The 72,089-nt window shown below is 42.1% G+C and overlaps 3 protein-coding genes across 5 annotated transcripts; all 3 read left to right on the top strand.

Moving 5' to 3' along the window:
• The first annotated feature begins 27,351 nt into the window (after positions 1–27,351).
• On the top strand, positions 27,352–36,819 carry LOC103653487 (replication protein A 70 kDa DNA-binding subunit A). 3 transcript variants are annotated; one of them, XM_008680379.2, is made up of 10 exons: positions 33,516–33,685; positions 34,067–34,340; positions 34,428–34,527; positions 34,606–34,824; positions 35,226–35,346; positions 35,433–35,587; positions 35,666–36,062; positions 36,142–36,203; positions 36,297–36,360; positions 36,456–36,819. In XM_008680379.2, exons 1-10 carry the CDS (start codon positions 33,542–33,544, stop codon positions 36,519–36,521), a joined length of 1,602 nt encoding a protein of 533 aa, XP_008678601.1. In that variant the 5' UTR covers positions 33,516–33,541; the 3' UTR covers positions 36,522–36,819. The 3 variants fall into 3 exon arrangements, with proteins under 3 accessions (XP_035823191.1, XP_008678601.1, XP_035823190.1); XM_035967298.1 differs by adding an exon at positions 27,352–27,558 and having other exon boundaries at positions 33,542–33,685; positions 36,142–36,819; XM_035967297.1 differs by having other exon boundaries at positions 36,142–36,819.
• LOC103653486 (uncharacterized) lies at positions 27,568–36,819 on the top strand. Its single transcript, XM_008680376.3, has 2 exons — positions 27,568–28,245; positions 28,481–36,819. Exons 1-2 carry the CDS (start codon positions 28,133–28,135, stop codon positions 28,590–28,592), a joined length of 225 nt encoding a protein of 74 aa, XP_008678598.1. The 5' UTR covers positions 27,568–28,132; the 3' UTR covers positions 28,593–36,819.
• A 4,864-nt stretch (positions 36,820–41,683) lies between these two features.
• On the top strand, positions 41,684–44,209 carry LOC100216973 (DUF868 family protein). The gene is made up of 2 exons (NM_001143353.1): positions 41,684–43,014; positions 44,014–44,209. The coding sequence occupies exon 1, from the start codon at positions 41,740–41,742 to the stop codon at positions 42,964–42,966; it is 1,227 nt and encodes a 408-aa protein (NP_001136825.1). The 5' UTR covers positions 41,684–41,739; the 3' UTR covers positions 42,967–43,014; positions 44,014–44,209.
• Positions 44,210–72,089: the final 27,880 nt, after the last annotated feature.

Below are 72,089 nucleotides of genomic sequence, written 5' to 3'. Positions count from 1 at the left end.
GTGTGGAGCGCGGCACCGCCGCCTGTCACCGTCGTAGGGTGGGCATTGAAGGATGACCATTGATAGGATCGTAGATGGCTATGATTAGATTGAAAGTAATGGTTCGGTCGGGGTGATATGGATCATCTAATCCAAATCATACGCATAAGAACCGATCTTTGTATTTAAAATAGCGATCGTTGGATCGTGATTGGATGGCTTTGGTTGCGTACCGATTCAGTGTTATAGGAATCTAATCTATGCCATCGAATTTAGATCAAACAGTCAGGATCGCTCAACCGTGGGGTCATTTTTTAAAGACACCCTCAGCTTCTTTGAAACTAACCCGGGGTCCTTGTTTAGTATAGAGTTATTTAAATTCAGTCCTTTTACTTGCGATTAGACCCCTAGGCTTTAAAGAAATGGAACCCATCGTCCTTTTATAGATTAAGTAAATAAAATAAAACCAGGAAAACCATAGAAAATCCCTGAAATCATTATTAAAGTATAAATTTAATACAAAATATGCTAATTTATAAAATAGTTATTGTCCCACATAATAACATAAGGCTAGAGATAATTTGAATAACATTATAAATATAGAGTTTTACGAATAACTGGCGTACTCACCAATCAAGGTAATAATGATAATTTAAGGGACTAAATAACACTTTATTCAACACCTAGAAACATAAGACATTTACCCAATTAACTTCTAAATACACCAAATTCAATCATACATGTATCTAATGTCGGTTGCACTTGTGTGTACCTCACGTTTTGGTCGTGGAAGCGGCTTCGTCAACGGATTAGCAACATTCAAATGTGTGTGTACTTTGCAAATCTTCACATCATCTCTATTAACAATCTCACAAATATGGTGATAATGCCGAAGTATGTGTTTAGATTTTTGGTGTGATCTATGTTACTTAGCCTATGCAATGACACTCTTATTATAACAATAAAGGTCTAAAGGATTTAGCACACTCAAAACCACATCCAACTCAGAAACAAACTTTCTAATCCAAACAACCTCCTTAGTAGCTAATGACTACTATATACTCGGACTCTATTGTAGAATTAACCATCATTTTTTGCTTGGAACTTTTTCAACTTATTGCTCGTCCATTAAGGTAGAACACAAATCTAGATTGTGATTGGCAATCATATCTATCGATTTGGAAGCTATTATCAGCGTAACACTATAAACATTTACAACTAGCTCTTCCCCGCCTGAATAAGCCAATAACATGTCTTTAGTTCTTTGCAAGTGCTACAGGGTATTGTTTACAACCACCTAATGAGCCTCACCAAGGTTAGATTAGTACCTACTCGTAATAATTAGAGCATAAGCAACTTTTGGACGTGTACATAATATGCCATGCATAATGGATTAGACTATGGAGGCGTACAAAATTGCACTAATCCATTTTCGCTCATTAGGTGTCAAAGGATCACTTAGGGTAATGGAATGTGACATTGGTAAAAAATCTTTCTTGGAATCTTGCGTGTTGAACTATTTCAATACATTGTCAATGTACGTACTTTAGCTAAATCCAATTAGCCTTTTTGATATATCTCTATAAATCTTAATGTCTAAAATGTACGGTTTCTCTCCAAAATCTTTCACAGAGAAACTATTTATTAATGAAGGATTGAATATCATTTTTATCAACAATATGTCATCTACATATAAGACCAGAAATATAAGTGCAATCCCACTATTCTTCTTGTAAATGCTAGGATCATCTTCATTCTTGATGAAGCCAAGCCTTTTTGACTTCTTCATCAAAATAAAGATTCCAACTCTAAGAGCTTGCTTTAAACCATAAATAGACTTTTGAAGTTTGCATATTTTCCAACATTTTTAGGATTGACAAAACCTTTAGGCTATTGTCATGTACACATCATCACCTCGATTTCTATTGAGGAAAGATGTTTTGACATCCATCTCCAAATTTCAAAATCAAAATGGTTAGCAACTGCTAGGAGGATCCAAATATACTTAAGCATAATGATGGGCAGAAATGGTTCATCATACTCAAAACCACCCACTTCAAACCTTTCACTGTCAATCATGCCTTTTGGATGAGAACATTTCCATTCATGTCTATCTTTTTTCCCAAAAAATCCATTTGCAATCAATGGTTTGAACACCACCAGGTGGATCAACCAAGTTCCAAACTTGGTTATCATGCATGGATTCTATTTCGATCTCATAAAAACGGTGTATGACATAGCTCCAATACCACTATAAGAAAACATGTAGTGTATATCATAAAAAACGGTGTATGACATAGCTCTAATACTACTATAAGAAAACATGTACTGTATATCATAAAAAACTAGGTTATCGTGCATGGATTCTATTTCGATCTCATAAAAAACGGTGTACGACATAGCTTGAGGCTCTTCTTGCCATAAATCATAGATCTGTCATTGGACTAAGATGATTCTCCCAACCATGCTAGGCTTCTTATATACTCCATCCGTTTCGTTTTAGTTGTCGCTGGATAGTGCAAAATTGAACTATCCAGCGATAACTAAAAATAAAAGGAGGAAGTATATTAGATACTTTTAAATTTCTAACAACATTGTTATGAACGTGAATTTTGTGGATGCTGCCGACGGAAGAGACCTCATCACTGATCCGGCCTAGCGCTGTAGCGACAGTGCGGTACGACCCAGCGTGCGTGCGGTACGACAGTGCGGAGGCACGCGTCGACGTCGGCATCGGCGTCGCCGTCGCCGGCCGGTCGATCAACCTCGATCCCGGTCGCGACACCAACCAACCTGGATCGCAGGTCGTCGTTTAGTCGTGCCCGCGGCGTCATGGCTCGAACCGAATGCTGGATCGAGTCTCGCGGCCCGGTCCTCCTCGCTCACCGTTTCAAAGCTAGATCTCCGAGAAATGGCGTTTCCTGCCCACCTCACGCGCATACAGGCCTTCAGAAAAGAGAGAATCAATGCAAATGCCTGGAATTTGGACGGTACGGTCCCATCTCCACAACACGTGTCACGCGGGGCAGGTACATGGTGACACGACGATTTCCAGGCATTCTCACCGTGCTACTAGAAGTGGAGAAATTTGCTATTTTGCTACCTTTAATTTTTGCTGATTATTATTATTATGTCATCCCGTGCCTATGATTGGTAGGACTATCTGTTTATATAATTTGTGGGTCCGATGGCATATAAACAAAGCCCATAAATGATAATAAGGATAAAATTGACAATGACTGTGTTTTTGTGTTGAAAGTTCCAAAGAGATGTGTCTGCTTTCGTATGATCCTGGAAACTTGCAAGCGGCAAACTCCAGCAAGGAGAGCGCGCAGAGAATGAGGGAAACAAAGTTGAGACTTCCCCAGAGATAAAACTGGTACTCGTTAGGGTAAACCTAAAATTTTAAGACAAATATGTATAAAATTCGATCTTTTATTTACATTATTACAGATAAGAGTAAAATTTTGCATAAATTATTTTGTATAGTATTTACTCTCTACAACAACAAAAAAGTTGAAAGTTTATCTCTATCCGCATTCGAATTGTATTCGAATTTCATATCTATAATTAAGAAGATATATGATAAATATGAGGTTTACTTTTTTTATGAAACTTTATAAGTTCAATGCTAAAACAAGAATATAAGTTTACATGGCATATTTTATATCCTATTTATTCATAATCAAAAAAATTACCAAAAACCGATATTTGAATAAGTATCAGTTTTCATCTCTATTCTGACGTCCACAATGAGGTACTGATTATGGGCGCTTCAAACGCACCAAAACGCGAGTAGGTACCGACATCTTCCAATCCGAACGATTTGGAATCCACTCCACATTAGGAATATAAATGGTACATATATTTCCATCCATATTCAAAATCAATCCATTTATGGGAGTTGAGATCGGATCTATATCTAAGTCTGGGTACCCAGTATTTGATCTGTGATGGGTACCCAAAGTAAGCCCATGACTCTTGGTGAACCATCTAAGTCGACCAAGTCCCACCGAGTAACTCTACAAGGCGGACAGGCGACTAGGTCCCACATAGCAACTCAACGAGGCAGAGAAGCACAAGGACCGCGACGGGAGCCGGTACATTTGTGGGCCCGACACCATGCCCTCCTAACACGCATGCGCGAGGAGCACGCCTGTACTTGTCACACCCGGGTTTCGGGGCACCAAGACCCGGGCGCGAACATAATCACCAGGTGTGCTGGGACCAAGTCTCACACATATGATGAATCATGGCATAGGATCGAATGTCACAACTTTACTATATAATAGGAGTTCTATACAAAATAAATAAATAAATACATTATAAGGAGACAATGGTCCAGCAACCCAAAGTTGACTAGGAGACGACGGCCTAGACCACTCACGAACTCATCACAGCATCCTCCATGCGCCTCATCCTGTGGTACCTGTTCTTGACCTGTGGGGGTGTGAGACAGCAAGAGTGAGCTCACATACGTTCATAGCTCAAGAAGTTGTGGAGAATAATGTGTATGAACTCGCCAAAGGTGGGAGTTCACGTGAAGTGTAAGGCTTACCAAAGAGGATGGTTGAAGCTGAGCATTGCTTTTAATGTTGATCAAAATTTTATTAGCAATTACTAAGTAAAAGTAAATACCAACCCAATTAAGTAGTAGAACAAAAGTAATAGCAACACCTGCGATGCAATGCATATGACAAATTGAATTTAAGTTTCATAAATTAATCATGTGAGGGTCCGAGCTGCTCATGATCGTGAGCACGGCTAGTATACCAGTTTTACACTCTGCAGAGGTTGTGCATCTTTACCCACAAGTCATGTTACCCATTTGCCATGGGGTTGTACGGGCCCCATACACCTCTACCAAGGAAGCGAGGCAAGGTAACACTACGAGGCCTTTACAAAGTTCCACTAGCTTCAGAAAACCTGCTACAATTTATAGGGAACTCCAATGCAGGAATCCCTCGCCTGACCGCCATCGCAGCAAAATCAACCAAGGACCTCCCTACACTGACCACTCCCCTACTGCCCTTGCCCCTTTCGGGTAAGGTAGTCCTCCACTAGCTTTCATAATTAATCAGCCAAGGGCATCCCATTAAACCCTTGTGGTAGCACTGTTTTCCTGGGTGCTCGCTCCATGTTCCAATTAACATAATGATCTTATCATGAACAGTAAATAACAACTGATAACAAAAGTATGAATAATGTGTATCTCAATGTCCCAAATCCACATATAGCACTAGCAAGTACTACCCAAAAAGTTCAGTGGTAAACAAGGCATAAAGATAGTCAAACTAGGGTAACCTATTAGGTTATATCAAAATTAACCTATGCAGATCATTATGATTAATCAGAACATGACTGGGTAAAAAGAAGTGATCAAGGGCACAACTTGCCTGGCACTTGAGATTCCAGGCATCAACTTGCTTTTCAGATGACTCGTGACCTCGCTGCTAGTCATAGCAATACAAACAAACATGGTATATACAAAATTAACATCACACCAAACATAAGAATAAACTACGTGGTAATAATCTACGTGTTGTTACGAGGTCGTGGGATCGAGAACTAGTAAGGTCGGAGTCACAGTTAGAAAGATATGGTTTTCTGAAGATCTACTATATTATAAATTGATTAATATACAGTATATGAGGAAATATATTCTAAAGAACTAATCCAACTTTAATCTAGATTATAGCTTGATTAGGGATTACCCTTTTATTCAGATTACATTTATAGAGAGATTATCCTAGATTAGCAGAGTTAATCTACTGAATATAGATTGAACACTTACCTAATTATAAATATATGAAATATGGTACACATGATGTTGCTACTGCGTATAGAATATTTTTATGAAGCTAACGCAATTCGAACGGAGCAAAACAGAGTTAAAAATGAGTAAGTTATGCACTAAACAAGTTTCTAAGTTTATTTTTATATTAAAAATTCATCTCCGGATTAAGTTAATAATCCCTCTGGACTGACGTTACTATTTCCAAAAAGTACGGGGTCTAATCTGTAGATACCAGGACTCTATAGTAATAACTTTTGTAATACCCTAGAGTGCGGGTTAGTTTACTCAAAGTCTGAGGACGTTTTTAGAAACTTGCCCATGCTAAAGAGGTATCGGCTGATATGAACCGTAGGATCAAAATCCTGCGCCTCCGATCAAACCACGGTCTTTATGAAGCGGTACGCAATCTCGACCATCAGATCCCCCATCAACGGATCAGATTTAATATGACCGAGATCAACCCGCATCCGTTCAATTGCAAACAAATGGCTTGGATTCAATTACGCGAAGGGGTATCCTGCTTCTATTTTTAGCCGTCCATCGCCGATTCGATAGCCAACCCAGCTTCTTCTCCCCATCGGCTGACCCACCGGCGGCGCAGAGCACACCACGGCGGGGCATCGCCGGGTCGTTCCCAATCCAGTGCCCACAACATTCAATTCTTGATTCCCTAGCGCTATGCGTAGAAGAGATGGCAGCGAACTCGGCAGAGGCCTTCTTACCGCACTTGAGGCAGGCTTGAACGCTAGTTACGGCGAGCGATGCTCCGCGGCGGTGTGCTCCCGCGATGCGGAATTTCCCATGGTTCTGGTTGCTCCCACGCCCTCGGATATCCACCGAAGCTTCGTTGTGATCTCGCAGACCCATCTCGACTGAATCCCTGAATGCAGAGCGATGGAGGCGGAGATGAATCGCCGCTGCGACTCCCGCTTTATCCGCGCACACAGGTCCGCGGTGGCCCACGCGATTCCGGCGAGCGCGACAAAACGCCCTGATGATCAACAGTGACGGTACTTGGATGGGATGTGGAGAAGAGGTCACGACCGACTTATATAGACCATCAAGGAGCCAGACGCCCTGGATCACGGCAGCAAATCCCAGCGACCCGCGGAATCCATGGGTCTGTTGAGCTCGTATCGAAAGGGGAAGCGAGCGCGCACTCCACCCCAGGGACACGGTCGCGCAGGGAGCAAGGGGTGAGGAGAGGCGCCAGCACGAAGGATCCCAACGAATTTCATCACTGGGTCAAGCTCCACGGAGATCTCGCCAGGAAGAGTAACCGCGCCCAACTGAAAAGCGGATAAGGAAGGGAGAAGAAGACCCTGGCTTTTCCAGGCCCAACTGTTAGCAAACCCGAGTGGGGGACGCATCAGTGGGGTGACGGGCTTACGGATGGGGCCCACCAGACCGTGACTGTTGGCGCGAGGAGGGGGAAAGTGGGCTGCGCGGGTGAATTACCTGGGCCGCGCGGCGGGGAAAAGATATGGTTAGTTGGGCCACGGCTAGGGTTTTGGCGCCAAGTCTGTTTTCCTTTTTTCTCTTTTTTTCTGTTTTCTATTTTAAATTTCAAATTCAAACAGAATTCAATTTTCGAATTTCAAACAAATGCACAGTCCAAACTTCAACCTGAATGCATGAATATACTTTTATTAATCTATTGATTATTTTATTTATGAAAATGTTTTTTTGAATATATCACTTGTATACTCCCAATTGTATTTTTTATGAAAGTAATTCCTAATATATAACATATGTTAATTTAGATATTTTTGGGAAGTATTTATAATTAAATTACTCATATAAGGATCTTCTATATACTCCCCTTATATAAAAAAATATTTAAAAGAAATATGCCACTGTATTAAAATGACCCCCTTATTATTTCTTGACTGACTAGGTTTTAGAAGCTAGATTCCAGGGCTTACAGTACCCGACTGACGTGGAGACAAAGCATGCACTGTTGCCCCCACACCGGCCATGGTAGGACATGTCATCACGCACGTGTCGTCTTAGATGACGCCATGACATGCGGCTGGGCTGACGGAGAGTCCCTGACAACGGGACGGGGCGTCACCTCATACGGCCCTCGGCGCCCTTCGATTCAGACTCGTGGATCTCGCCAGGCGTCACTACAGGGAAACTCAGCACCGGAGTTGCTATAGTGATCTGCATACTAGGCAGATGAAGTAATCCGCCATACCGGGCATACGACTGCGCACTAACTAGAGGATGACATTAGAAGAATTGCATCAACAAGACCAGTGTGGACAATAGGTCGCACCCTCCTTCGCGCGAAAGTCCTTATGTAAGAACACCTTGAACTATAAAAGGAAGAGTCAAACACCCAAAGGGAAGGGGCGTTATCTAGCTAGAATTCTTCACTCCCTCATTCCCACACTTGCACTTGCTAGTGTTGTAACACGTTCCTCAGTGAATACTAGTATCAACACTACACTTGACTAGGCGCAAGCCTGAACCAGTATAAACCCTCTGTTAAAATCTCTCGATTCACCATTCAGATTGAGTCCACTCTAGCATCCCCCACCGAACACAAATTTTACTGTGTCCCTCGTTTTCAAAACCATGACAATATGTATCCGATCTTTATCTGTATTCGAAATTTTAAAATTCGATATTCAAGATATTGATATTCGTTTAAATCTTTCCGACACAACTTGATAATATCTATATACAATCCGAATCTGATAAGAAAAATACTTCCTTTGTACCAAAATAAAAAACTGTTTTAGGTTAATGGTGGATTCATCAAAGATTTGATGGATATATTTTATATATGTGTCTAGATTTATTCCCACTCATTTGAATATATACATAAAAGTTAAGAACTAAAACAACTACTATTTTAAAACTAAGAAAGTATAAAATAAATATGAATGAGTTATATTCATTCGTATTGATTCGGTGACAATCTTACTCCAGTTGCAATGAAGCGTCAACACGTGCCAAAGCTGCATTGACCAGGAACGGAAATGGCTTTGAGGACGCGTTATCCTTGTGCCCATATATATATATATATATATATATATATATATATATATATATATATATATATATATATATATATATATATATATATATATATATATATATATATATATAGCCCTGGACTCTGTTTAACTACAGGAAGCCCCGACCACCCACCCGATTGACCAGGCGCACCATCCGGTCCACCCATTACAATGTTTACGCTTAGTTATACACAAGTTTACGCTCGTGTACCATCGTATAAAACCAACTACTCTACATGCCCTTCCGCAATGGCTGAGACTACGGTTTCAGTGGCGGCGGTTGCGCGACACGAGCGAGCGCGGCGAAGCCAGCACGACCGCAGAGGACAAGCGTCCCCATAGACGAGATCCATGGCGGATCGCCTCCCCGTCATCGTTCCAGAGGTGCCTTCCCTTCGTTTCCCTCATTTTCTTCCCTCCCCTAACCTTACCTCCAGTCGGTGCGCACCAGCAAGGGGACTCCATGTTCGAGCGCCGGCTCGAGAGCCAGGTAAGTCATCGTCGATCTACGACTTTAGCCCTGGTAGGAACCTCCTTGCTCCCCCCATCCTGATCCCCAAACCATCCTTTTGGATTTCTAATTTGGGGATATATTTTAGGGTTTCGGTTATAGGGTTCAGTTTGCCAATCCCTTCTCTTTTTCTGATCTGAGTTACGAATTTAGTTATGGTGTTCCTAATCCATCAATTGAAGTTAGGGCAGCCGAATCCAAAAGGATGGACCCGAATGTTAACACCCCAAAGGATGCACCTCGAGCCCCTCTCTTTACCTCTTCCTAATTTCTTGGTTCAATTTCCCACTACCGGGTAATAATGGTTACTAATTGATAAAAAGACCAGGTACAAATTACAAACTCCTTCAGATCCCAATAATTTTCAACCTTCAAAGAGGTTTTCAATTTGAAGATGGCAACCCCAATACCACAGAATGAGTTCAAGGGCTATCTCATTTCATGTAAAATTACATGCATGTATGAAAAAAAGTGTATCAATTATGGTGTCAATCTCTGCTCAGTTTCTGGTTTTTTAGGAACATCAGCTGTTGGAGAGGCCTTGTTGGGCTCCTCATCTGTACCAACTGGGATACTCGCAGTGGAGATGGGGATATCTTCAGGAGTTTCAGAGTCATGTTCCTTTGAGAATTCGATAACTTTTTAGATGACTTCATAAATAGGCATAATTGCGAAGAGTTGTTATGAAAGTGCATTCATCCCTTTTGTGAGTTTTGGTGATTTGGATAACAACACATTTAAAGGTCTAACAAGTTTGCTAAGTGTTGAACAGTAAATTCAGTATGATGAACATACTTGAATAGTGTATAATGATCAGTGAACAAGGTTCAACACAAGGTCAATAACCAGTGAGACAATGCAAATGGATATAATATGGTCTCTATATTGGTTTGAATATATGGACAAGTCCTGAGAAATCACTATGCATAAATATGATCATAATAGAGGTTGAAGTGATTAAGAGGATTGGTCAAGCCAAAGTGAATAAGATATGAGGAATCGTGAATTGGCTTGACCATATTACTATTAGTCCATATATGAATATATGAGAATCAAACTAGAGCTTAGAGCTTGATTGATCTTAGCATTTATATCTATATGACATTCAAGCAAGGTTCACAATATTGAAGAAATGATTCTCTCAATGGATGCTCAATAGGATGTGACTCAAGAATGGCTTGATAGGGTGAAGATAGCAAGGAAAGGGCTTCGAGGAACTAAGCGAAGGTGAAGGCCAAGCGACGGCTTGTAGACCGAGGTACCATGGCTAAGGTGAAGAAGAGAGTACTTGCACTAAGTCGATGAACTAATCAGCTATAAAGAGTTACAACATGTTGATGCATCAGTAAGGTGACTTGAAGCCATGATTTGAACTCATATATGGTGAAATGGTACAAGTCACATGCTCGATTTGTGTTTGCTTCAAAAGGTGAGACAAAGATGTTTGTGATCCTTATGAAGCAACACCATGGAGAAATCACACTTGAGACACCAATGACTCAAGGAGTTTACTTAATTATATTTTATTTAACTTGAGTATAGGAATCATCGTACTATCAAGGGGGATCCATAAAAATGTTGGTGTTGGTACTAAAGCTCAAAATCCTTGATCTAAAACTTCCATTTTACCCTTGTTTCACTTTAGCTTTCTCAAAATCTGTGCAAAAGTTTCAAAAATCGGTTCAACTGGTTTCTGCACTGTTCCCCTCTGTCACTGTCTGACCTGCCAGTCTGCCAGTCAGTCCTGTCAGAAAAAGTCGTGTGCAGATTTTTGAAAAAATGGTTCAACCGAATTTTGGCCTGGCTCAACCGGATTTGCAACCGGTTCAACCGAATTTTGGCCCGGCTCAACCGGATTGCAACCGGTTCAACCGAATTTTGGTCCGGCTCAACCGAATTTGGGACCGGTCCAGTCTCCGGCTAAGTCCGCCAGTGAACCGAAAACCCCCTGGTGGAATCCGGTTCAACCGGTTTTAAAACCGGTTCAACCGTTTTTCAGTCAGATTTCCCCAACGACCACCAGCTTTTGGGGGCACCTTTATATACACCTCCCACACTCTTCCCCATGGGAGAGTACGCACAAAACTCCATTTCTAACCTGAGAAACACCTCCCACTCTCTCTCACACACCTCTTGCCTCTCCCATTTCAAATCTTTGGAGACAAATCTTTGAGTCAGTTTGAGAGCTGCGGTTTTTGTGCTTCATCACCAAATCTCTCTTGCTCCTCTTCATTCGAGCTTTGGTACTACATCGAGTTCTTTGTGGATTTATTACTCTTGGAGCTTCTAGCTCCTAGACGACTAGGTGTCTCTTGTGAGTCTCCAAATCTTGTGGAAGACCACAAGAAAGTTTGTATTACCCGCTCGTTTGAGCAAAGATTAGTGTGTGGGCTTGACCTTTGTGGTCGACAAAGGGAGGATTAGGGTTGAAAGAGACCCGACTCTTTGTGGGCGCCTCAACGAGGAAGTAGGGCACCTTGGTGGTGTGACCGAACCTCGGGATAAATCTTGTGTCTCTTGTGTTCTTGCTCATTGTGCTTGTTTGTGTTCGTCGTTCTCTCACCATTCCGTGAAAGATTTGTTTATATCTTTTTGGTGTGTGGATTTTGAGAAGTGACCTTCTCAGATCTACTACCTTGAACCCTGTGGATCATTTAGAACATCTCATTTCCAAAGTTAACTAGGTGGATTTTGAGATCAATTTAGTTTTATATCTCATTCTTTAGTTGAGCTCGTGCAAACCGGTTGAACCAGTTTTGACACCGGTTGAACCGGTTTTACCCAGTTCGTTTTTAGTTTTGTTGAAAAAGTTTTAACTTGCCTATACACCCCCCTCTAGGCAACTTTCAATTGGTATCAAAGCCTAATCCTCGTTCTAACGCTTAACCGCGTGAGGAAAAGATCATGTCGGGGGGACTAAGAAACGAAAGTGCTTCTAAGCTTGAAAAAGTTGAGGTTGCCTCGACTTCATCTTTTGGTGCAGATGTTGATCCTAGGGCAATAGATCTTGCCATGATAATCGCCGAAAGAATGTTCCTCAAAATGAAGGAAGATGAGGCGAAGAACAAAATTGAAGAAGAAAATGATCGATGGAGACCAAACGACGAATCCACCTCTTCACAAGGTTCGTCTTTCAAATCCACTTCTCATATGTGCTTCATTGCTAATGGAAGTGACAGTGAAAGCGAAAGTGAGGATGAGGATGAGCAAGAAAGTGATAGTGAAGATGAGGATGATCTTCAACAATTCTTCGCTCAGCTAAGCAAGAAACATCGGATGAGCTTGCTCAAACTCATGAAAAGAGCGGAAGAACAAAAAGAAATGCTTCATAAGCAAGAAGACTTCCTCATCAGAAAAATCGAAGACTTAAAGAAGTTGACCAAAGAGCATGAGAAGTTAAAGTGCTCTCATGATGATTTGGTCCAAAGGTATGAAGACATCTCAATTGAGCAAATTAAAGTTGTTAATCATTCATCATATATTGCTCAATTAGAAAATAAAAATGCTATGTTCAAGAACACGATAGAAAGGCTAAATATTGAAAATCTAGCTTTGCAAGAAAAACATGGTATGCTTGTGTGCTCTCATAATAAATTTATGGATTCACATATCATGTTAGAAATGGCTCATGAGGTTGTGTTAACTAATTTGAAATCATACCAACCTCACATATGCACATGTACTCAAGTAGAAACTATATTATCATGTGCTAACAAATGTTGCTCTCAAGAAAGCCAATCTTCCATTGAGCTAGAAATTTCAGGAATTAGTGATATTTCTATCACACAAGAAAATAAAGAGCTCAAGGAAGAAGTTGGAAGGCTAAGAAGGAGCTTAACTCTTTTGAAGGGAAAGTGTCATGCTCAACCTTCTCAAGATAACCGTGATAATACGGTGAAAAAGCTTGAGAAGGGGACAACAGTATCATGCACAAAACCCCTTCAAAAGAATACCAAGCTTTCCAAGAAGGGCATGAGCAAAATTCATGGTAAGAAAATTAATGCTCATACTATTTGCTCTAACAATGTACCTATGTGCTTCAACAAAGAAAGATCAAAGAGAAGCGATAGAAGGTGCTATGGATGCAAGGAGAAGGATCATGAAATTGGTTCATGCCCCCACATCAAGAACCAAGACCTTGCACAATCAAGAAAGATGATCATCAAGAAAGATGAAAGCAAAAGGCAAATGCATTGAAAGGACAAGCACCACATTTGCTACAATTGCCGTGAAAAAGGTCATCTATTCAAGGTTTGTCCAAAGGGTAAAACTCCTAAGCCTAACTTGTCAATACATTCAAATATGCTTAGGAGAACCAAATTTGACTCTTGTGATTGAAAGGTGATGAGTTCAACACATTCTAGGACTAAGGCTATTTGGGTGCCTAAGTCCCTATTGGCTAACCTTGATGGACCCATCATGAGATGGGTACCAAAATGTACTTAATAAGTTTTGCAGGTACCCAGAGATGATGTGAAGCTTTGGGGTGCTTGAGTAGTTTAACTCAATCCTTATCTCAAGCTATCAATCTTACATTGTCTATCCTTTAAGATTGACCCAAAGATGAATTTAGTTGTTATACCACTAACTCCATATTCATCTCTAGCAAGAACTTGTGTTGTAGGGAATAAGGATTAACCTTTGTGGGAATCAAGCAAAAGGCCTACAACTAAGGGATATCCAAAGGATGGTAAAAATTAAATCTTAGGTGCACATTGCTTTTAATTATTATATTCCTTTGTGTCTTTTGTAGCCACATATAAAAATGAAGCACATGAGAATGAACTTAAAATATTTTACCTTGCTTTGGAAAGGTTCTAATTATATGGTAGATTGCATATTTGTTATTCTTATATGTGGCAATCTACATACTTTAATTGATGATAATTAATTTGTGGCATATTTCAAGTTAATCATCATATTATTGACATGACCTAGACATAAAGAGTATTATCCCATGTTCTTAAATGAATAGAGTGCTAAGTAAGAAATTCAAATTCTTAAAGCACTTATCAAAAGGGGAATTCTCTATATGACTAGAGTTGTGAGACTAATGTTTTTATCTGAGTGATTTATGTAGTTTCACAACATGAGAATGTGTTTCCCAAATGGAGTGTGCCATTCAACATTCAAAGAAGATCGAACCAATATTATGTGATGTATTCATTCTTGTTTAAATTAGTTTTGAGTCTTCTACATTAATCACTCACCATGCTATGAAATAAACTTGCCATGTAAACTTAATTAAATAATCATGCTACTTTCATCTTTTTTTACAATTGATGTTATGCATGATGCTTGTAAGGGTAATTTAGTTCATATCATGAGGTTTCCTTATTTTAGTAACCTTCTTATCATTCATATACTAGAGGTTGCTAAATAGGAAACTATTGCTCGTGTTACTAATACAATCTCTTTTAAGATATTTCATGGAAATTCATAAGTAGAGATTGTGCTCTTTCAATTAGTAAAATCACAAGCTTTAAAGGTTAATCTTCACCTAAAAGAAAGATTAGGAATGCTCAAGGCAAAGGTATGGAACAAATTGCTTCAATTGGTAGTTGATCAATAGTAGTTCCTTCCAAGTGGCATTCTTTCAATTGGTAATAATATATTCTTTGGAAAGGAATGTCAATATGAAGGTTAAATTCCTTTTGGCTTAAATTTGTAAATTAGTGCATATTGTGAATTCACTGCTCCATGTGCATTAACTTAAAAGGAATTTAATTTATGCCTTTACGCCTCATAAATGATGATTTGTTTGCCATTCATATATATAGATATCATCATTCATTAAATACTTCCTTGTACTACTAATACCTCTTTTCGAAGTGTTTTATCAACTAGTTTTAAAAGGAAAAGAGATAACAAAGAAGGAAGTCTCCACAAATGATGAAAAGAAGAATACTAAGGTGACACCATCACAGATAGTAAGATCTGTCAAATTGGTATAACAAATGGTATATTCTATATGGTGGTAAGTATTCTTAGGCATAAGTTAATTCATTGCAAATTTGTCATGCCTTGACCATGATATGTAATATACTCCTCATGAGACTCTTAATTGAATTGAAAGTGCATGTGGCAAGTCATTCAAATACTTGATGCACATATCTAGTGGGAGAACATTATATATCTTGTGTCATAGAGAATAAGTTTCACTTGAGTAAGCTATACTAAGACAATCCAAAATGGTAAATTTGTATCTCATTCATATGGATTGTAATCTTTGTTTTCCAAATAGCTACTCTTGATGCAGTTTAAAATTCCCTTATCGTTAATTCTAAAAGTGTATAAGAATCTTTTTGTTGATATTCATCACATACATATGCACTAACATGGATATGATTTTTAAACTGTAACAGGTACAATTAGTGATCCATACTCTCTAAATTTTAGAAACCCATATTTTGATATCTTAGAAATCTACTTAAATCGGTATCCATATGCTTCATATTGAATTGGATCACTAAGTTGTAAATTCCATGCATAACTTGTCTTTATGATATGAATGCCTGTGCGACTAACCTTGATAAGCTAGGTGCACCCAAGGTCAAGCTAGGTTCATCATCAAGAAGGCAACACAATGATGTATCAAGAAAAGGAGAAAAGACTCCTATTCTTAACTCTAGTTTTTTTGTGTGATTAAATATTGACTTGAAACCATGTAAGATGGTTGTCAAGTATATGTGAATGCCTACACAAAGAGAAAGGCCACAATAAGGATTGTGTGGGTACTCAAGGCACTTACTACTAATCTCAAAGGACCCAATTCAAATTGGGTACCAAGATATGAAGCTTAAACTTGTTTTGCAGGATCACTTCTTAAATGGATCAAGCTGGGTGCTCGATAATGAATGTATAAATCATCTTTGGAGATAGTAGCAAGGGTGGTAACAACTGAATCTCAAGTGCATATTATTTTCAAATCTTATCTCTTTTGTGACTTGTGTAGCCACTAAGGAAAAAGAAGCACTTGAGGATATACATCAGTTGTTGATTATGAAATAAAGGTCCAATTGGAAGATGAATGAATATTATCATATGGTCAACAATCCAAAATTATGTGATGTATTCTCTATCTAGTTAATTTGGATTTGATTCTTCTATATTAGACACTCACCATAATATGGATTAAGTCAGCCCTTTATACTTCAATGAACAACCATGCATATTATCCATGTCATTCAAAATATATTGTGCATGAGGGCTCAAGGGAAATTTAGTCCATATTATGAGGTTTCTCTATTTTAGCAACTCGCTTGCCTTCCACATATAAAGGGTTGCTAAATAAGAAACTAGTGCTTGTGCTACTAATGTCATCTCTTGTGTTGAGTTTATCCATAGAAAATCTATGTTAAGAGATGGTGCTTGTTTTAAATTGGATAAATCACAAGCTTAAAGGATACTATTCAACTAAAGTAAGAAGAAGTTGATAAGAGGCCAAGGTATGAAAACTTCCTCTCCTTTGGTTGTTTTAGTATTCTATCCTTAGTGGGATGTACCATAGTATATGTTAAATTCCTTGCAATATAAAATGTTCAACAGTGCATATAACTTTGACATCATCTATATGTGTGCACTAATTTAAAGGAATTTAGTCTATCCTTTTGGGTCTCAATAATGATGATTCATTTGCCATCCACATATAAGGATCATCATTTGTGAAACCCTCCCTTGTGTTTTTAATGCTCTCTTTTCTAAGTGTTTCAACAAGGTCCTTCCAAGTACTTCCAAGATGGATTGAAAATCACGGATATAAAAGTTTTGGTTCTTTCAATCATTGAGTTTCAATGGGTCTCATATCAAGTATGATCGAACCAAGCAAAGATGAATAAAGTTCAAGATCACTTGGTTGGATGAAATCATAAAAGAAAAGAAAGAATAGTCATTCAAGAAGGGAGTTACACTTTTTGTCAACCAAATAATGAAGATGTAGTGACATATTTATATGATATCCTTCATTATGAGGTTTGAGGTTCGTATTAGCATGCTTTACCCTTTAGGATTTCAATTGATATACTTTCAGTTCTTAAACTTTCAATTGGTTTGATTTTCATCATCTATGTAAAGCATGTTATGTTAAACCAAGATATAGCGCAAACTTCACCTTTAACCTTGTATTGTTGATGTGCATAAATGTACTTTGTGTACTCTTGCATGCACAAATTGAGGAAGAGTTTAGCCTATATCTTGTGAGGCTAATGATTTCTTCAAGTTCATGTTTTGTAGTCTCACACCTTGGAGAACATCAAATGAGGATGAGTGGTTCCAAGGAAATGATCAAATACCTACCACATGTCACCCCATGGATTAGTTCTATTGGGGAACGATATGTGTTCTCTAGCATAAATTCAACTGTTTCAGATATATTATGCCTTGACCAAGATATATGATGAACTCCTCTAAGAATCTTAATTGAATCAAGTGCATGTTACAAGTAATTCGAGTACTTGATGCATACATTTAGGAGGAGCTCATTCTATATCTTGTGTCCTTAAAGACTAACATTTTCTTTTAGTGAATTTGTGTAGTTCTTTGAAGAGAATGAGTTTCTCTTGATCGTTTAAAGAGGATAAGTTTCTCTTTGAAATGTCAAGCCTATCAAAAGCTAAGATAGAAATTCATGATTATAATGAAGACCATATGGCATGGAACAAAGGTGTGTCACTCCATGAACTATTGTATTACATTTGTGTATCTAGGCTCTTACAAGTTAGTGTATGCATGTATATGCAATATCTTAAGTCACATCATAAGGTTACACTTGAATCTTGGCTTAAAATATTGCATTTCATGTCTATTAGTATACCTTTTGATTATGAGTAATTCCTTAAATTGGTGCAATTTCATATTTTCATACTTTATTTGTACCAAGGTTCAAATTGTAGAACGTAATCCTCTGGCCTCACAAGTCCAAGTGCATAAGCTAAACAAGTATTCATCACTTGTATGCATACATTTAGGGGGAGAATGGTCTATAATTTGAATCTTTGAGACTAACTTCATTTTCAAGTCTATTATTTGTGTAGTCTCAAATTAGAAAGGAATCTTCAAGCAAAGACAATCGCTTCCACTGCAAAATTTGATGGGTATCAAAGATTCTTTGCTCCAATAAATGTATCTTCTATACATCTCATAAGAGAATGAGTTTCTCTTGTATATGCTACTCCAACGTCATCTAAAATTGGTAAATATGTATCACATCCTTTTGGATTGCAAATGTCTGAAGTAGCATAGCTTATAAATTCTCTTGTCTAGAACTTAATTGATTAAATAGTGCACATGTTCCTTATGTTGCATGATTATGTTTAATTGATACCCCTTGTATGCCAATGGTACTTTAAGTTGCAAATAAGTACTCTCAACAGGTATCAATTGAATTCATATATATGTGTGCACTAAAACTTGAGGAGAACTTAGTGTATTATGCAATTAGTGATCTGATTATCTATCAAATTGTATCAATTGGTGGTTTTCAATTGATATTTTTCGTACATGATCACTAGTTGTATAATTCATACTTGTGCAATTTTCATGCTGCCTCTTGTTATGATAAGAAAATGTTAGGTGACATCTAGACTCCAGGTATCAATATTTATCTTTCAATTAGTATGACAATATTCATTTGATATTTTGGACCTATGTCACAATTATGCCAACAAGAGATTGCAAAATGAACTCTAAATACAACACAAGTGTGGAACACCCCTTTGAAAAGGTAAAACGCAAAGGTACATCACTTATGACACTTCTCCATTACCTTTGTGCCATATAAGGACCCTTTTCATGATAGTGTGTTCAAATCTTGATTAATCATAATTTCTACCATTTATATTCTTTATATCTTTTTTGGAGATTTATGACAAAGGTGGAGGAATTGTGCATTAAAGCTTACCTTTAGTCTTATGTAACTAAGTGTAAGACTTTTGAAAAGGGGGAGAAATAATTGACAAAAGGGGGTTGAATCATAAGTAAAACATAAGATGAAGGAAATTGATGAGTGCATAATATGTCATGAGCATCACGTTTATTTATGAAACAAAGCACCCTATGAATAGTATGATATAAGTTGTCTTCACTCTTTGACCCAAATATGTGCTTTTGGCATTTGAGTACAAAATTGGTATTTTCTGAAATGCACATATTTAGGGGGAGGAAACTATATCATAGGATTCAAAATTTTATTTATCAAATCTTATGTAAGATTTAAATGTGTTGTCATCAATCACCAAAAAGGGGGAGATTGAAAGTGCATTCATCCCTTTTGTGAGTTTTGGTGATTTGGATAACAACACATTTAAAGGTCTAACAAGTTTGCTAAGTGTTGAACAGGAAATTCAGTATGATGAACATACTTGAATAGTGTATAATGATCAGTGAACAAGGTTCAACACAAGGTCAAATAACCAGTGAGACAATGCAAATGGATACAATATGGTCTCTATATTGGTTTGAATATATGGACAAGTCCTGAGAAATCACTATCATAAATATGATCATAATAGAGGTTGAAGTGATTAAGAGGATTGGTCAAGCCAAAGTGAATAAGATATGAGGAATCGTGAATTGGCTTGACCATATTACTATTAGTTCATATATGAATATATGAGAATCAAACTAGAGCTTAGAGCTTGATTGATCTTAACAGTTATATCTAGATGACATTCAAGCAAGGTTCACAATATTGAAGAAATGATTCTCTCAATGGATGCTCAATAGGATGTGACTCAAGAATAGCTTGATAGGGTGAAGATAGCAAGGAAATGGCTTCGAGGAACTAAGCGAATGTGAAGGCCAAGCGACGGCTTGTAGACCGAGGTACCATGGCTAAGGTGAAGAAGAGAGTACTTGCACTAAGTCGATGAACTAATCAGCTATAAAGAGTTACAACATGTTGATGCATCAGTAAGGTGACTTGAAGCCATGATTTGAACTCATATATGGTGAAATGGCACAAGTCACAGGCTCGATTTGTGTTTGCTTCAAAAGGTGAGACAAAGATGTTTGTGATCCTTATGAAACAACACCATGGAGAAATCACACTTGAGACACCAATGACTCAAGGAGTTTACTTAATTATATTTTATTTAACTTGAGTATAGGAATCGTCATACTATCAAGGGGGATCCATAAAAAGGTTGGTGTTGGTACTAAAGCTCAAAATCCTTGATCTAAAACTTCCATTTTACCCTTGTTTCACTTCAGTTTTCTCAAAATCTGTGCAACAGTTTCAAAAATCGGTTCAACCGGAATTAAAACCGGTTCAACCGGTTTCTGCACTTTTCCCCTTTGTCACTGTCTGACCTGCCAGTCTGCCAGTCAGAAAAAGTCGTGTGCAGATTTTTGGGAAAACGGTTCAACCGAATTTTGGCCCGGCTCAACTGGATTAGCAACCGGTTCAACCGAATTTTGGCCCGGCTCAACCGAATTTTGGTCCGGCTCAACCGAATTTGGGACCGGTCCAGTCTCCGGCTGAGTCCGCCAGTGAACCGAAAACACCCTGGTGGAATCCGGTTCAACCGGTTTTAGAACCGGTTTAATCGTTTTTCAGTCAGATTTCCCCAACGGCCACCAGCTTTTGGGGGCACCTTTATATACACCTCCCACACTCTTCCCCATAGGAGAGTACACACAAAACTCCATTTCTAACCTGAGAAACACCTCCCACTCTCTCTCACACACCTCTTGCCTCTCTCTTTCAAATCTTTGGAGATAAATCTTTGAGTGAGTTTGAGAGCTGCGGTTTTTGTGCTTCATCTCCAAATCTCTCTTGCTCCTCTTCATTCGAGCTTTGGTACTACATCGAGTTCTTTGTCGATTCATTACTCTTGGAGCTTCTAGCTCCTAGACGACTAGGTGTCTCTTATGAGTCTCCAAATCTTGTGGAAGACCACAAGAAAGTTTGTATTACCCGCTCGTTTGAGCAAAGATTAGTATGTGGGCTTGACCTTTGTGGTCGGCAAAGGGAGGATTAGGGTTGAAAGAGACCCGGCTCTTTGTGGGCGCCTCAATGAGGAAGTAGGGCGCCTTGGTGGTGTGACCGAACCTCAGGATAAATCTTGTGTCTCTTGTGTTCTTGCTCATTGTGCTTGTTTGTGTTCGTCGTTCTCTCACCATTCCGCGAAAGATTTGTTTATATCTTTTTGGTGTGTGGATTTTGAGAAGTGCCCTTCTCAGATCTACTATCTTGAACCCTGTGGATCGTTTAGAACATCTCATTTCCAAAGTTAACTGGGTGGATTTCGAGATCAATTCAGTTTTATATCTCATTCTTTAGTTGAGCTCGTGCAAACCGGTTGAACCGGTTTTACCCAGTTCGTTTCTAGTTTTGTTGAAAAAGTTTTAACTTGCCTATTCACCCCCCTCTAGGCAACTTTCATGTTAAATATGTTCTATTGTTTTGGGTGTAGCATAAAGAATCATAATTTCCTTAGTGGCTGGTTTGTTTAATGGTCTGAAGCATGATGCTTATCCAAGGTTATGCATAACAAATTTCTAATTCATAATCTATTGTATTATTCAGAAAATCATCTAGAGCTAGAGTCCCAAGTACCTTGTATGGCAGAAAGAAACCTCCGCTTGAAAGTACTAATTTGCTACTTCTAAATACAAGTACATATGCATGCATAAATATACTCGGCTACTACCAGTGTATTATAGCTGCATTTACCTACCTTACGTGCTACCCCTCATACTTTTACAATGTATATAAATATCCTTCGAATATGATGCTACATACTTCCCTTTCGAGCATATTTAAATATATTCAATTACAAAAACACTATAAAGTTTACTTCATTCAAACCCATTCTGTCATGTATACAAAACGTGGTACACTCTACTATGTCACATGTAGATTCTATTCTTTTTCATAGATCATTTTTTCCAACCAGTGACTTCCTTAGTTGTTACCTTGTTTCGTAATTGTTTTATGAACAACAATGTGAAGGGATACTAATGTGCGAATGATGTAGAACTGAGTTAGAATTTCCTAAATCAGTCTCCTTCATTGAATAAGATTATGTGAGTCTGATCTACAAAACTGATTTATCAGTAGCGACTGGACTGTTCATGGCAGCTTTTTATGTCTGACTATTACTTTGGTGACATCACCTCTATCAAAATTATGTGATACTTTTGACTTTTCAGGTTCTTAAATTTCACCTTTTACCACCAATATTGGCAAAGCTTATAAAATAAATTGTAAAATACTTCCATTTGTAGGATGTCGGATAGCAACACCTGTTTGGCTATTTCAGAGGCTATACAATGATTTTGTCATTTAACAATTGTCATCAAGATATCTCTCTTGTCATTTAACAATGGTTCCTCAAATAGACATGCTTACATCATAGCCGGGTGGAGCATACGAATGTAATGACTACTGGGAGTTTCTTTCTCTGAATAATTGAGTTCTGTAATAATATTTATTTTTACTTTAAATACATGTTGTGTTGCATTTGCAAACCAAAAGCTTCTTGGGATTCATTCAGTAAGTGACACCAATATTGAGCTTCCATTTCTTGTTTGTGTATTTAAAAAGGCTAAAATGTCATTTTCGGAAGGAATAATTCATAAAAAATTCAAGTATGTGTTTTTCTTGTATATGTGTTTCCTTGTGACAGGTTGTTGGTGAGGAGCTTGAAGTTTTAACTGGAATGGAGTCAATCTGTTTAGCTTAACTCTTCAGGAACTCCTAAACATTTCTCAACTGGAAGGATTATATCCAGAATTTGATGTGGTTGTGTATGATGTATTTTATATTTTGGCATACTATGCACAAAAACAAATGTCTTCTATGACTATCGTGATTTATACATTTTCAAACAAAACTTTACGATACTTCTTGTTGTGTTTTACGCTTACACTAAAAAGCAAGTGCCACATTCGCCGTTACAAAACAGACCGATAATTTACATAAATTTTGTATTCATTTACGCTATTTTGGTTCATGTTTTATGCTTAAATGCACCCTAGCCAGAACCCTAGCACGATCGGAGCGCGTGATTTTCGCGTTGTAATTTGTGCCTCATTCGTCGTAACGAAACAGATCAACGTTTTATGCGGTAACCGTCCCACATTTATCGCGAATTTACAGCACTACTTTCCTAATCTCAATCCAACCCAGATCTACGCACAAACTGGTCACGTATATACAATAGCATAAATGGTCTGACGTCGCGATATTGCATGGTTTATGTTGTTACGTTTCATGTTCTTATGCAGTTGTAAACACTGAACAAACTTGTAAAGTCGTCACACATGATTTGCGCATCAACAGATTCTTTTTGCATGGTTTATGCACATTATTCAATCTATTTATCCCGGTATAAATGTTGACGCATGCATAGGTGAACTGCCTTCCCAGATTCGTTGCATGATATATGCAAATTCTATAATTCGATTATACTATCATAAATGCTGACACAATCGCGCGGGTGGTGGCCTATCTGCGTCCTGGCTGGGACTTCCCCTACTAATCGAAGCCTAGGGCTTCCATTACCTTTATCCTATATATATATATATCTACTATATTAAAGCATCAGTTTTAATGGTCGTTCCACGTCATCTTTTTACAAATAACCCCTCACATCTATTTCAAATTAATCACGCTCGTCCCCTCCGCGCAACCAACCTCCACACGCGGCCTGCTGACTGTGTTGAACTAGCTCGTTAGATCGTCGGGCCATTTGGTTAAATCATCGTAAAATGTTAAAAATGATGCAGGAGATGGGGTTCGAACCCTGATGGAAGAAGGGCGAGAGACACTAGGTGAAGCCATCTAACCAGCAGAACATCATGCTTAGGTGCTTTAATTTTAAATATAAATTGTATATATGTATATACGAATTTTTGTAAAATAAAAATATAATCGTGTCGGGTCGGGCCAGCAGTACGGGTTGAGGCTACGGCCCAAGCACGACACGAAGCTCGTGCAGGGCTTGCCCGTGCACTATTAAATGGACCGTGCCTCGGGCCGGCCAGCCAGACACAGGCCATTTGGACATTTATACCTCCACGCGATAATGATGGTCCTCACCTCAGTTGTCGCCACCTCGTTTGCCATCATGCTTCATTTCTCTCCCCCTCATGTCTCCGCCTCTGCGCCACCCCATTCTCGGTAGAGGGCGTGGGAGCAGAGGCCTCCTCCCCGTATTCGCGACACCAGCCCCGACATCGACCCGCTCAGTGGCTATTGCACGTCCACGAGGACGTTTCGCAGCATGCGCGCACCATCGTTTTCACCGTCGTCGGACGTCTTGTTCGTCTTCCCGGCCTTCGCCCCATTCTTCCTCCCCAACCTACTGCCCCCACCCACGGTCACAACTGCGAGCCGACCGATGCTCGTCGATACAGGTACAGAGCAAGTCCTCCTAGCCTTTCTTCGTTGCGTGCCACCAAGGAGGACACGGTGGCGCTTGCCACGCTTAGGTTATCTTGGTGATGATGAGTCCAGATCTAAGATATTGGACAACCAAGACCCGTAGAGCGGCAACAATCGCATATGCTACGGAGTTGGTGGTGGTGGTGTGTCGCCTCGGTGGGTCCAGGGCTGGGAAGGTAGTCGCTGTGGGGGACATATATCCCCCGGGTCCATTAGAAGGCGAAAACCCTGCTCGAGGCCACAAGCTAGTTGCCCTGCAAGGTCGCCGCATCGTGGGACGGGCAAAGACTACAGTTGAAATGGGTCGACCCAAGAAGGCGATGGCTTAAGTCCGGATCGTTCGTGGGATTAGGCATGATCCCGTGGAAGCTGTTCGTTTTTCCCGCACCCGACGTCCTCACACACCAGGGATAGCTCGGAACGGAGCCACCGGGTGTTCCTCAGGATAAGCAAAGTATGTTCGCAATTAGCTAGGAGATAAGCTGGAAGAGTGTGATCAACATGTGCGCAGGGAGTGCCCTACGGTCATGTATATAAGGCCTAGGGGGAACCCCATCATTTTCATCTCATTAGCATCTCTCCATTCAGGAGACACCACTTGTAAACACACCATACATATAAAGCCACACCAGGAAGTAGGGTATTACGCCCTTCAAAGCGGCTCGAACCTGTAGAAAATCGCCCGACTCTCTCTTCCTCGTGCCCACGACACGAACCATCGAGTTACGATCTATGACACCGTCCTACCCGAAAGCACCACGAGGGTACCCCCGGGGGTGCGGTCGGACATTAAACACCGAAAGTCGCATTCTCTCGCCCTTCTCGGACTGATGCCTGGTGCGAGTGCCTCTTGGTTTGGAGCTGCTCCGGCTGGGCTTCTTTCTTCGCTTGCTTGCTCTCTCCCTATATGTATCTAGCGGTATACTACCTATGTCGCCTCTAGATGTCTAGGTATTTGTCGTGTCCTTCTCCGGCAATGAACATGTATGCTCGCCTCTTCCCTTCCCTTTCTGCTCTACGAAACCTTAGAAGTGGGGGAGGCGAGGGATGAGGGTCACTAATTTGCTGTCTATGGTACCTATTCAATGGCTTGGCATCGCCTGTCTACATGGCCTTTTCCTTACCACGGTGTTGACTCGGTATGCTTCTACCGCTTTTATGTACCTGTAACCCATCCTTCTGTCATTACAAAAATTATTGTGTTGTTCCTCTGTTGTTTTGGGTGTTAGTTTTTTGTTGTGCTAAGGACTGAACATAAATTGGGTGTGTTAATACTTTATTTATTATCCGCACATGGTTTGTGTTATTCTGATGATGGCTCATGAATCCTGTAAAATATGTGTTAGGATTTGAAGATCTATGCGGGCACTACCACAGGGTGCTCATCTCTTGTGTTCTTGGCTCTTACAAGCATTAGGTCGTTTCTGAGACCACATTGGCGCAATGGACTCCATGGTGTTTGAAGTTGCTGAATTGGATAAAGCAACAATGATTTGTCACACTAACAGTAAAACAAAAAGTTATTTGTTGGTTTTAAATGTTAGTAATTGCTACGAAGTACAATAATTTGTATAGAGCGCATCCCGTTTAGCAACCACTCCATATTTTGATCTATCTTTTTTTATAAGTTTGAGTTCATGTGACTTATTTTAGAAACTTGAACTCACAAACTTCCTCTTGTTTGGTCTCTGTATGGTGGAATTATGTCATTCTATAATCTCTTTCGTTTATTCAGTCGTTGTGAACTCTCTTCTAATTGCTCCCTTCATTGACCGTGTTGTACCAAGATATATTGGATAGAGTAAACAATAACATGAGTTAGTCAAATCAAAAAATATTATGCGGAGAGCGGAGACAAAATCAATAAAAAATCTTGAAATCTTTTTATGAATAGTTTACGCGAGTATTGTTTTGAGCCGTCACAACGCACGAACAACCGACTAGTATATATATAATGTGTCGCTGTCAAAAGGAACCAGTTGAACGGGTAACTCAATTATCACTGTTTTTTATATGCATATTATTACTTTTATTTATATCAAACTTTTCTGTCTGAACCATTATTATTTTAATAAGATTGTATAGATAAACAACATAAGGTTAATAGTTTAGATTTCAATGTGTAGAATAATTTCATAATAATATTTCACGTGTTGCGAACTACTATATGCAATTTTAAAATTAATGGTTAAAGTTAGAAATGTTTAGTTAGAATAAACTTAAGGGTTGTTTATTAGTAAGGATAATGTAGGAGATTAAGAGTGTTAGAATTATTTACTATTCAATTTTGAATAGTAAGTAGTCACTCAATCGTCTGTATCAATCTTGCTCTTAAACAAGCCCTTTAAAAAGGGGAAGACGTATTATCCATATTGTCATTGCTTTAGTACTTGACGGTTGTCACCTCCAGTCCGGCGGAGGCGATTCCTATCTTTTAAAACGAAAGCAGCGCACTTTCGCCGCTGGGGAGAGCATCCACGTCACCATGATATTTATATACCGTTGATCTATCCTTTGATACAATGTCATCCGTCAGATAACATCCATACAGCAAGGGCCCCTCTGGAAATCTCCAGAAACTGAAACGTGGCAAACGCTGAAAGGGTCTAAAGCTATATAAAAAAGAAAGTGCATGCACATGTCGGCCAGAGTGGAACCCACATAGGAAAGATAAAGGTAAGAAAAAAAAGTAGAAATAGAAAAAGAAGAGGAAGAGTCACAACAGCGCACATATATAAAAAAAGGAAAGTGACTGCCGAGACGTATAGCTAACCCAGACCCAGCTTGAGGAAGAAAAAAGTAAAAAAAAAGGAAGGAGAGGAATAGTCACAACCGGATCATCAAAGACAAAAAGGTATGAATCAAAGCTTTAGCAAAACATTTGCATGTAGATTTTCCATTGCCTTCTGTGTTTTTATTATGAACAAAAGCCAGTACAATAACAAAGTTGGTTTCCATTTGAAATAGCTAAATATATTCATGTGACATTCATCACCTGCTCATTTCTAATTTTTTATCAATGAAAGACAAAACACCTCCATATCATTGCCTTTTTCTTCTCGAAATGTATCTCCGCATTCCCTTTGCCAGTATAGAGACAACAACGACTAGACCCAACCTTTTTTCTTGAAGTGGCTTAGCATTAATCTTCTCCATTTCATGGATGGATTTATAGTAGTTAAGAGACTTCTTCTTATTCAATCAGCTTGACCGGTTTCCTTTCCATCTAGCACACCCTTCTTCATGTTCACTGTTTATGTCCATTTCCCATCTTCCATGTAAAAACAGACTTAGCAGCACATCTCCTTGTCGCTAAACATGTTTGTGGCAACAGAATGAAGTACCTTTTGTGATCGATCATCATATTTAAATTGTACAAAGTCTGCTTCAAGCTCAAGATTAGATTCAACAATCTCTTCATCAAGCTTATGTGGCTCAAGAGTGATATCCCTTATATATCGTCATCAATATCATCCATTGAAGATCTTTGCAACATGAAATTGTGTCTTAATAGTGAAAGACTGAAGAAAGGGCCTTTAACTCTAAAAAAGATAAATAATGAGGAAAATCAATATGACAATAGCTCTTAAAAGTGACCTTCAATCAACAATGACAGACTATGAGAAAGTATAAAAATAAAGGTTGGAACGAAAGCATCAAAAATTTAAACAAGAAGTAGAATATTGGGTGCAATCCAACCAATGTATAACGAATATTTGCATATAGCCTACATAATCTAAATGACGAGATAAGCCTTGATGTTGTAGAGCGGCGTACCTTATGAATGACAAGATAATCCTTGATGTTGTAGAGCGAGGTACCTGGGCTCTACATATGCTCAAATATGTACCCTCTCTTCTATTTCAAAACACCTCTCTTCTGTTTTAGAACACCACACTAAGTATTACCAAGTGCAATTTCATATCTTATGTTTCAGAACACCTATCTTATGTTTTAGAACACCAAGTTAAGTATTACAAAGTGCATTTCCAATGGTCTAAATCTCCATAGTATGTGAATAGCATTAGTATAAATAAAGACATAACACTGGCTAATAAAAGCAGTATTTGTAACATTCAATTGTACTATGCATGTAACTATAGCTTTAATTTAGTTGTGTGCATTTCAATGTATAGTCATTGCATATAATATTTTTTGTACAATTCATTGGTTACTAACAGTATATTTTCATTTTATCTTTTTGGACCCATGCATCCATCACATAGGATATAGACATGGGGAAAATAATAAGAAGTCATAAACAAGGCATTGATATTGACCACCCTACGAAAAGAAAAAGAAGTGAGCAAGTCTTACAGAGCAGTAACTTTTTTGGAGAAGAGAGTAAAATAAGACGCGGTGAAAGGATTAGAAAGAGGAAGATGTCTAAAAACTGTGAACCCTCCAACAAAAAGATCTGCATACAAAGATTTTTGAACTCCCATAATGGAATGGTTGATTTCCCATCCGAGTATATCCAGCAACTGAAAGAATCATACACTGACAGATCATACCTTGGTAAACTAGAATACAAATGTAGACACTGCGATGCAATTTTCTGGTTCAATGAACGCAATAAATCCATGACGAGACACAATAATCAGGAACCAATATATTCGAACTGCTGCAAAAATGGCAAAATCAGAATACCAAAATATAAAGAACCCCCAACTTTTCTTAATGAATTAATACAACGAAAAATGGACACAAGATGTAAACATTTTCTACAAAAAATAAGACAATATAATAGCATGTTTGCATTTACTTCCATGGGGGGAAATATTGATAAAAAAATAAATGATGGTGAGGGACCATATGTGTTTCGTGTCAATGGCCAAATACATCATCGAATAGGATCATTACTACCCTTACCAGACAATTGCCCCAAATTTGCAGAACTATATATTTTTGATACAAAGAATGAAATTGAAAATAGAATTAGGGCTCTAACAAATGAAGAACCAGGTGAGCAAGACATAGATCCAGAAATAGTGAGAGGGCTAAAAAAATGCTCGACGAATATAATCCATTAGTAAAAATATTCCGCCAAGCTCGTGATTTTCTCGAAGAACACAAAGGCATAGATGTAAGCATTAGAATAGTAGGCGCTGACGAAACTGATAGAATTCAATATGAGATGCCACATCAGGAAGAATTAGCTATGCTGATTGTAGGTGATTTATCACTTGAGAACTACAAACGGGACATCATTGTTAGCACACACCAAAATAGCCTTCAAAGGATATCTATTTTCCATCCAGCATATATGCCTCTACAATACCCGCTCCTATTTCCATATGGCGAACGAGGCTTTCAACTAGGTATTAAATACCATGGACAACACATTAGTCAAAACAGAGATGACTCCAAAAGAGATAGAGTAACTTTGCATGAATTTTTGAAATATCATGTGCACTATAGACCTAATCAGCCTAATCCCTGGTTATGTTATGGCCGATTATCAAAACAAGTAGTAGTAGACGGTCGAGCAATGGAGGATGAAGACAGGCTTGATTATATTGTTAGAAATCAATCAAAATTACGAGCTGAATATGTACAAGGTATTTTTGATGCAGTAGAAAAAGGAATATATGACGCCAGTCGAATAGGAAAAAAGGTGTTATTACCATCTAGCCATGTTGGATCAAAACGGTATATGATACAAAATTACCATGATGGCATTGCTATTTGTTGTGCCTATGGGCCACCAGATCTTTTTATTACATGCACTTGTAACCCTAAATGGCCTAAAATAACAACATGTTTATTACCAGGTGAGCATCCAAATGATAGACCTGATATTATTGTCCGTGTTTTTCATATGAAACTACAACAACTTTTGGATGACTTACAATCAGGAAAGGTATTTGGCCTTGTACTAGCACTACTATATTCTATAGAATTCCAAAAACGAGGTCTACCACATGTGCACACATTAATTTGGTTAGACAAGAAAGGTTGTGAAATAACTACAGAAACAATAGATTCGTGGATATCTGCTGAAATACCAGATCCCGAGTTAGATCCTTTGGGATATGCTCTTGTTGCTGAACATATGATGCATGGACCGTGCGGAGATAAAAATTGGAATTGTCCATGCATGAAAAAAGGCAAATGCTCCAAAATTTACCCCAAAGATTTTGAAGAAAACACTACATTCTCTGAAAATGGCTTTACAATATATCGAAGGAGGAACAATGGGATTTTCATCAGAAGAGAACAACACAACTTAGACAACAAATGGGTTGTGCCACATAATTTAAAACTATTAAAAAGATACCAAGCTCATATAAATGTTGAATATGTAAACAAGAGTACAGTCTTGAAATATTTATGCAAATATGTAAACAAAGGACCTGATAGAGCAAAGGTTATATTCAAAAAAATCCAAAAAGGAGAAGAATCACATGTAAACAAAGAAGCAGAAACTATAGATGAGATACAAGAATATCTAGACTGCAGATATATATGCGAGCAAGATGCTCTTTGGAGATTATTAGGATACGAGATACATTACCATTGGCCACCTATAGAAAGACTGCCAGTTCATCTACCATTGATGAATATAATTAAGATGAAATCAAATGATAAATTGATAGACATAGCTAAAGATCTAAAGTATAGAAAGACAATGCTAACTGAATGGTTTAATGCAAATAAGCAATATGAAGATGCAAAAGAATTAACATACTATGAGTTTCCCAAACAATGGCGTTGGGATGGAGAAAAAAGACAATGGAAGAAAAGACAACATGGTTTCAAATTTGGAAGGCTCTATTATGTAAACCCTGCTGAAGGTGAAAGATTCTATTTAAGAATGCTTCTAATGATTGTTAAAGGTGCTAAAAACTATGAAGATATACGAACGTATAATGGTGTTTTATACCAAACCTTTAAAGAGGCTTGCGCAGCTAGAGGATTACTAGACGATGACAATGAGTGGTATCGCACATATCAAGAAGCAACTAATTGGGCAACATCATTTGAACTACGCAATCTATTTGTCATAATGCTAACATATTGCCAAATAAAAGATGAAAAAGAATTTTTCAACACCACATGGCACACAATGGTCGATGACATTCACAAACATCTTATCCAAAAATACCACCCTATCAAATATACACCCTCTGAATTAGAACTACAACATTATTTACTTGAAGAACTAGAAGAGCTATTCTCTAAGAATGGGCAGGAAATAAATAACTACAATTTACCCAGGCGACAACACACAAAACATATTGATAACATAAACAGACTAATCCAAGAAGAAATGAGTTATGATATAAATTACTTAGAAGAAGAAGCAAACAAATTATATATACAACTAAACAAAGATCAAAAGAATGCTTTTCATACCATAGTTAGTTCTGTGCTTAGCAACAATCCAAACTTCTATTTTGTCTCAGGACATGGAGGAACTGGGAAAACATTTCTATGGAATGCCATTGTATCATACCTTAGAGCTATAAGAAAGATTGTCCTTACAGTTGCATCATCAGGAGTTGCTTCTTTGCTACTTCCAAATGGACGTACAGCTCACTCAAGATTTCGTATACCTATAGATTTGGATCAATTGTCAATGTGTGATATAAAAAGAGGAACAAATCTTGCAAAACTTCTTATTGACACAGATCTTATTATATGGGATGAAGCTCTAATGACAAATAAACAATGCTTTGAAGCATTTGATAGATCCCTTAGAGATATAGTAGGAGAAACATATGAAAAAGCTCTTGACATTCCTTTTGGTGGTAAAGTGGTTGTGCTAGGTGGCGATCCAAAACAAATATTACCTGTTATAGAAAATGGAACAAAAGAACAAATAATAAATGCTTGTATCATTGCTTCATACCTTTGGAACCATGTCAACATTATATTCCTTTCTGAAAACATGCGACTACGACAAAGTAATATATCAAATGAAGAGTATGAAGACTTGTTATCATTCAATAATTGGATCCTTGCCATTGGAAATGGGGTATATAACAACAACGATAATTTTTCCTCGGACTCAACACTCATTGAAATACCAAAAGAATTTTTAATTGAAACAACAGAGGATAAAATTCAAGCATTAGTTCAATTTACTTATCCTGACCTACAAACAAAATATAATGATCCAGATTATATCAAAAAAAGAGCTATATTAGCAACAACTAATGATGTTGTAGATGAAATAAATGATTATATTATCTCTCTTTTGCCAACAGTAGAGAGAGAATACTATAGTGCAGATAGCATATCTAAATGCACAGATGCTCCAAATGATGCCAATATTTTATACCCTATTGAGTATCTAAACACTTTAAACGCAAACAATTTCCCTTCTCATAGACTAAAACTTAAAATTGGCACTCCTGTAATGCTTCTACGAAATTTAAATCAAAGTTTAGGACTATGCAATGGAACCAGAATTATTATAACTCAACTAGGAGACACAATTATAGAAGGAACAATAATAACAGGTACACACGTTGGCGAAAAAATACATATACCCCGCATTAATCTGACAACTAAGGGCAATAAATGGCCTTTTACATTATGTCAACGCCAATTTCCAATCAAGGTTTGCTACTCTATGACTATAAATAAAAGTCAAGGACAAACACTATCAAATGTAGGGTTATATTTAAAGAAAAAGGTGTTTACACACGGTCAACTATATTTAGCTGTGTCACGAGTTACAGAAAAGAAAGGGCTCAAAATATTGATAGAAAATGACGACGGTTCATGTGGAACAATAACAGAAAATATTGTGTATAAAGAAGTACTACAATCTATTGAGAGCCATGGCAACATAAATTGATACTATTTTTAACAAATTGTATTTGCAGATGGACATTACACCACTATCACAAGTTCGACCAGGGGTCTACCACTATATCATTTGTGTTCGGATATCAAGAGTTTGGGAATTTCATGGCAAAAATGATGATGATCCAATCAAACATTTGGATCTTGTGATTATTGATCAACAGGTATATGTATTCTTCTTGGTCCTTGTCAAATTATTACTATAATTTGTAATTACTATCTGTAGGCTTCTTTCCATCCTCCTACAAGAGGATATGTATCGAAATTCTGTCAAGCATAGCAGGTAGTGCAGTCCTATATAGCATCTAGGATCAGCTACTTTAGTATAGTTATCAGGGGCTGCTACCTACGGTATTCAGGATCTAATAGCCAGGATGCCACACCTTCCCTAGTGTTGCACCCTTCTGGCTATACATTGTACTCCCTTCTTCATCTAATGAAGCATTCTATTCAGCCCCATTTAACTTGTCTAACAGCCCTAATATATGCATAAAAATGTCTTATCGTTTAGCACAACTTAAATCTATAACAATTTAACTTTATAGGGGACTGCGATGTACGCTGAAGTTCCTCAAGAAGCTATATATACACTTCAACCACGACTACAGGAAAGCAAGATTTTAATCATGAGAAAAATTTATGTTGACAACGCAAAGCTATCCTTCAAACCTGTGCATGGAAAGTATATGATCAGGCTACATCCAAAGACTTTGCTTGAGGAAGTAAATGAGGATCCACAAGATTTTCCAAAATATACATTCCATCTAACACCGTTCCCAGAACTACCCCAACTTGAAGGAAACAATGAGTATTTCATCGGTACTGTTAGTTTCAATCCGTTTTCCTATTTTCAAAAAGACAATAAACACTTTGTCAAATTAACATTGTTGTAACAACAACATGCAGATGTCATTGGATGCATTACAGCTCTTTCTGATGCAACACCATTTCAGACTAGCAGTGGAATAGTTCGCATGAAAAGGCTGATCCACCTTGTGGATCTAAGGTAAATGCCCATTGCTCCATTGAAACATATGTATAAAATGGTATGTTACTGTTGTAACAAAATTCTAATTTAATGAAGGGGAAATAAAATTGAGGTATCACTATGGGGACGAAGAGCAGAGGAATTCCCAGGACAACAAGTCTTTAAAGCCAGTGAAATGAATCATGTAATTGTTATCTTTGTTGGAACATCAGTCAAATCCTATCGTGGATCACCACCTTTTCTTAGTGGCACAGCTGCATGCCGCTGGTATATAAATCTTCCAGAGATCCATGAAATCAATACTTTCTATGCAAGGTAAATTATATTCCTTTCTATAACCTCCCTTTCATTTTTTTAAAATATAATGTTTTGTGATTTCCATTTATTGTAAATTAGATTGACGGCAATATAAATATTTGGATAGTACATGTACATTTTTTGGCCTCCTTTATTGCATTTCCTTACAAAGTATTTAAAATACAACCCTACAATGAGTTAGTTTGAGATTTATTTATAGAATAAATATAGCAGCAGCAACAAAAGTGTTTGATATAATGCCATGGGGAAGTTGAGTTGTACATACTAAGGTTTAACACGAAGATGAAATCTAATTATACAACATTCAATCACTGTTAAGCTTGAATATAGTACAATGTAAATTTGCAATTCATTTAATAAACTGATCAAGACTAATTACAATGCTTTCATATTTATAGTATCGGTGAACAATACCAATCAATCCAAAAGCTTCATATTCAGACAATGAACGAGATGCAGAACAAGATTGAGCAAAAGACATTTTTAGAAATGAAATTAGTCGACCCATTTGATGACATGGTAAGACACACTACACCAATAAAATGTATATTTAAAATTATTGTTACAGAACTTATATAATTACTTAATAATCATTACATTTACAGAGCAAACGTTTCGAATGCACCATGATTGTAACAAGAATTGCTGACAATAAGCCCTGGTTCTATCAAGGATGCACAAAATGCAATACATCAACAAGATATGAAGGAAAAACATACATTTGTAAACAAGGCCACATCTCCTCTCAGATGGTCCACAGGTAAACTCTCTGTACAATCATTTTTATACACAAAACTTCTTGTATTTTATCAATGTCTATAACCTATACTCTAAATAGGTATAAAATATCTCTATATGCCACTGATGGCACCTATGAGCTAGAATTCGTGCTCTTTGATGAGAGAGCGACATCACTTATTGGGAAAACCGTAGAGAAATTACTGAGACAAAGCAACAAATCTGAATTGCCGGAAGAGATTAAAGCAATTGTGGGTGAGAAATTGACTGTTGTGACCAAGTTGTTTCCAGGAAAAAGTATTAAAAAGAGAGGACCTAATAAGGACAACAAAGATCCAACATTTGATATTCTTAGTATCAAAAAGAGGCATGGAAAAGACCTACTCCTTTCCGTGTTCAAAAAAGAAGAGCCTGTTGTTCTCCACAGCGCAAGCTCATCTCAACTTCCAAAGCTACCACCCCTAGTACCAATAGAGCCAAAGACACAAGATATACAGGTACTGCTTTCTATCAAAACATCTCAATTATAAATCTTAATCCGCAAAAATAAAACTAACATGTACATTGCTATGTAAGACCTCTGGTTCAGAAGCAGCATCACCACATGAATTACAGCTTATGGAGATTGATCAGACTAGGTTAGTGGGTCTACTTTTTATATCTTTCTTTTCATATCATCCAGAAAATATACAATGTTTTGTTATAACATCTTTTAATCTGATATGTTACAGTTGCTTTGACAACCTCAGTGTATCATACAAGAGAAATTTCAATGCAATTGATGACTCCGACAAGGTAACTACTTTTCAACACATCCGATAATACCCATATAGATATCAATATATGTACTTAATATTTTTAATTAACCTATATTGCTCCCTCTTTTATAGGAAGAAACACATGGTGCTGACCAACTTTCAGTCTTTGCAAAAAGACCAAAGATGAAGAACAATTAGTTACCTTCTACATAGCTACTCTTTTGAGACGTTGCATCTATTGTTCAATAGAAATAGATCGGTTGTGGTTCTACTTACGAGAACAACAAAATTTGGCTTCTCGCAACCAAAACTCTTTTGCAGTATGTATAAACATATGACTGTTTGCAAGCAACGTAGCAGCAGTTCTGCTAAGCTCATCTTTTGTAGTGACATATCTTTAAACATGCTGCTTTTGATCAAAATAACACTCACTATCAACTCTATATAATCATATGATATTGTCTGATATTAGCATTTTATTTCTGTGGTTTTTATTGGGCAAACTTTTGATCAAAAATTACACTCACTATCAGCTCTATATAAACATATAATATTGCCTGATGTTAGTATTTTATTTATATGGTTCTTATTGGGCAATTCTCTTTCAGTTAATTTTTTCTATGTAGTTTAAACTATTCCAGTTTGTTGTCACAATTCAAGTGACAGGTCCAGAAAAAAATATCTACCTATTTGTAATTTATTAATTGACTTTTCCTCATTGTAGAAAATATCAGCTAATCTGCTCAAATTTTGATTTGCATATACATAATGGTGATTGTGACACGAGTCATGCTATCTAAAGTCCTTTATTCATTGTTTTGGACAAATAACTGTCACATTTTATTTAGCAAGTAAATATAAGGTACAATTCATTATATTAATGAACTTATAAGCGGTTGAGCATCTCATACCTTAGATATGATCTTTGCAGACCAAGTGAAGTTTGAAATTCCCTTGATTTATCATTTAGTTAAATGAAAAGTTGTCTAAAAGGGATGATAGAATTATGACTTTCCATTCGCATCGCAGCACTCCAAAATTCTAGACAATGGTGCTCGATTTTAATGTGCACCTAACAGTTAGATTCTTCCTTCTTAACAATACATGCATTATTTTAGAAACTTTTCTGTCTATAATAAATTTTTGCTGGGCAGTTCAAACTATTCCAGTTTGTTGTGACAATTCAAGTGATAGGTCCAAAAAACATATCTCAAGCTATTTGTTATTTGTTAAATGAATTTTCATCACATTGTACAGAAAATCTCACCTAAACCATTGCAATCTTGAAAACACAACCTCAATTGCTCTTTACACATAAAACAATCAGATTTACCATTCAGTCAAATGAAAAGATGGGTAAAAGGGATAACGAAGTTCTAACCTCCCACTTAGATCCTAGCACTCCAAAATTCTATACATTGGTCATCTATCTGCCTGATAACCCCATCCAAATCATCCGTAAGACTAGAGATGGCAACAAATAAACTATCAGAGAAAAGTGCCTCTGGACTATCAGAGAAAAGTGCCTCTGGACTATCAGAGAAAAGTGCCTATGGACATCTATATCCGTGACTTATTTCCGATATCCGAACCCGTTACCCGCTATGGATAAAAAAACAGTATCCACATCCATTACTCGCAGGTAACGGATATCCACTACACATACATAATTTTTAAATCCGCCAAATTCAAATATTTGTCCAGCAAAATTGTCCACCAAATTTAAATATGATAAAAACATACAACCATACAAAATTTGTCCAACAAATCAAATCTAACACATGCATTAAGGCATACAGCGAGCAATATAAAATTAGACCTGTTGGGCGAGCTGGCAATGTCTAACGTAGTGCTCAACATGGTCACGTGGAGAAGACCGATCCTCATGCGCAGTGCTTGACGTGGAGAGGTCGCGAGTAGCTGGCGGAGAATGGAGATGCACGAGGACAGTCGATCGCCAGTGGTGTGTGCGAACTATGAAGTCGGCGGCGGTGCACGACCGCACAGATCTGAGCTACGACCAGATCACCTACAGGGAACGGTAGTGGCACCGCCGCACTGGTCGTATGCAAGCTGGAACGCATGGGGAGTGAAGGACCGCCGAGCGCAGGACCGTGGTCGTGGTGGCCGCCTGGCCGGGTGGCAGGTGGTCGTCGAGGCGGTCGAGGGTAGGGATGGATACTATACTGGGGTTGTGGACTCGTGGGGAGAATTGGGGAATAGGGAGGCAAGACAGGCTAGACGGGGTTGCCAGATTGGGGAGGCTAGACAGACAGCCGAGATGGGCCGCAACGGGAAATTAGACTATCTATGGTCTGTGAATTGGTTCTAAACCCTAGTGACCCCACCTTTTAGGTTACTTAAATGGATATTCAAGTATTCGGATATGGATACTGATTTTTCATACCAGTTTTATAAATATAAATGTTGCTATCCGTATCCCCGTACAGACTCGTACCTGAAACCGTGTCCAAAAGATTTTTTATCCGCGGGTACAAATATAAATCACATCCATTGCCACCGGTACATAGGACTAACCAGTGTTTCTAGCTGTAGACATAACTATATATCGAAAAAGAAATCCTTTTATACACTTAACAAATAGGGGGAAAACTTTGCCTTAATTTTTTTTGTAAAGGTTCAATTAAGTATACAAGAAATCAATCTGGTTTGGCGAAAAAAGAAGCAGATAAAGAAAAACCTTAAATCTACCTCTTGTCGAATCTGCATGCGCTCCAGCAACTTGATCACATCCAGACCGACCTTGTACGCGTACACCTTGCACTCCACAAGACCTACCATGGTGGATGCGATGGTGATCTGGTTGCCCAGCTTCGCGAGTTGCCGCACAACGAACTTGCCCATGTACCACGTGTTTCCTTGAAGAGCGTCGACAAGCGAGCAACGATGGCAGCCTCACCGCTAGCGAAGATGCTGAGGGTGGAATTGCAAACTCAGTCACCGGCACACCACCAGGGATAACTGAGCAGTGCGACAACAGTGGCTATCCCGGTGGCGGCGGTGAGGGTGGGATCTGATTTTTACAAGAGCCAAGAGCTAAAGAGGCAAACAACAACCCACCCATCCCATGCCACACGTGGTGGACCCAAAGACCCAACGATGCAGGCCTTGCCACGTCGTGTGTGATGTGTCCATCGTAGCGCTAATACATTTAAGTTTAATTTAATTGACTTTGTGAAATCAGAAAAAGAAAAAACTAAAACACAGACTACCAGTCCCCAAATCCGCCACAATTCTGGATGGCTCGGTCGTGAGCCAGTCATGGTGTTGTCTAATAATATACTACCTCCATTTATAAATATATGCATCATTAAACTTTTTAAAAAACTTTGACAACTAATCTTATTCAAAATACTTATTCAAAATATGTAAAATTTTAAGTTAAGCACAGACTACTTTAAATGATAAAACAAACCAGAAAACAAATAATAACTCATTATTTTTTAAAATAAGATGAGTGGTTAATTTTTTTAAAAAATTCAACTGTATCATATATCTATAAACGGATGGAGTAGTAATACTCTATATAGTCACAACTTAAGCGTAATAAAAAGTTAATGCTAATAGAGCATAGCTTGCTTTTTTCTAATTATTTCTTTTTTGGATGGAACAATCCGCGAAAGTTTAAGCTTTATACAGTGACATAGGATATTATCATACAAAAAAATTTGAATCTTTTTGTCATTACAATTATTTATCAATTTTGATAGCTTATATAGTGTCGAAGAATCCCAAGTTGACGCAGCTCTTTTAGAAGGGGAGGAGGGTTCACAACATAGCTTGCCTTTTTATAATTATTTCTTTTTTGGATGGAACAATCCACAAAAGTTTAAGCTTTATACCGTGACAGAGGATATTATCATACAAAAAAACTTGAAGCTTTTTTGTCATTATAATTATTTATCATTTTGAAATAACTTATATAGCGCAGCTCTTTCAGAAGCGGAGGAGGGTTCAAGTTCTACACATACTCATGCAAAATTACTGCTATTACAGTACAACTTTTGGAAAGGGATCAAATATCGACCAAAGCACAACCACTACTCCATGTATGCTTTAGTACTCATAGTTAGATATAAAAATTGAGGTATGGCAGCTGCCATACTACCATAACGGGTGCTCCACAAAGACATGTATTATATATGTTCATGTTGCTTGTATCCTTTCTTTTTATTAGTTCTCAAGCCAAAAGGTGGTATATAGGAATTGATAAAAGCTTCTGCTTAGCTACACATTATTTCAAGTTTTTCACAAAAAAAAACATGAGAAAATTAATAATTGGAAAATTAGCATTCGTCAATCATTATTTGCTTTTGCATCACGAACTACCATCCACTTGGTCGATCTGCAAACCTAAACCTTATCCAATCCACTAACGATATAATGCATACATAAAAAAATTAACTGGCTCTGACCCATAACTAGCGAACAACTCCTGAGAAGGATATTTTTGATGATTCCTGAGCTTTAATATTTTTTTTACCCACCTTATCCTGCTGCATTAATTATCCTTCGCAGATTCCACTTAGCAGTCTCAATTAAAACTAACAAGGAAAGATAAAATGAATTCGATTCAAGAAATATTCAACCACATAGAGAATCAACCACAAAATGAGTTTATTAGGGGAGATTGGATTAAAAACCTGAATCAATATCAACGCCAAGAATGCTTTGACGTTTAAATTTCATAGCAATTGTGGCATTCGCCGGCGGCTAGAACCCTACCCACCTCTGTTTTCGGTTTTGGATCGTGGACAAAGATTCGGTCTTCATCCGATAGACTAGATATTGGCTCAGGCCCGAAAGAGTCTGGCGCTTGCCTGTTTAGGCAACGTATTGGCATGTTTGTTTCTATTTTCGCATTTCTGTAATACCTTCTGTATTTCAGACAGGGACGGAGGGATTATAGTAGTGCCTAAGCACTGCAACGATACATGAGGATTATAGGAGTACACTAGTACAATGTATGTGCATTACAATGACATGTAAGAACAAACGTTACAATTTAATTAAGCCAAAAGGCTAAGATAAAAATACTGAGACACAAGCCCATAACTAGCGCACGGTCTCTTAGAGCGAGCGCCAACGGCGCGCCATGCTTTCTAGTATGTCCTAACTGCTTAATTTGAAACGTGAATTTCCATCATTCGTTCCATGTCTTTTTCCTCAATTCCGACTGAAATCAGACAAAATTGGCGACGCACCTCATATGTTTGCCGAGGCGAACCGTCCCGCGGCAAGCCAGCAAACCCAGCCGCACCACTTGCGGAACGCAGCAAGCCAGCAACCCCTTGACGCCTTGGATTCGCACTGCAAGTCTGCGCCACAGCGCGCACGCATTCCAATCGACTAGCGTAGACGCAGTGGCGTCTCGCAGTGGCGTCTCGCGCTACCGATGCCCAGCCGGATCGCCGCCTGCTTCCGCTGCGCCGCGGCGCCGTCCTCGGGCGCGGGCGCGGGCGCGGCGGGGCCCAGCCTGGCGACCTCCATCTACGAGACCCACCTCGGCTTGGTCGCGCTCTCCTGGTCCCGGACCTCGCTCGGCCTCTCCCTCCGCGCCGTGCTCCGCCTGTCGGCCACGCCCCCGCCCGGCTCCTCCTCCTCGGCGTCCGGAGCGGGCTACCTCGACGATGACGCGGACGAAGAGATTCTCGCCTTCCGCGTCAGCCCATGGCTATTCTGGCGCCGCCGCGGGTCCAGACGGTTCCGCGCTGGCGACCGCCTCGTCGACCTGGCGTGGGATCTCTCTCGCGCGCGCTTCCCGGTCTCCGGGTCCCCCGAGCCCTCATCGGGCTTCTTCGTCGCCGTCGTCGTCTGCGGCGAGATGGTCCTCGCGGCCGGGGACCTGACCGATTTGGCCTACCGGAGGACCCGGGCCCGGCGCCCATCAGGCCCGCGTCCGGTCCTCCTCTCCCGGCGGGAGCACGTCTCGCTACGCGACGCGGGCGCCGGCCGAGGCCGCAGCCACACCACCTGGGTGAACGTCCAGGGCAAGGAGCGGGAGATCTCCGTGGATCTCGTGGCTCGCGGCCGTGGCAGGGACAAGGCCACCGCCGGCAAGGGGAAGGAGAAGGACCGGGCTGATGTCGGCATGTCGGTCTCTGTCGACGGCGAGCGAGTGCTGCACGTCCGGCGCCTGCGCTGGAAGTTCCGCGGCAGCGAGCGGGTCGACCTCGGGGGCGGCGACGGCGTCCAGGTCTCTTGGGATCTCCACAACTGGCTCTTCCCCCCACGCGAGCCGCCCCCCACGGAGGCCTCGACGCACGCCCACGCGGTGTTCGTTTTCCGGTTCGAACTCGCCAGCGGCGGCGAGGAGAGCGAGGCGGATTTGGGGAAGAATCCCTCCCCCAGCAAGGACGCAAGGAGGAACACGGGCGTTTGGGGAGGCTACCTCGCGCGGTGGGGGCAACGGGACTGGAGCGAGACGGGCAGCAACGGTGAGAGGAGGAAGGGCAGGGGGCGGAGGCTGGCCAAGGAGAGCTCGTCGTCGTCGGCGTCCGTGGCATCCTCCACGGCGTCGTGGGCCAGTGGCTCCACGGTGATGGACTGGGCCAGCCCCGAGGAGGTCGAGATGCAGCGCGGCGACGGCTTCTCGCTGCTGATCTACGCCTGGAAGAGCTAACACCGGCGACGACGGCGGCAGCATAGTTCTGATCAACTAGCGGTGATGGTAAATTTTCTCTGGACTGTTGTAGTTTGCAGTGTTCTTGTGCAGTTAAAGCCTGGAGAGATTGAATTGAGCTTGAATTACAGTAGTGCCATTGCTAAGTGGAACGAGCGATTAGTGTGATTTTTTTTCATTACTAGAACAATTTTCTTCCCTGGATTAGCATTAATTACTGAAATGAACCCAACACCAAATCTATTTGCCTACAATCTAGGGCAATGGCTCAGGATATTTTGAGCAGCTTGGAATCAGTCCACCGTAGCGATCAACGTCAACAACTCCAGTATAGTATCTTATTCTGTGTTTCTCTTGTGTCACCTGCTCAAAAGAGAATCTATCCATCAATCAATTAGCTGTTGCTGCAGTGGTCGTTCTCCTAATTGTCTTTGACATTAATCATAGATGTTAGATCTTAAGGATCGGTGGTTACGATCGCGACGTTCACATTCACAGGAAGACGCTCTTCAGTTCAGTTTGTGATCAATGGCTTGTTTTTTTTTGGTTGCTGAGTGCCACTCAAAACAATAATCTGCTATTCGGAAATTCGGATGGCAGGGCTGCAACCTGGACAATTGCTCACTTGTTTGAGGGAGTCCGTCAAGTGAATGGCAGATCTACGTAGTACATTACACTATGTAGAGGAAAACTTGTGTTTCCCCACTCAGACTCTGTTTGTTTACCCTCTAGATTATATAATCTAGCTTAAATAAGTTGAAAGATAAACAAACAATATGGTTTATTAGGTGGAATATATAATTTAGATACCTAGATTATGATAATCTATAAACAACTCATTAGATGCTTATATAATTCATAAGCTAGATTATCTAAATTAGATGCTTATATAATTCATAAGCTAGATTATCTAATCCTATAGGCAAACAAACAGGGCCTCAGTTTCACTTCAGTTTTGACTGTAACTGGTTGCGACTAATTCTGGTCATGCCCCATTGATTTACTGAGCGATCAAATATGCGTCTGCCTTGATATCTTGTTTTACAGGAACGAGCTTGTGTTTGAATGCACTATATGCCGGATGCCCCGGAATGATTGACTGAAGTCACTGAATTTCCATGGTGTGTTAAAAAGTTGGATGGATATCTGTGTATAGGAGATGACTATCCATACAAAGGTTGTCTTTGCATATTCATAGATGAGAGATGATCATCTATATCAATCAATTGATTGTGTTGGGTTTGGTGGATTGGTTGCCATAGTAGGAAATATTGCTACTATATGCTGGATGCAACGGAAAAAATAAGTTTCTTCATGTTTTCTAATCTTTACTATTAGTAAATAAAATCAGGACTATTAGTATGTTACATTATTAATTATTAATTATGATAAGGTAAATTTTGATAAGTGCTATTTGAGTATGTTTTGTGGGATAATTAGGATAGCATAATGCTAAATTAACATATTTTATTTTTCATTAGTGTTATATTGACAAGATTAGTGCCATTACATATTTATTAGTGTATAATTAACTAATTATTATTATCATCATTAAGTAACTAGGTCTATGCCCGTGCGTTCCTACGGTTGCATTAAAATGCATAAAATTGTTAGTGCCAATGTGCCATTATATAGGAACTAATCCTTAGTTCAATGCACACTCTATGTGCTAGAGCTGTTGATGACCATAATTTCCATCTCTCTCCCAACAAATTTTATGGACCAACAATATTGGATTTGTCATCACTAATAATTTCAGAATCTCAAGTGTAAGAAAACTCACATATAATGTATATAGTACAATGCATGTGCATTGCGACGACACACAAATATTCAATGAAATGTTAGTGCACAATGATTACATAAAAACGAACAATACATATTCTTTGCCAACCACCAATACAGAACCAAACTCAAAATATTTTAGAATTTAGATTAAAAACTTAATTATAAAAGCATTGATTATGTTGCATTCCGTTGAACATGTTTGCGCAGTAAACAGGGATGTGACATTTTGTATACATGTTTTTAAGAAAAGTAATAGATAAAAATCAGCACATTGTCGGTGGTTTTGCCAATTTGGGCCTCCGGTGTCTCCATTTGTTGCTCCAACAGCCTCAACCTCTGGTGCATGTTGTCTAGCCTCCGACGCATGGACTAATCTGTCAAAACACATGGCAAACTACAAATAAAATCATTCGATGTTGTGCACCCGATGTTTTCATAGTGGTCACTCATCTTATCATCGGGGCAATGTCATCCATAGAGACCTGAAGAGGAGCAATGTTGGGGACTTGTTCTTAAATGCTATGAATCAAGAACAAGGCAACATAAAATGTTAAATATCAAAAGTCCTTTGTCCTTCAAATCATTACTTCCCTTCGGATATAACGAATTTAGGACGAAGGTCATGAAGGACGTGCCTTCATGATCATGGTAAAAAATGAAGGACATTCAAACAAAATATAGAAAGTAGCATAATTTCTACAAACATTATTATTTATATATTTCTATTTGTATTACTTGTGTAGACAAAGATAAATTACAAATGTACCTTCGGCTTGAAGGAAAGAAAATACAGGCGTGGCGCAAAAGTGAATGCCAAGTTAGCGTGAACAGTACGGGAATACTGTTCACCTATTTATAGGCATGGGTCGCAGCCCATGCAAAATTACATTAATGCCCTTTACATTTATCAATAACTCTATAGTAATTCTTCGAGGTCTAGTTTGACTTTTCATCTTTAAGTCGGTTTCCCCTTCCCGCCGTGATGCCAAAGCTCTTTTGCATATAGCTTCGTGATCATCTTATCCTTCGTCGTGATCGCCGTCCCAGTCAAGCTTCGTCTTGACCATGCTTCTGTATACCCGCAACCTGATTCCTGATTCCAAAGATACCTGCTCGCATACTTAGAAAACATTGTCAAATCATGTTTTTGAGGACCTTCGGAAGCCGAAGGCCCCCAACAAGCAACATAATGGGGAAACACTAGTGCTGCCATCATGTCCAAACACAAAACCAACATTGCTGCCATCAAGCCAAGCCCACCAAATCTTCTTAATATCTTTTAGAAGAAAATAGTCTTGCCTGTGTTGTGCCAATGGACACTTCCTAGTCCCAGTGTTGTAGGCCTTAAATGTTCTGTGGAAGAAATGTGATACACTTCCATTTTGCTTAATGCCTAAAATGAATAGAGATGACTCCTGAGTGTTGAAAAACAAGTGGAGTACCAAAGAAAGTGTTCCAACCAGAATGTTAAATGTTTATTTCAAAGATGGCAGCTACAATTCAAGAGTTGTACAGGCCGTTAATTGTTGCATAGCGACATGGTGAAAAACTAAACGAAAACTAAAATAAGTAATTTTCCCTACCTGAAGTTTTCCTAGGCTAAATGCAGGCCATCATAGGTTGTGATCAACAAAAGAGTCCCACAGGACAACAAATTACTAACAAAGATAAGCACTTGACAGTAGTTGTAAACTGTAGATTTTCAAATTTGATCTAATCTGAAACAAAAGTTTATAGTTACGAACCTTAATCCTGAAAATCCCACAATCTTTCAGAAAGAAGATAGTACCTGGAAGTTTCTGTCGATGAGTGTACCAGATGCCTTCATCTTCTTCAACTGTTGGAATGAACTCGTCAATGAACGGATGGGGTTTTTTGCCAGATTTTCCATGTTTTGCCAATAAGTGCCAAATTAATCTTGGTTAGAAGGATCAAATTTTACACCTTTAAGCAAATCGGGCCACTAGTGAACAACCTGCAACAAGAAAACAGTCATGAGCTGATCACACTTCAATAGAACCTCACAAACTTTGCAGCTAACCACACTTTAATAGAACATTTGAGAAGAATATTCATAGCTAAAGCCCCATACTGTATCTGCAAAAATCAAAGCATTTTAGAAATACAATAGGTCTACTAACATATAAGTTGGCCATGAGCTGGCTCAAAAGTAAGGCAGGTAAAGTGATAAATATAATTATAACCGTAGACATTTATTCCAATTTTATAAAAATGTTGACGAACTCATTAAGATATGCAAACCGTTAATCTTTGGCAATTGCTCATATATCGTTTTTAATTTATTCCTAACCATGCTTGATTACAGAGAAACGGAAATGGCATATAATGAAAAGTGGAAATATAATTATCAATGACATGATTGCACTTTGGGCACTCTTTACTTGGGTTGCTGATCCATTTTTGTTTACATGGATATGAAGACCCAGAACCATCCTTTATTTTGGTGGAAAATCTTTGGTTGTCCATTATCCAAGTTGTCCTATGGAAAATATTGAAAGAAAAAATAAACTGGGTTGCTACAGAACACAAACAACACCACCAGAATTTCAGTCTTTTGTCATACCCGGTTTCAAGGGACAAAGCCCGGTGCATCTCATACATGCGCCAAAGAAGACAACACATATAATAACAGAGTGTATAGAGATAAATGTCACAATATAATTAGAGTACTTATTACATAGCGGAAGTCTTACAAAAATAAAAGATAAATATAACACGAACTAAGGATCATCCTTGGCGCAAGTCAACTGGGAAACACCACCTAGATCAAATCGAACTCCTCGTTGTGTGGCTCCTCTTGAACCACCTGTTCTTCTCCTGTGGGGGTGTGAGACAGCAAGGGTGAGCTCACACATGATCATAGGGGCATGAACTCACCAAAGGTGGGAGTTCATGTGATGTGTAAGGCTAATCAACAACAGGAGTTAAAGCTGAGCATTGCTTTAGTTGGTCAAAATTTTATAGATCGAACTAAAATCCATCCTTGACACCAGAAATTCAACTAGGAGACGCCACCTAGATCAAATCAAACTCCTCGATGTGTGGCTCCTCTTGAACCACATGTTCCTCTCCTGTGGGGGGGGGGGTGAGACAACAAGGGTGAGATCACACATGTTCATCGCTCAACAAGTTGTGGGGAATAATGTGGCATGAACTCACCAAAGGTGGGAGTTTATGTGATGTGTAAAGCTGATCAACAATAGGGGTTTAAAGCTGAGCATTGCTTTTAATAAGTTGGTCAAATTTTTATTAGCAATTACTAAGTATAAGTAAATACCAAACCATAATAAGAATAATTGAACAAAATTAATAAATAATCCCATGCAATGCAAATGACAAATTGAATTTAAGTTTTATATTTAATCATGCGAGAGTCCTGAGCTGTTCATGACCGTGAGCTCGGCTAGTATACCAGTTTTACACTCTACAGAGGTTGTACCCTGTACCCATAATTCGTGTTTCCCATGTCGCCAGGGTTTGCAAGGACCTTAGACACAACCGATGTGAATGGCTAGGGATCCACTACGAGGCCTTTACAAAGTTCCACTAGCTTCCAAAAACCCGCTACAGTTTATGGGAAGAGCACTTGCAAGAATCCCCCGTCTGATCGCCATCGCAGCAAAATCAACCCGAGAACCTCCTTGCATGCAACTCCCCTACTGCCCTTGCCCCTTTCGGGTAAGGTAGTCTTCCACTAGCTTTCCTAATTAGTTAGCCAAGGGGTCCCATTCCTCCCTTGTGGTGGCACATGTTTCTCAAGTTAAGCTCCATGTTCCAATTAAAAATAATGATCTTGACATGAACATAAATAAAATAACAAAATAATTGGAACATGGATATAATGAAATATTAACCCAAAACCATAATAAGCAATAGCAAAACTACCCAAGTGATTCAGGGGTAAACAAGATAAAAATGATAAACAGACTAGGGTGACCTATTGTAACGCCCCGAATTTGAGGGTTAAATTTTTCTTTCTCCATCACTCGCCAAATTCGAGCGTTACCTTTCCTTTTTCTCTTTCTTCTCGCTATGCCTTGTTCTTTTTCAAAGTTCTAGCGAGAATTATCTCGAAATCTCGTGTAAGTAAAACCCTAGGGTTAAATCTTTTTGGTTGTTGAACCATGCCGGACCATGCATTCTTTGTTTGTTGAGTGAATTGGTGAAAGCATGCTTTTAGAAAATAGATTAAAATGGGAAAACCCTTTCCTTTTCCCTTCTCTTTCCCCCCTCTCTTTTGGGCCGGCGTTTCCCCCTCTGGCGACCCATCTGGCGCGTCCCCCCTTCTCCCGCGGCCCCCTCGCGCCTCCCCCTCTCCTAGGCCGGCTGGCCGGCTCGCGGCCCAGCCGAGCCCCCCGCGAGCGGCCCACCTCCCCCATCCTGGGCTGACCTCGCGGCGCGCGGCCCAGCTGCCCCAGCGCCCGCCCCTCCCCGCGTTCCCCGCGCGCAGCGCGCGGGCGGTTACAACAGCCGCCGCCGCCACCTCTAGTGGGCCCCACCTGTATGCCCCAACCGCCCCTTTCATTCTACCTACGACGCACGTTCCTTTCCCCTCCCTCCTCCACCTCGCCCACGTCGATCAGAGCTGCCCTCGACGCTGTTCGCCTGCACCGCCTTCGCCCCTTCCGCGGTGAGCCCCGGCTCCTCTTCTTCCTCCCTTCCTCGCCCCCTTCTTCCCCTGGCTCGGCGGCCCTCTCCCCACGCGACGTGCCCGACCCCCCTCCCCTGCTGGCGCGGCCGCGGCGCAGCCGGCCATGGCACGGCCGTGGTGCCCCCCTCGTGTCCTTCCCCCACCCCGAGCCCTGCTTCGCGGCGCGGTGCACCCGTGGCCATGGCGCGCGCCCCCTGCGCGCGCGCTCCCGCCTCGCTCGGCGCGGCTCGCGGCTCGGCCGGCGTGAGGCCCCTGCCCCGGCATGCCCGCGCGCGGCCATGGCACCCGGCGTGGTGCGTGCGATGCCCCGGCGCGGCCCGCCCTGCGCGCGGTGCCCCCGGCGCGGTCGTGGCGCCCTCGCTCGGTGCGGTCCCACTGCCTGCTCACGGCGCGCAGCGCGGCTCGGCCCCGACGCGGCTCGTTCGTAGCGCGTCAGTGCGGCCTTGCGCGCGCTAGTGCTCGCGTGGCATCTTGGCGCGGTTCGCCGTGCTCCCGGCGCGACGCGTAGCGCCCCGCCACGCTTGTGGCATACCCGTCTACCCCCCATGTATTCTATGCGTATGGAACATGTTGTTTATTTTATGTAGTTGACCTCTACTTAAAATTGATCGCGTTAATCATCTCACGTAGTTAATCAACGACTTTGTTTAATGTCGACCAATTGGAGATAGTTGTAACTCTATTAGTGCATGTGATTAATACATGTTAGTATGGCTAGGTAGAGCTAGACAAAGTAATGATTAATTGCACACCTACACGTAATACGCTTCGACTATAGCTTTAGCCACTGCGAGACCTTTCCTTTTCTCTTTCTAGCAATTGCGAATGCAAATCGTATGTCATATCTTCTGCATATTCAATTTATCTGCTCTCTTGTATGGTGTACTGTTTATTTTCTAATTCAAAGAGATGAACGTATGTTTGAGCTCGCATAGATAACAGTCTGTTTGAGGATTCCAAAGAACTCGCAGGCAAAGACCCTGAGCAGCCGCTGGTTGGTGGAGGCAAGTGTCCCTTGACCCACCTATGTCCTATACATTCCTTAATTCACTTTCCGCATTAACACAGTTTATACCTAAGGATTGACTAGCTTTTGTTATCCATGTCCTTGTTTACCTATTTGGGTTGGATTATTCTGGTTTAGCTTCATGCTAGTGCTTCACATTAATCAATGAACATGATGAGATTTATCTATGATACACTGTTTCCCTTCTTATTATGATGATATACTTGTGGCATTTAAGGGGACTCGAGCGGTTTCTCGAGTACCTCTCCGTAAGGACCTGTTCGTTGGATGACCGTCCGGGAAAATAGTGCAACCATGAGGGTGGAATGGGACGCCCTTAGCTGAATAATTAGAGGAACTGGGTGTAGTTCACTTCGCCGTCGTGCCGTTAATGGGGCTCGGTGTATGCGGCTCGCTCTGCCAAGGTTGGTTCACCCCTTGGGGAGGAGTACGGTGCATTTAGGAAACCTAACGGGCGGCTACAGCCCCGGGGAATCTTTGTAAAGGCTATGTAGTGATACCCTGCTGGGTCACCTTGGTAGTGATCAATGGATAGTCATGATCTCCGGGCAGAAAGGGGATCACGACTTGTGGGTAAAGTGCGCAACCTCTACAGAGTGTTATGAAAACTAATATATCAGCCGTGCTCGCGGTTATGAGTGGCCAAGGGAGCTCCATTGATTAGTGATACTTGATCAGAGATGTTCGGATTTCAAGTGGTGATGAGAATGATGGTTTCGGTATTGACTATGGTAATGGTAAGTGGTATTCTTTCTGTTTGGAAAGGGTACTTTTGGGTTAGCCACTTGGGTTAATACTAAAATCTGGCTCTCTCTACTAGTAATAATAATCTGACCAACTAAAAGCAACTACTTGGCTTATGCCCATATAAAGCTAGTCCACCACAACCAAACAAGACATTTGCTGAGTATGTTGATGTGCACTCACCCTTGCTCTACACACCAAACCCCCCCTTCCCAGGTTGTCCGCGTTGCAACCACTGCTCAGGAGAAGATGAAGCCGTGGAGGAAAACTTTCAGGAGTTCCAAGATTACGATGAGGTTTAGGCGTGGGTTAGCGGCAACCCCCTAGTCGGCTGAATGTGAAGGCCGCGTGTATCTACGTTTCGTTTTCGCACTTTGATTATTGTTAAAGACTATGTTGATGTCGCAGACATATGATGTAATCGACTATTATTACCCTTTTTTATGTTATTATTTGAGCACTGTGTGATGATGTCCAGTTATGTAACTGCTGTGTACATGAATTGCTGATCCTTGCACGTACATGGTTCACATTCAGTTTGCCTTCTAAAACCGGGTGTGACATAGGTGGTATCAAAGTCGTGCTAACTGTAGGACCGCTAACCTAGAGTAGAATGGTCGTTCTAAGGATTATAGACCTCTATTCTCACCTTGACTTTGGTATCCCTTCAAAAGTTGGTCATATCGACCAAACCTATGTTCTACTATATATATTATACCTTGCTAAATTTTTTGTTTATTCTCATTCCTTATTTATTTATGGTTTACTTGTTGGTCATATTAGTTCTGTTCTCATTCTTATGCTTACGGTGTCTTTTGTAGATGGTTCGTCTTAGACACATTGCACGGAAGTCCGTCATCTCCTTCTTACCCTCTCATCTCACTGAGCGTCCGCTTCGCCGCCCAGTGACTGGTCAGTCTAGCCACTTGGAGAGGCTGCACCACCGCGTGCACGAGGAGCAGGAGCGTCGACGACAGGAGCTGGAGGAGCAGGGCTCTTCTTTCTCGCTTCAGCATGAGATAGAGTCTGTGAGGAGCTGCTCCCCTGTGCTCCCGCTGGAGGTGCCCCCTGCACCACCACTGAGCGCCCCAGCTGTTGGAGTAGCTGCTGGAGTAGCTGCTGGAGGAGACCCAGACGACGGAGGCGGCGATAGCAGCTCGAGCTTCAGCATCGATCTTTCAGCTGATCAGGAGCCGGAATGATGGGTTGCTCGACCCATCACTCGCGACGCCGCTCGCGGGTGTCACTTCTACAACGCGCTCGACACCCTGCTACGCCAGGCACTCGATCAGCGTACTTGGTCCATCGAGTATCGCTGTGTGGTCTTCCAGCACAGTCGCGGGGTTTACCCGGACCATTGGGAGGCGACCTACTTGGTGCGCCGTCCGAAGAAGAGTCTTCGGGGATCTGCTCAGAGCACTATTCCATCTCTGAGCGGGACTCAGCTGAGGCGGCCATGCAAGATGTCGCACGGCGTGTGCTTTCGCACTACTGCTCAGTGCTCGGCGGGGTAGCCGATTGTCTCAACCTAAAGTATTACCCTCGTCGTCCATCTGGCAGCACAGGAGGCGTGATTGTCTCACCTGTTGGTGAGAAGAATCCTAGGTTGAGCAGCACAGTCAACCTAGATGCCATGCTAAACACAGAACTGGACCATGCATTAGACGAGCTGAGTAGGCTCGTGCTGAGATCGCCCAGCTACGGGCTGAGCGCACGGAGCGTCGTCACCTGGAGGATGGCTCCCCCGCTCTCGTCGGGACTCAGCACCTGTACTGCTCACCTCGGCGTGGACACCAGGCTTATGGCAACCCCGACTGCAGGACCAAGATAAATTTAGAACCATAGATCATCAGTGTTGGGTCCTGTAATAAATGCTTAAATATAGAAGTTTTAGTCTTAGTATTAGTCTCAGTCTTACTTTTAGTTAGTCTTAGTTAGACAGGGTAGTTTGCTTATCCTGTGCTTTTATATTTGTCATGATGAACTATGTTGGATTTGGATCTTTGTAATGACTCTCACCAGAGTGTGGGCATCCCCTGCGCCTTGGTTTACATGTTAAATGTTAATGAAGTTAGTTATCTAGTTGGGAAGCCTCTTTATTCCACTTTCCTCTTTATCTGAGAAGTTGTGTTTGCCTATGTTGGAAGTCAGTGAAGATGTTCATCTGTTTAGTGTTGTGGAAGGATTCTATACTCTTTTCTTATGCTGCAAGCTTGCAAGATCAGTTCTGATATGTGATTGCATTCTGCAGATGTCAGAAAACAGGCACAGAGGAGGAAGGCGTGCTCAGTAGGAGCAGGCAGCCCCACAGGTTGAGGCACCCCATCAACAGCTGCCACCACTGCCCCTGATGACCATCGAGCAGATGTTCCTAATGCAGACTCAGGCAGTTCAAGCCATTGGTCAGACTCTGGCTGCCATTCAGCAGCAGCAGCAACCACCACCTCAGCCTCAGATGCCCAGGGACAAGCATGCTGAATTCATGAGAGGACATCCCCCAATGTTCGCTCACTCTTCTGACCCTATGGATGTTGAAGATTGGCTGCGTACTATAGAGCGGGAGTTGCACACCGCTTAGTGCGATGACATGGAGAAAGTTTTGTATGGTCCCCGTCTGTTGAGAGGAGCAGCCCAGTCTTGGTGGGAGTCCTATCTCGCCACCCATGCCAACCCCGACGCAATAACCTGGGAAGAATTCAGAGATAGCTTCTGTCAGTACCATATTCCTGCAGGCCTGATGATAGTGAAGAAGGAGGAGTTCTTGGCGCTCAAACAAGGGTCAATGTCTGTTAGTGAGTACCGAGACAGGTTTCTGCAGTTGTGTTGCTATGCTCCTGAAGATGTCAACACCGACGTCAAGAGGCAGTACCATTTCTTGAAAGGCTTAGTTGATCCTCTACATTATCAGCTGATGAACCACACCTTCCCCTCATTTCAGCACCTGATCGACAGAGCAATCATGACAGAGAAGAAGCGCAAGGAGATGGAGGATCGCAAGCGCAAGATTAGTGAGCCTCAGCCTGGAAGCAGCAATCGCCCTCGTTTCTCAGGCAACCCACCTCAACAGTTTAGACAGAAGCAACACCCACCTCAACAGCAAAAATTTAAGAAGAAGTACCCTTAGCATCAGCAGCAGAATCGCTAGAACAATCAGTCAGGAGGAGGTCAGTTCTAGAGGCAGAATCAACATGCACCTCGTCTTCCTACCCCAGCAACCCAACAGAACAGTCAAGTAGCACCAGTTCAAGGCGGAAGCAGAGCATGTTTCCACTGTAGAGAGCAAGGCCATTGGGTGATGCAATGTCCGAAGAAGGCAGCCCAGCAGCAGTCAGGCCCTGGCGCCCCAGCGAAGCAGAATGTGTCTCAGCCTGGAGCAGGCAACCGCTCCCAGCCACACTACAACCATGGGAGACTGAACCACTTGGAGGCTGAAGCAGTTTAGGAAACCCCCGGCATGATAGTAGGTATGTTTCTAGTCGACTCCCATATTGCAGAAGTGTTATTTGATACTGGAGCAACGCATTCATTCATTACTGCATCATGGGTAGAAGCACATAATCTTCCAACAACTACCATGTCAACACCCATTCAAATTGACTCAGCCGGTGGTAGAATTCGAGCCGATAACATTTGCTTGAATGTAAGTGTGGAAATAAGGGGGATAGCGTTTCCTGCTAATCTCATAGTAATAGGTACTCAGGGAATAGATGTCATCCTAGGGATGAATTGGCTAGATAAGTACCGGGCAGTTATCAGTTGTGATAAGAGTACAATTAAGTTGATGTTCCCAATAGGAGAAGAGGTGGTGACCGAGTTAGTCCCGCCTGAGCCAAGGAAAGGAAGTTGTTATCAGATGGCTATTGATAGCAGTGAAGCAGATCCACTTGAGGTTATCAAGGTTGGTCCGAGTTCCTATATGTGTTCCCAAAGGACTTACCAGGCATGCCACCCGAGCGAAAAGTTGAGTTTGCCATAGAGCTTCTTCCTGGAACCGCCCCATCTTTAAGAGAGCTTACAGAGTATCCGGACCAGAGTTAGTTGAACTCAAGAAGCAGATTGATGAGCTATCAGAGAAAGGTTACGTCCGACCAAGCACCTCGCCTTGGGCCGCCCCTGTCCTATTCATGGAGAAGAAGGATGGCACTAGAAGGATGTGTATCGACTATCGAGCTCTGAATGAGGTCACAATCAAGAACAAGTACCCCTTGCCCAGAATAGAAGACCTGTTCGACCAGTTGAGAGGAGCCAGCGTGTTTTCAAAGATAGACCTGAGGTCAGGTTATCACCAGCTCAGGATCCGACCCTCAGACATTTCAAAGATGACATTCATTACCAAGTATGGGTTGTACGAGTTCACTGTGATGTCTTTTGGCCTAATGAATGCACCAGTCATCTTCATGAATCTGATGAACAGTGTATTCATGGATTATCTCAACAAGTTTGTGGTGGTATTTATTGATGACATTCTTATATATTCTCAAAGCGAAGAAGAGCACGCGGATCATTTGAGGATGGTTTTGCAGAGATTGCGAGAGCACCAGCTGTATGCAAAGTTGAGCAAGTGCGAGTTCTGGATTGATGAAGTCCTGTTCTTGGGTCACATAATAAAAAAGGATTGGCTGTGGATCCGAAGAAAGTGGCAGATATTCTAAACTGGAAAGCGCCAACGGATGCTCGAGGAATCAAGAGCTTCATTGGAATGACCGGATATTATCAATGATTCATTGAAGGGTTCTCGAAGATTGCGAGACCGATGACAACTTTGTTAGGCAACAAAGTTGAGTTCAAGTGGACCCAGAAATGCCAAGGAAGCGCTGAAAGAGAAGTTGACTACATCACCTGTCTTAGTCTTGCCTGATGTGCATAAGCCCTTCTCGGTATATTGCGATGCTTGTTACACTAGTTTGGGATGTGTGTTGATGCAAGAGGGAAGAGTTGTGGCTTACTCGTCCCGACAGCTGAAGGTTCATGAGAAGAATTACCCAATCCATGACCTAGAGTTGGCAGCAGTGGTTCATGCACTGAAGACATGGAGGCACTATCTGTATGTGCAGAAATGTGATGTTTACACAGACCACAAGAGTCTGAAGTACATATTCACTCAGTCGGAGCTGAATATGAGGCAACGAAGATGGTTAGAGTTGATCAAAGACTATGAATTGGAGATTCATTACCATCCAGGCAAAGCGAACGTAGTGGAAGATGCTTTGAGCAGGAAGAGTCAAGTCAATATGATGGTCGCTCGTTCGATGCCTTATGAGTTGGCCAAAGAGTTTGATAGGCTGAGTCTCAGATTTCTGAACAATATGCGAGGAGTGACAGTTGAGTTGGAGCCAACCCTAGAGCGGGAAATCAAAAAAGCACAGAAGAATGATGAGAAGATCAATGAAGTCCGGCAACTGATTCTACAAGGCAGAGGTAAAGACTTTCGGGAAGATGCAGAAGGTGTGATATGGTTCAAGGACCGCTTGTGTGTTCCCAATGTCTAGTCTATTCGGGAGTTGATCCTCAAGGAAGCCCATGAGACAGCTTATTCGATACACCCTGGAAGTGAGAAGATGTATTAGGATCTAAAGAAAAAGTTCTGGTGGTATGGAATGAAGAGGGAAATCGCAGAGCATGTGGCTATGTGTGATAGTTGTCGACGGATCAAGGCAGAGCATCAGAGACCAGGTGGGTTGTTGCAACCGTTGCAGATTCCTCAGTGGAAATGGGATGAAATCGGGATGGACTTCATAGTCGGATTGCCTCGCACTCGAGCCGGCTATGATTCCATTTGGGTAGTAGTGGACCGCTTAACCAAGTTAGCCCACTTCATACTTGTCAAGACCAACTACAGCAGTGCAGTATTGGTAGAGCTATACATGTCCCGGATCGTTTGTCTTCATGGTGTGCCAAAGAAGATAGTGTCAGACAGAGGAACGCAATTCACCTCTCATTTCTGGCAGCAGTTGCATGAATCCTTAGGTACACATCTGAATTTTAGTTCAGCCTATCATCTGCAGACAGATGGTCAGACTGAAAGAACTAATCAAATCCTCGAAGACATGTTGAGAGCTTGTGCGTTGCACAATCAGTCTGGATGGTACAAGAGGTTACCTTATGCAGAGTTCTCCTATAACAACAGTTACCAGGCCAGCTTGAAGATGTCACCATTTCAGGCACTTTATGGAAGGAGTTGTAGAACTCCGTTGCAATGGGATCAGCCTGGAGAAAAGCAAGTGTTTGGGCCAGACATTTTGCTGGAAGCTGAAGAGAACATTAAGATGGTTCGGGAGAACCTAAATATAGCACAATCAAGGCAGCGAAGTTACGCAGACACAAGAAGAAGAGAGCTGAGTTTCGAAGTTGGAGATTTTGTCTATTTGAAAGTTGAAAGGGAATTAGGCTTACACCTTTTTTCCTAATTGATTTTGGTGGTTGAATCGCCCAACACAAATAATTGGACTAACTAGTTTGCTCTAGTCTATAAGTTCTACAGGTGCCAAATGTTCACAATAAGCCAATAAAAAGACCAAGAAAGGGTCAAACAAAGAGAGCAAAAGACAACCCAAAGGCACCCTGGTCTGGCGCACCGGACTGTCCGGTGTGCCACCGGACAGTGTCCGGTGCACCAGGGCACTCGACGATGAACTTGCCACCTTCTGGAAAATCAGAGGGCGCTCCGCTATAATTCACCGGACAGTGTCCGGTGCACACCGGACTATCCGGTGTACCAGCGGAGCAACGACTACTTCGCGCGCAACGGTCGTCCGCAACCGCATTCAATGTGCTACAGTGCGCGCCAGAGTCAGAACACGCGCAGTTGGCGCACCGGACAGTCTACAGGACCTGTCCGGTGCACCACCGGACAGCCTAGAGGCCCCACAAGTCAGAGCTCCAACGGTCGAACCCCAACGGTCTGCTGACGTGGCTGGCGCACCGGACTGTCCGGTGTGCCATGCGACAGCAGCCTTCCAACAACCATATTTTGATGGTTGGGGCTATAAATACCCCAATCACCCCACATTCAATGGTATCCAAGTTTCTACACTTCTACACCTTACAAGAGCTATAGCATTCAATACAAGACACACCAAAGAAATCAAATCCTCTCCCAACTCCACACAAAGCTTTAGCGATTAGAGAGAGAGATTTGTTGTGTTCATTTGAGCTCTTGCGCTTGGATTGCTTCTTTTCTTTCTCATTCTTCTTGTGATTCACTCAATTGTAACCAAGGCAAGAGACACCAATTGTGTGGTGGTCCTTGCGGGAACTTTGTGTTCCGTTTGATTGAGAAGAGAAGCTCACTCGGTCTAAGTGACCGTTTGAGAGAGGGAAAGGGTTGAAAGAGACCCGGTCTTTGTGACCACCTCAACGGGGAGTAGGTTTGCAAGAACCAAACATCGGTAAAACAAATCATCGTGTCTCGCTCTTTATTTGCTCACGATTTGTTTTGTGTCCTCTCTCTCGGACTCGTTTATATTTCTAACGCTAACCCGGCTTGTAGTTGTGCTTAAGTTTATAAATTTCAGATTCGCCCTATTCACCCCCCTCTAGGCGACTTTCAATTGGTATCAGAGCATGGTGCTTCATTAGAGCTTAACCGCTCGAAGTGATGTCGGGAGATCACGCCAAGAAGGAGATGATGACCGGCGAGAAGCCCGCTACAAGCCATGGGAAAGCTTCATCGGGAGAGTCCCGCAACAAAGGGAAGGAAAAGGAATCCCCTTCACACAAGTCGCGTCGGAGCGGTGACAAGAAGAAGAAGATGAGGAAGGTGGTCTACTACGAGACCGACTCCTCGTCACCATCCACCTCCGGCTCCGACACACCGTCCATAACTTCTAAGCGCCATGAGCGCAAGAAGTTTAGTAAGATCCCCCCTACGCTATTCTCGCATTTCTAAACATATACCATTACTTTCCGTCCCATTGGGCAAACCACCAACGTTTGATGGTGAAGATTATGCTAGGTGGAGTGATATGATGCGATATCACCTAACCTCACTCCACAAAAGTATATGGGATGTTGTTGAGTTTGGTGTACAGGTACCATCCGTAGGGGATGAAGATTATGATGAGGACGAAGTGGCCCAAATCGTGCACTTCAACTCCCAAGCCACCACTATACTCCTCACCTCTCTAAGTCGAGAGGAGTATAACAAGGTGCAAGGATTAAAGAGCGCCAAGGAGATTTGGGACATGCTCAAGACCGCGCACGAAGGAGACGAGGTGACCAAAATCACCAAGCGGGAGACGATCGAGGGGGAGCTCGGTCGCTTCCGGCTTCGCCAAGGTGAAGAGCCACAAGAAATGTACAACCGGCTCAAGACCTTGGTGAACCAAGTGCGCAACCTCGGGAGTAAGAAATGGGATGACCATGAGATGGTTAAGGTTATTATTAGATCACTTGTTTTCCTTAACCCTACACAAGTTCAATTAATTCGTGGTAATCCTAGATATACACTAATGTCTCCCAAGGAAGTAATAGGTAATTTTGTGAGCTTTGAGTTGATGATCAAAGGCTCAAAGAAGATCATCGAGCTAGATGGCCCCTCCACGCCCAAAGCACAACCGGTTGCATTCAAGGCGATGGAGGAGAAGAAAGAGGAGTCTACATCAAGTAGACAACCCATCGACGCCTCCAAGCTCGACAATGAGGAGATGGCGCTCATCATCAAGAGCTTCCGCCAAATCCTCAAGCAAAGGAGGGGGAAGGATTACAAGCCCCGCTCCAAGAAAGTTTGCTACAAGTGTGGTAAGCCCGGTCATTTCATTGCTAAATGTCCATTATCTAGTGATAGTGACAGGGGCAACGACAAGAAGGGCAAGAGGAGAGAAAAGAAGAGGTACCACAAGAAGAGGGATGGCGATGCCCATGTGTGCCACGAGTGGGACTCCGAAGAGAGCTCCTCCGACTCCTCCTCCGACGAGGACGCCGCCAACATCGCCGTCACCAAGGGCCTCCTCTTCCCCAACGTCGGCCACAAATGCCTCATGGCAAAGGACGACAAAAAGAAGAAGGTGAAATCAAAATCCTCCACTAAATATGCATCCTCTAGTGATGAAGATAACGCTAGTGATGAGGAGGATAGTTTGCATACCCTTTTTGCCAACCTAAACATGCAACAAAAAGAAAAATTGAATGAATTAATTAGCGCTATTCATGAGAAGGATGATCTCTTGGACACCCAAGAGGACTTCCTAATTAAGGAGAATAAAAAGCATGTTAAGGTTAAGAATGCTTATGCTCTAGAAGTAGAAGAATGTGAAAAACTATCTAGTGAGCTAAGCACATGCCATGATATTATTGTCAACCTTAGAAATGAAAATGCTAGTTTAATTGCTAAGGTTGACTCAAATGCCTGTGATGTTTCAATTCCCGATCTTAGAAATGATAATGTTAGTTTACTTGCTAAGATTGAAGAATTGAATATCTCTCTTGCTAGCCTTAGAAATGATAATGAAAAATTAACTACTAAGGCTAAAGAATTAGATGTTTGCAATGCTTCCATTTCCGATCTTAGAGATAACAATGATATTTTACGTGCTAAGATTGTTGAACTTAATTCTTGCAAACCCTCTACATCTACCATTGAGCATGTCACTATTTGCACTAGATGTAGAGATATTAACATTGATGCTATTCATGATCATATGACTTTAATTAAACAACAAAATGATCATTTAGCAAAATTAGATGCTAGAATTGCCGAGCATGACTTAGAAAATGAAAAATTTAAATTTGCTAGAAGCATGCTCTATAGTGGGAGACGCCCTGACATCAAGGATGGCATTGGCTTCCAAAAGGGGGACAATGTCAAACTTAATGCTCCTCCTAAAAGATTGTCAAACTTTGTTAAGGGCAAGGCTCCCATGCCTCAGGATAACGAAGGTTACATTTTGTACCCTGCCGGTTATCCCGAGAGCAAAATTAGGAGAATTCATTCTAGGAAGTCTCACTCTGGCCCTAATCATGCTTTTATGTATAAGGGTGAGACATCTAGTTCTAGGCAATCAACCCATGCAAAATTGCCTAAAAAGAAAACTCCTAATGCATCAAATGATCATAATATTTCATTTAAAACTTTTGATGCATCTTATGTTTTAACTAACAAATCCGGCAAGGTAGTTGCCATGTTTGTTGGGGGCAAACACAAGGGATCAAAGACTTGTGTTTGTGTACCCAAAGTTCTTGTATCTAATGCCAAAGGACCCAAAACCGTTTGGGTTCCTAAAATCAAGAACTAAACTTGTTTTGTAGGTTTATGCATCCGGGGGCTCAAGTTGGATCATCGATAGCGGGTGCACAAACCACATGACAGGGGAGAAGAAGATGTTCTCCTCCTATGAGAAAAATCAAGATCCCCAACGAGCTATCACATTTGGGGATGGAAATCAAGGTTTGGTCAAAGGATTGGGTAAAATTGCTATATCTCCTGACCATTCCATTTCCAATGTTTTTCTTGTAGATACTTTAGATTATAACTTGCTTTCAGTTTCACAATTATGTAAAATGGGCTACAACTGTCTTTTTACAGATATAGGTGTTACTGTCTTTAGAAGAAGTGATGATTCAATAGCATTTAAGGGAGTGTTAGAGGGTCAGCTATACTTAGTAGACTTTGATAGAGCTGAACTTGACACTTGCTTAATTGCTAAGACTAACATGGGATGGCTCTGGCATCGCCGACTAGCACATGTTGGAATGAAGAATCTTCACAAGCTTCTAAAGGGAGAACACATTTTGGGACTAACAAATGTTCATTTTGAGAAAGACAGGGTTTGTAGCGCATGTCAGGCAGGGAAGCAAGTTGGTGTTCATCATCTACACAAGAACATCATGACGACTGACAGGCCACTCGAGCTCCTACATATGGACCTATTCGGCCCGATAGCTTACATAAGCATCGGCGGGAGTAAGTACTGTCTAGTTATTGTGGATGACTATTCTCGCTTCACTTGGGTGTTCTTTTTGCAGGAAAAATCTCATACCCAAGAGACCTTAAAGGGATTCTTGAGACGGGCTCAAAACGAGTTCGGCTTAAGGATCAAGAAAATTAGAAGCGACAACGGGACGGAGTTCAAGAACTCTCAAATCGAAGGCTTTCTTGAGGAGGAGGGCATCAAGCATGAGTTCTCCTCTCCCTACACGCCACAACAAAATGGTGTAGTGGAGAGGAAGAATAGAACTCTATTGGACATGGCAAGAACCATGCTTGATGAGTACAAGACTTCGGATCGGTTTTGGGCCGAGGCGGTCAACACCGCCTGCTACGCCATCAACCGGTTGTATCTACACCGAATCCTCAAAAAGACATCATACGAACTCCTAACCGGTAAAAAGCCCAATGTTTCATATTTTAGAGTCTTTGGTAGCAAATGCTTTATTCTTGTTAAAAGAGGTAGAAAATCCAAATTTGCTCCTAAGACTGCAGAAGGCTTTTTACTAGGATATGATTCAAACACAAGGGCATATAGAGTCTTTAACAAGTCCTCCAGACAAGTTGAAGTTTCTTGTGACATTGTGTTTGTTGAGACTAACGGCTCTCAAGTAGAGCAAGTTGATCTTGATGAGATAAGTGATGAAGAGGCTCCGTGCGTTCGTGCTAAGGAACATGTCCATTGGGGATGTGTGTCCTAAGGAATCCGAAGAGCCACCAAATGCACAAGATCAACCATCTTCCTCCACACAAGCATCTCCACCAACTCAAGATGAGGATGAGGCTCAAAATAATGAAGGAGAAAATCAAGAAGTTGAGCCACCTCAAGAGGAGAGAAATGATCAAGGGGGAGATGCCCATGATCAAGATGAGGAAGATGAACATGTTCCAAGACCGCCACACCCAAGAGTCCACCAAGCAATCCAACGAGATCACCCCGTGAACACCATCCTCGGCGACATTCAAAAGGGGGTAACTACTAGATCTCGGGTTGCTCATTTTTGTGAACACTACTCTTTTGTTTCCTCTATTGAGCCACACAGGGTAGAGGAAGCACTACAAGATTCGGATTGGGTGGTGGCGATGCAAGAGGAGCTCAACAATTTCACAAGGAACGAGGTATGGCATTTAGTTCCACGTCCTAATCAAAATGTTGTAGGAACCAAGTGGGTCTTCCGCAACAAGCAAGATGAGCATGGTGTGGTGACAAGGAACAAAGCCCAACTTGTAGCCAAGGGATATTCACAAGTCGAAGGTTTGGATTTCGGTGAAACCTATGCACCCGTAGCTAGGCTTGAATCAATTCGCATATTACTTGCCTATGCTACTTACCATGGCTTTAAGCTTTATCAAATGGACGTGAAAAGTGCCTTCCTCAATGGACCAATCAAGGAAGAGGTCTATGTTGAGCAACCTCCCGGCTTTGAAGATAGTGAGTACCCTAACTATGTATATAAACTCTCTAAGGCGCTTTATGGGCTCAAGCAAGCCCCAAGAGCATGGTATGAATGCCTAAGAGATTTTCTTATCACTAATGGCTTCAAAGTCGGAAAGGCCGATCCTACTTTATTTACTAAAACACTTGACAATGATTTGTTTGTATGCCAATTATATGTTGATGATATTATATTTGGGTCTACTAACGAATCTACATGTGAGGAATTTAGTAGGATCATGACACAAAAATTCGAGATGTCGATGATGGGGGAGTTGAAGTACTTCTTGGGATTTCAAGTGAAGCAACTCCAAGAGGGCACCTTCATTAGCCAAACGAAGTACATTCAAGACATTCTAAACAAGTTTGGGATGAAGGATGCCAAGCCCATCAAGACACCCATGGGAACCAATGGGCATCTCGACCTCGACACGGGAGGTAAATCCGTCGATCAATAGGTATATCGGTCGATGATAGGCTCTTTACTCTATTTATGTGCATCTCGACCAGACATAATGCTTTCTGTATGCATGTGTGCAAGATTCCAAGCCGACCCTAAGGAAGCTCACCTTATGGCCGTAAAACGAATCTTGAGTTATTTAGTTTATACTCCTAAGTTTAGGCTTTGATACCCTCGGGGATCCACATTTGATTTAATTGGTTATTCGGATGCCGATTGGGCGGGGTGTAAAATTAATAGAAAGAGCACATCGGGGACTTGCCAGTTCTTGGGAAGATCCTTGGTGTCTTGGGCTTCAAAGAAGCAAAATTCGGTAGCTCTTTCTACCGCCGAAGCTGAGTATATTGCTGCAGGCCATTGTTGCGCGCAATTACTTTGGATAAGGCAAACCCTTAGGGACTATGGTTACAAATTAACCAAAGTTCCTCTTCTATGTGATAATGATAGTGCAATCCGCATGGCGGATAATCCCATTGAGCATAGCCGCACTAAACACATAGCCATTCGGTATCATTTCTTAAGGGATCACCAACAAAAGGGAGATATCGAGATTGCATATATTAACACTAAGGAATAATTAGCCGATATCTTTACCAAGCCACTAGATGAACAAACTTTTACCAAACTTAGGCATGAGCTAAATATTCTTGATTCCAGGAATTTCTTTTGATGTTTTGCACACATAGCTCATTATTATACCTTTGATCATATCTCTTTCATATGCTGTGACTAATGTGGTTTCAAGTATATTTCAAACCAAGTCATAGGTGTATTGAAAGGGAATTCGAGTCTTCGGCGAAGACAAAGGCTTCCACTCCACTCCATAACTCATCCTTCGCCGTCGCTCCGAGCAACTCTCCAACTTTGGTATAATCTTCACTCATATGTTATTTACCAAAGGGGGAGAAAGTAGTTTGAAGGGCTTATATTTCACTCAAGTATCCGTTTTGGCGATTCATGCCAAAGGGGGAGAAAGTATTAGCCCAAAGCAAAAGGACCGCACCACCACCTAATTTTAAATAACCATTTTCAAATTGGTATCTTATTGTGTTCAAAAGGGGGAGAAAGTAGTATTTTCAAAATTGGTATATTAAAACCCTCTTGAACACTAAGAGGAGGATATTATTGAGGGGGAGTTTTGTTTAGTCAAAGGAAAAGCATTTGAAACAGGGGGAGAAAATTTCAAATCTTGAAAATGCTTCTCATAATCTTATTCATTTACCTTTGACTATTTGCATAAGAATTTGCAAAAACAAAACATGTGGTGCAAGCGTGGTCCAAAATGTTAAAAATAAAGAAACAATCCATGCATATCTTATGTGAATTTATATTGGCTCAATTCTAAGTAACCTTTGCACTTACAAACATGCAAACTAGTTCAATTATGCATTTCTATATTTGCTTTGGTTTGTGTTGGCATCAATCACCAAAAAGGGGGAGATTGAAAGGGAATTAGGCTTACACCTTTTTTCCTAATTGATTTTGGTGGTTGAATCGCCCAACACAAATAATTGGACTAACTAGTTTGCTCTAGTCTATAAGTTCTACAGGTGCCAAAGGTTCACAATAAGCCAATAAAAGACCAAGAAAGGGGTCAAACAAAGAGAGCAAAAGACAACCCAAAGGCACCCTGGTCTGGCGCACCGGACTGTCCGGTGTGCCACCGGACAGTGTTCGGTGCACCAGGGCACTCGACGATGAACTTGCCACCTTCGGGAAAATCAGAGGGCGCTCCGCTATAATACACCGGACTGTCCGGTGAGTCACCGGACTGTCCGGTGTGCCAGCGGAGCAACGACTACTTCACGTGCAACGGTCGTCTGCAACCGCATTCAATGCGCTACAGTGCGCGCCATAGTCAGAACACGCGTAGTTGGCGCACTGGACAGTCTACAGGACCTGTCCGGTGCACCACCGGACAGCCCAGAGGCCTCACAAGTCAGAGCTCCAACGGTTGAACCCCAACGGTCTGCTGACGTGGCTGGCGCACCGGACAGTGTCCGGTGGCGCACTGGACTGTCTGGTGCGCCATGCGACAACAACCTTCCAACAACCATATTTTGGTGGTTGGGGCTATAAATAACCCAACCACCCACATTCAATGGTATCCAAGTTTCTACACTTCTACACCTTACAAGAGCTATAGCATTCAATACAAGACACACCAAAGAGATCAAATCCTCTCCCAACTCCACACAAACCTTTAGCGATTAGAGAGAGAGATTTGTTGTGTTCATTTGAGCTCTTGCGCTTGGATTGCTTCTTTTCTTTCTCATTCTTCTTGTGATTCACTCAATTGTAACCAAGGCAAGAGACACCAATTGTGTGGTGGTCCTTGCGGGAACTTTGTGTTCCGTTTGATTGAGAAGAGAAGCTCACTCGGTCTAAGTGACCGTTTGAGAGAGGGAAAGGGTTGAGAGAGACCCGGTCTTTGTGACCACCTCAAAGGGGAGTAGGTTTGCAAGAACCGAACCTCAGTAAAACAAATCATCGTGTCTCGCTCTTTATTTGCTCACAATTTGTTTTGCGCCCTCTCTCTCGGACTCGTTTATATTTCTAACGCTAACCCGGCTTGTAGTTGTGCTTAAGTTTATAAATTTCAGATTTGCCCTATTCACCCCCCTCTAGGCGACTTTCAAAAGTGTCACGTATCAGAGGAGTCAGAAGATTCAGAGTCAGAGGCAAGCTAGCACCCCGCTATATTGGTCCGTACCAGATTCTCGCAAGGCGCGGAGAAGTGGCCTATCAGCTCAGTCTGCCAGATAATTTGTCTGTCGTGCATGATGTCTTTCATGTGTCTCAGTTGAAGAAATGTCTGCGTGTGCCAAAAGAGCAGTTGCCAGTGGGGGTCTTGAAGTCCAAGAAGGCTTGACCTATATTGAGAAGCCAATGCAAATTATTGAGACTGCAGATAGAGTCACCCGAAGGAAAACTATTAGAATGTGCAAAGTCAGATGGGGTCATCACTCTGAAGAAGAAGCAACTTGGGAGCGTGAAGATGATCTGATGGCTAAATATCCTGAACTCTTGGCTAACCAACCTTGAATCTCGAGGGCGAGATTCTTTTAAGGGGATAGGTTTGTAACGCCCCGAATTTGAGGGTTAAATTTTTCTTTCTCCGTCACCCGCCTAACGCCTTTCCTTTTTCTCTTTCTTCTCGCTATGCCTTGTTCTTTTTCAAAGTTCTAGCGAGAGTTAGCTCGACATCTCGTGTAAGTAAAACCCTAGGGTTAAATCTTTTTGGTTGTTACACCATGCCAGGCCATGCGTTCTTTGTTTGTTGAGTGAATTGGTGAAAGCATGCTTTTAGAAAATAGATTAAAATGGGGAAAACCCTTTCCTTTTCCCTTCTATTTCCCCCTCTCTCTTGGGCCGGTGTTTCCCCCTCTGGCGGCCCATCTTGCGTGTCCCCCTTCTCCCGCGGCCCCCTCGCGCCTCCCCCTCTCCTGGGCCGGCAGGCCGGCTCACGGCCCAGCTCGGTGTCATGGCGCGGCCCAGCCGAGCCCCCCGTGCGCGGCCCACCTCCCCCGACCTGGGCCGGCCTCGCGGCGCGTGGCCCAGCCGCCCTAGCGCCCACCCCTCCCTGTGTTCCCCGCGCGCAGCGCGCGGGCGGTTACAACAGCCGCCGCCGCCCCTGGTGGGCCCCACTTGTAAGCCCCAACCGCCCCTTTCATTCTACCCCCGACGCACGTTCCTTTCCACTCCCTCCTCCACCTCACCCAAGTCGATCGGAGCTGCCCTCGATGTCGTCCGCCTGCACCGCCTTCGCCCCTTCCGCGGTGAGCCCTGGCTCCTCTTCTTCCTCCCTTCCTCGCCCCCTTCTTCCCCAGGCTCGGCGGCCCTCTCCCCACACGACGTGCCCGACCCCCCTCCCCTGCTGGTGCGGCTGCGGCGCGGTGCGCAGCCCGGCCATGGCGCGGCCCCGACGAAGGGCGCGACCCGTCGTGCCGGCGCGCGGCCGTGGTGCCCCGCTCGGCGCAGCTCCGCCCACCTCGCGTCCTTCCCCCACCCCGAGCCCCACCTTGCGGCGCGGTGCATCCGCGGCCATGGCGCGCGGCCCCCTACGCGCGCGCTCCCGTGTAACGCCCCAAATTTTGCAGTTGAATTTTTTCTTTTCTTTACTCGCCAAAATTCGGGCGTTACCTTTTCTTTTTCTTTTTCCCCTCGCTAAACCTTGACGTTTTCCAAAGTTTTAGCGGGATTCGGTTTGGAATTCCCGTGTAATGAAAAACCCTAAATACTTTATGTTGTTTGATGCACCATGCCGAACCTTGCATTTCTTTTGATTGCTTTGAAAGTGCAAATGCATTCATGTAGAAAGATCGGATTTCGAAAATGAGGAGAAGATCTTTTCTTTCTTTTTCTCTCTCTTTCTCTCTCCTCTTTTTCTCTCTCTCCCGCGCCGTGGGCCGACCCCGGCCGGCCCAGCCGCCCCTGGCGCCCCCTCTTGGGCCTTGGCAGGCCCAGCCGCCCCCCATCCCCCCTTTTTTCCCCAAACCCTCTCCCTCTCCCTCTCATTTTCCCTCTCTCTCTCCCTAAGCCGCCGCCCCTACCCCTCTGCCCTAACCGCCGCCGCCCCCTGCCCAACCGCCGCCCTGCCCTAGCGCTCGGCCGCCGCTCCCCGCCGTCGGCCGCCCCCGCCGGTGAGCCCCCCCCTCCTCCCTCTCTCCCTCCTCCCTCCCTCTCCCCTCTCCCCTCCTCTCTCCTCGGCAGCCCGCGCCCGGCCGCGCCGTGGCCGCTGGCCGCCCTGGCCGTGCCCCCAGCCGGCCGCTGCCGCGCCGCCCTTGCCCCCGGCCAGCCCCAGCCGGCCCCGGCCCGCCCCTTGGCCAACCCCGGCCGCCCCCTGGCCCGCGCCCCGGCCGCGCGCCTGGCCGACTCGGCCGCCTGCCAGCCCGACCCCCCCCCCCCCCCCCCCCGCGCGCCCGCCTGGCCGGCCGGTTCAACCGGGCCAGCTCGGCCGCCCCGGCCCCCAGCTCGGCTGCCCGCGCCCGCGCCAGCCCCCAGCTCGGCCGCCCAGCCTAGGGCCGGTTCAACCGCCCCCCTGTTTTTTTATTTTTTTATTTTATTTTATTTACTTTCTGTGATCATAATTACCTTATTTTGGGTAGACTAATCATGGTTCATGCTATGGAATTGAGAAGTTTAATTTAGAATTTCGTTGCGCTAATTGATTCATGTGATTAACTGTTTATCTCGTTCAATGTTGATCAACTTAAAATGACTAAGTTTCCATTAGTGTATATAACAGAATTCTTTTGTCAAGAACCAGTTGTAACTAATCATTAGGGCATAAAACTTTAACCCCCTGCGAGACCCTTTCCCCGTTTCTTTCTAACCATAATGAATGCGATATGGAATGTCATACTTGATGCATATTCGCTTTACTTGTTCCCTTGTATGGTGTACTGTTCTTTTGTATTAAATATGTGGATGTATGTATGTTTGCGCTCGCATAGAGAACGATCCGGTCGAAGAGCCCGAGGAATTCGCAGGAGAAGCCCCTGAGCAGCAGTCGGTTGGTGGAGGCAAGTGTCCTTTGACCTATCTCTGTCCTATTCATTCTTTAATTCACCTCCCGCTTTACACCTTTATACCTAAGGATTGACTAGCTTTTGTTATCCATATCCTTTCTTACCTATTTGGGTTGGATTATTACTGTTTAGCTTTATGCTATTGCTCAACTCTAATCAATGAACATGATGAGATTATCTATGATACGCTGTTTTCCCTTCTCTTATTATGATGTTGTACTTGTGACCTTCAAGGGGACTCGAGCGGTTTCTCGAGTGCCTCTCCGTAAGGACCTGTTCAATGGATGACCGCCCGGGAAAACAGTGCAACCATGAGGGTGGAATGGGGTGCCCTTAGCTGAATAATTAGAGGATCCGGGGTGTAGTTCGCTTCGCCGTCGTGCCGTCAATGGGGCTCGGTGTATGCGGCTCGCTCTGCCAAGGTTGATTTGTCCCTTGGGGAGGAGTGCGGTACATTTAGGAAACCTAACGGGTGGCTACAGCCCCGGGGAATCTTTGTAAAGGCTTCGTAGTGAATCCTTGGCCATTCACCTCGGGAGTGAATAAGGGTCTTGCAAGCCCGGGCCAGAGAGGGAATCACGGCTTGTGGGTAAAGTGCACAACCTCTGCAGAGTGTTATGAAACTGAAATATCAGCCGTGCTCACGGTTATGAGCGGCCAAGGGAGCTCCAGAGATTTGTGATACTTGATCAGGGATACTTTGGTACATGTGGCAATGAGATTGATGGTTCTGATTATGATTATGGTATTGGTAAGTGGTATTCTTTCCGTTTGGAAAGGATACATTGGGCTAATAACTTGGGTTAATGTTAAAACCTGGCTTTCTACTAGTAAGTAATAACCTGACCAACTAAAAGCAACTGCTTGACTTATCCCCACATAAAGCTAGTCCACTACAGCCAAACAGGATACTTGCTGAGTATGTTGATGTGTACTCACCCTTGCTCTACACACCAAACCCCCCCCCCAGGTTGTCAGCATTGCAACCACTGCTCAGGCGAAGATGAAGCTGTGGAAGGAGACTTCCAGGAGTTCCAAGACTACGACGAGTTCTAGGTGTGGGTTAGCGGCAACCCCCCAGTCGGCTGCCTGTGAAGGCCGCGTTATCTACGTTTCTTTTCCGCACTTTGATTTATTGTAAGAACTATATGGACGTCTCAGACGTATGATGTAATCGACTATTTCCCTTATTAATACTATTTTGAGCACTGTGTGATGATGTCCATATTATGTAACTGCTGTGTACGTGAATAACTGATCCTGGCACGTACATGGTTCGCATTCGGTTTGCCTTCTAAAACCGGGTGTGACATAAGTGGTATCAAAGCCGTGCTGACTGTAGGACCGCTAGCCTAGAGTAGAATGGTCGTTCTAAGGACTATAGACCTCTGTCCCTTCCTTGAATTTGATATCCCTTCAAAAGTTGGTCATACCGACCAAACCTATGTTCTACTATATATTATACCTTGCTGAAAAACATGTTCTATTCTAATCCTTCATTCACTTATGATTCATTATTTGCTGGTCATATTGATTCTGTTCTTACCCCTTTGCTTGCGATGTCTTTTGTAGATGGCTCGACTTAGACACACTGCACGAAAGTCAGTCATCCCCTTCTTACCCTCCCGCCTTGCTGAGCGTCCGCTTCGCCGTCCCGTGGCCGGACAGTCCAGCCACTTGGAGAGACTACACCACCGCCTGCGTGAGGAGCAGGAACGTCGACGACAGGAGCAGCAGGGCTCTTCTTTCTCGCTCCACCAGGAGATAGAGTCTGTGAGGAGCTGCTCTCCTGTGCTTCCTCTGGAGCCGCCCCCTGCACCACCACTGGGCGCCCCAGCTTCTGGAGTAGCTGCTGGAGGAGACCCAGACGACGGAGATGGCGACGACAGCTCGAGCCACGACACCGACTTCTCTGCTAACCCTGAGCCGGAAGGATGGGTTGCTCGACCCATCACTCGCGACGCTGCTCGCGGGTGTCACTTCCACGATGCGCTCGACACCCTGCTACGTCGGGCATTTGACCGGCATACTTGGTCCGTCGAGTATCGCTGTGTGGTCTACCAGCACAGTCGCGGGGTCTACCCGGACCGCTGGGAGGCGACTTGCTTGGTGCGCTGCCCGGAGGACAGTCTCCAGGGTGCAGAGGCCTGCTCAGAGCACTATTCTATCTCTGAACGGGACTCAGCTGAGGCAGCCATGCAAGATGCTGCACGGCGTGCGCTTTCGCACTACTGCTCGGTTTTCGGTGGGGCAGCTGACGGTCTTGACCTGAAGTATTACCCCCGCCGTTCATCTGGCAGCACAGGAGGCGTGATTGTCTCACCTGTCGGTGAGGGCAATCCTAGGTTGAGCAGCACAGTCAACCTAGCCACCGTGCTAAACACGGAGCTGGACCATGCACTAGACGAGCTGAGTAGGGCTCGTGCTGAGATCGCCCTGCTGCGGGCTGAGCGCGCGGAACGTCGTCATCTGGATGGTGGTTCCCCCGCTCCCGTCGGGACTCAGCACCCGTACCGCTCACCTCAGCGTGGACACCAGTCTT

Source organism: Zea mays, chromosome 4 (assembly GCF_902167145.1).
Source record: "Zea mays cultivar B73 chromosome 4, Zm-B73-REFERENCE-NAM-5.0, whole genome shotgun sequence".
Classification (NCBI taxonomy): domain Eukaryota; kingdom Viridiplantae; phylum Streptophyta; class Magnoliopsida; order Poales; family Poaceae; genus Zea; species Zea mays.
The sequence above is the reverse complement of the archived record's forward strand: the minus strand, read 5'-3'. Positions and strand labels throughout refer to the sequence as shown.

Coding starts and splice junctions, on each gene's coding strand:
- LOC103653486 (XM_008680376.3), top strand. CDS start 28,133: ATGTGGCTCAAGAGTGATATCCCTTATATATCGTCATCAATATCATCC. Junction 28,246..28,480: donor CTGAAGAAAGGGCCTTTAAC/TCTAAAAAAGAT, acceptor TAGAGCGGCGTA/CCTTATGAATGACAAGATAA.
- LOC103653487 (XM_035967298.1), top strand. CDS start 33,542: ATGGACATTACACCACTATCACAAGTTCGACCAGGGGTCTACCACTAT. Junction 35,347..35,432: donor TCGACCCATTTGATGACATG/GTAAGACACACT, acceptor TTACATTTACAG/AGCAAACGTTTCGAATGCAC. Junction 36,063..36,141: donor CAAAGACACAAGATATACAG/GTACTGCTTTCT, acceptor TTGCTATGTAAG/ACCTCTGGTTCAGAAGCAGC.
- LOC100216973 (NM_001143353.1), top strand. CDS start 41,740: ATGCCCAGCCGGATCGCCGCCTGCTTCCGCTGCGCCGCGGCGCCGTCC.